This window comes from Gorilla gorilla, chromosome 19 (genome assembly GCF_029281585.2).
Source record: "Gorilla gorilla gorilla isolate KB3781 chromosome 19, NHGRI_mGorGor1-v2.1_pri, whole genome shotgun sequence".
Taxonomy (NCBI): Eukaryota; Metazoa; Chordata; class Mammalia; order Primates; family Hominidae; genus Gorilla; species Gorilla gorilla.
Window position 1 is genome coordinate 114,659,804 of NC_073243.2, and position 72,089 is coordinate 114,731,892.

Genomic DNA, 72,089 nt, shown 5'->3' on the forward strand with positions numbered 1-72,089 from the left:
TAGCGGTGTAGATATTTCCATGTTCATACTGATAGCGGTGTAGATATTTCCATGTTCATACAGATAACGGTGTAGGTATTTCCATGTTCATACAGATATCTGTGTAGATATTTGCATGTTCATACAGATAGCGGTGTAGATATTTCCATTTTCGTACAGATAGCGGTGTAGATATTTCCATGTTCGTACAGATAGCGGTGTAGATATTTCCATGTTCATACAGATAACGGTGTAGATATTTCCATCTTCATACAGATAGCGGTGTAGATATTTCCATGTTCATACAGTTAGCGGTGTAGATATTTCCATGTTCATACAGATGGCGGTGTAGATATTTCCATGTTCATACAGATGGCGGTATAGATATTTCCATGTTCGTACTGATGGCAGTGTAGATATTTCCATGTTCATACAGGTGGCGGTGTAGATATTTCCCTGTTTCTACCGATTGCAGTGTAGTTATTTCCATGTTCATAGAGAGAGCAGTGTATTTATTTCCATTGATATACAGATAGCTGTGTAGATATTTGCATGTTCATACAGATAGCGGTGTAGATATTTCCATGTTCATACAGATAGCGGTGTATATATTTCCATGTTCATATAGAGAGCGGTGTAGATATTTCCATGTTCATACAGATAGCGGTGTAGATATTTCCATGTTCATACAGATAGCGGTGTAGATATTTCCATGTTCAGTTAGCGGTGTAGATATTTCCATGTTCATACAGATGGCGGTTTAGATATTTACATGTTCATACAGATGGCAGTGTAAATATTTCCATGTTCATACAGATGGCGGTGTAGATATTTCCATGTTCATAGAGATGGCGGTATAGATATTTCCATGTTTATGCAGATAGCAGTATAGATATTTCCATGTTTATACAGATGGTGGTGTAGACATTTCCATGTTTATACAGATGGCGGTCTAGATATTTCCATTGTTTATAGAGATAGTGGTGTAGTTATTTCAAAGTTTATAGAGACAGCATTGTAGATATTTCCATGTTTATACAGATAGCGGTGAAGTTATTTCCATGTTTATACAGATAGCGGTGTAGATATTTCCATGTTTATACAGATAGCGGTGTAGATATTTCCATGTTCATACAGATAACGGTGTAGATATTTCCATGTTCACACAGATAGCGGTGTAGATATTTCCATGTTCATACAGTTAGTGGTGTAGGTATTTCCATGTTCATACAGATGGTGGTGTAGATATTTACATGTTCATACAGATGGCGGTATAGATATTTCCATGTTCGTACAGATGGCGGTGTAGATATTTCCATGTTCATAGAGATGGCGGTGTAGATATTTCCATGTTCGTACAGATGGCGGTGTAGATATTTCCATGTTCATAGAGATGGCGGTGTAGATATTTCCGTATTTATGCAGATATCGTTATACAAATTTCCATGTTCATACAGATGGTGATGGAGATATTTCCATGTTTATAGAGATGGCGGTCTAGATATTTCCTTGTTTATAGGGATGGCGGTGTAGATATTTTCATGTTTACAGAGATGGCGGTGTAGATATTTCCATGTTCATACAGTTGGCGGTGTAGATATTTCCATGTTCATACAAACGGCGGTGAAGATATTTCCATGTTCATAGAGATGGCGGTGTAGATATTTCCATGTTTATACAGATAGCAGTGTAGTTATTTCCATGTTTATAGAGATAGCATTGTAGACATTTTCATTGATATACAGATAGCTGTGTAGATATTTGCATGTTCATACACAAAGCGGTGTAGATATTTCCATGTTCATACAGATAGCGGTGTAGATATTTCCATGTTCATACAGATAGCACTGTAGATATTTCCATGTTCATACAGATAGCTGTGTAGATATTTCCATGTTCATACCAATAGCGGTGTAGATATTTCCATGTTCATACAGTTAGCGGTGTAGATATTTCCATGTTCATACAGATGGCGGTGTAGATACTTACATGTTCATACAGATGGCGGTGTAGATATTTCCATGTTCATACAGATGGCGGTGTAGATATTTCCATGTTCATACAGATGGCAGTGTAGATATTTCCATGTTCATACAGATTGCGGTGTTGATATTTCCATGTTCATATTGTTAGCGGTGTAGGTATTTCTATGTTCATACAGATGGCGGTGCATGTATTTACATATTCATACAGATGGCGGTGTAGATATGTCCATGTTCGTACGGATGGCAGTGTAGATATTTCCATGTTCATACATGTGGCGGTGTGAATATTTCCATGTTTATACAGATAGCAGTGTAGTTATTTCCATGTTTATAGAGATAGCAGTGTAGATTTTCCATTGATATACAGATAGCTGTGTAGATATTTGCATGTTCATACAGATAGCGGTGTAGATATTTCCATGTTCGTACAGATAGCGGTGTAGATATTTCCATGTTCATACTGATAGCGGTGTAGATATTTCCATGTTCATACAGATAACGGTGTAGGTATTTCCATGTTCATACAGATATCTGTGTAGATATTTGCATGTTCATACAGATAGCGGTGTAGATATTTCCATTTTCGTACAGATAGCGGTGTAGATATTTCCATGTTCGTACAGATAGCGGTGTAGATATTTCCATGTTCATACAGATAACGGTGTAGATATTTCCATCTTCATACAGATAGCGGTGTAGATATTTCCATGTTCATACAGTTAGCGGTGTAGATATTTCCATGTTCATACAGATGGCGGTGTAGATATTTCCATGTTCATACAGATGGCGGTATAGATATTTCCATGTTCGTACTGATGGCAGTGTAGATATTTCCATGTTCATACAGGTGGCGGTGTAGATATTTCCCTGTTTCTACCGATTGCAGTGTAGTTATTTCCATGTTCATAGAGAGAGCAGTGTATTTATTTCCATTGATATACAGATAGCTGTGTAGATATTTGCATGTTCATACAGATAGCGGTGTAGATATTTCCATGTTCATACAGATAGCGGTGTATATATTTCCATGTTCATATAGAGAGCGGTGTAGATATTTCCATGTTCATACAGATAGCGGTGTAGATATTTCCATGTTCATACAGATAGCGGTGTAGATATTTCCATGTTCAGTTAGCGGTGTAGATATTTCCATGTTCATACAGATGGCGGTTTAGATATTTACATGTTCATACAGATGGCAGTGTAAATATTTCCATGTTCATACAGATGGCGGTGTAGATATTTCCATGTTCATAGAGATGGCGGTATAGATATTTCCATGTTTATGCAGATAGCAGTATAGATATTTCCATGTTTATACAGATGGTGGTGTAGACATTTCCATGTTTATACAGATGGCGGTCTAGATATTTCCATTGTTTATAGAGATAGTGGTGTAGTTATTTCAAAGTTTATAGAGACAGCATTGTAGATATTTCCATGTTTATACAGATAGCGGTGAAGTTATTTCCATGTTTATACAGATAGCGGTGTAGATATTTCCATGTTTATACAGATAGCGGTGTAGATATTTCCATGTTCATACAGATAACGGTGTAGATATTTCCATGTTCACACAGATAGCGGTGTAGATATTTCCATGTTCATACAGTTAGTGGTGTAGGTATTTCCATGTTCATACAGATGGTGGTGTAGATATTTACATGTTCATACAGATGGCGGTATAGATATTTCCATGTTCGTACAGATGGCGGTGTAGATATTTCCATGTTCATAGAGATGGCGGTGTAGATATTTCCATATTTATGCAGATATCGTTATAGATATTTCCATGTTCATACAGATGGTGATGTAGATATTTCCATGTTTATAGAGACGGCGGTCTAGATATTTCCTTGTTTATAGGGATGGCGGTGTAGATATTTTCATGTTTACAGAGATGGCGGTGTAGATATTTCCATGTTTACACAGATAGCGGTGTGGAAATTTCCATGTTTATGCAGATAGCAGTGTAGATATTTCCATGTTTATACAGATAGCGGTGCGGATACTTCCATGTTTATACAGATAGTTGGGGAGATATTTCCATGTTTATACAGATAGCGGTGTAGATATTTCCATCTTAATACAGATGGCGGTGTAGATATTTCCATGTTCATACAGATGGCGGTGTAGATATTTCGAAGTTTATAGAGATAGCGCTGTAGTTATTTCCATATTTATAGAGAAATCTGTGTGGATATTTCCATGTATATGCAGATAGCTGTGTAGATATTTCCATGTTCATGCAGAAAGCGGTGTAGATATTTCCATGTTCATCCAGATGCCAGTGTAGATATATCCATGTTCATACAGATGGCCGTGAAGATATTTCCAAGTTCATACTGATGGCGGTGTAGATATTTCCATGTTCATACAAATGCCGATGAAGATATTTCCATGTTCGTAGAGATGGCGGTGTAGATATTACCATGTTCATACAAATGGCGGTGTAGATACTTCCATGTTCATAGAGATGGGGGTGTAGATATTTCCATGTTTATACAGATAGCAGTGTAGTTATTTCCATGCTTATAGAGATAGCATTGTAGACATTTTCATTGATATACAGATAGCTGTGTAGATATTTGCATGTTCATACACATAGCGGTGTAGATATTTCCATGTTCATAAAGATAGCGGTGTAGATATTTACATGTTCATACAGATAGCACTGTAGATATTTCCATGTTCATACAGATAGCTGTGTAGATATTTCCATGTTCATACCAATAGCGATGTAGATATTTCCATGTTCATACAGTTAGCGGTGTAGATATTTCCATGTTCATACAGATGGCGGTGTAGATACTTACATGTTCATACAGATGGCGGTGTAGATATTTCCATGTTCATACAGATGGCGGTGTAGATATTTCCATGTTCATACAGATGGCGGTGTAGATATTTCCATGTTCATACAGATGGCGGTGTAGATATTTCCATGTTCATACTGTTAGCGGTGTAGGTATTTCAATGTTCATACAGATGGCGGTGCAGATATTTACATATTCATACAGATGGCGGTGTAGATATTTCCATGCTCGTACGGATGGCAGTGTAGATATTTCCATGTTCATACAGGTGGCGGTGTGAATATTTCCATGTTTATACAGATAGCAGTGTAGTTATTTCCATGTTTATAGAGATAGCAGTGTAGATTTTCCATTGATATACAGATAGCTGTGTAGATATTTGCATATTCATACAGATAGCGGTGTAGATATTTCCATGTTCGTACAGATAGCGGTGTAGATATTTCCATGTTCATACAGATAGCAGTGTAGATATTTCCATGTTCATACAGATAACGGTGTAGATATTTACATGTTCATACAGATATCTGTGTAGATATTTGCACGTTCATACAGATAGCGGTGTAGTTATTTCCATGTTCGTACAGATAGCGGTGTAGATATTTCCATGTTCATACAGATAGCGGTGTAGATATTTCCATGTTCATACAGATGGCGGTGTAGATATTTCCATGTTCATACTGTTAGCGGTGTAGGTATTTCAATGTTCATACAGATGGCGGTGCAGATATTTACATATTCATACAGATGGCGGTGTAGATATTTCCATGCTCGTACGCATGGCAGTGTAGATATTTCCATGTTCATACATGTGGCGGTGTGAATATTTCCATGTTTATACAGATAGCAGTGTAGTTATTTCCATGTTTATAGAGATAGCAGTGTAGATTTTCCATTGATATACAGATAGCTGTGTAGATATTTGCATATTCATACAGATAGCGGTGTAGATATTTCCATGTTCGTACAGATAGCGGTGTAGATATTTCCATGTTCATAGAGATGGCGGTGTAGATATTTTCATGTTCATACAAATGGCGGTGTAGATATTTCAATGTTCATCGAGATGGCGGTGTAGATATTTCCATGTTTATACAGATAGCAGTGTAGTTATTTCCATGTTTATAGAGATAGCAGTGTAGATATTTACATTGATATACAGACAGCTGTGTAGATATTTGCATATTCATACAGATAGCGGTGTAGATATTTCCATGTTCATACAGATAGCGGTGTAGATATTTCCATGTTCATACAGATAGCGGTGTAGATATTTCCATGTTCATACAGATAGCGGTGTTGTTATTTCCATGTTCATACAGATAGCGTTGTAGATATTTCCATGTTCGTACAGTTAGCGGTGTAGATATTTCCTTGTTCATACAGATGGCGGTGTAGATATTTACATGTTCATACAGATGGCGGTGTAGATATTTCCATGTTCGTACAGTTAGCGGTGTAGATATTTCCATGTTCATACAGATGGCGGTGTAGATATTTACATGTTCATACAGATGGCGTTGTAGATATTTCCATGTTCATACAGATGGCGGTGTAGATATTTCCATGTTCATACAGATGGCGGTGTAGATATTTCCATGTTCATACAGATGGCGGTGTAGATATTTCCATGTTCATACAGTTAGCGGTGTAGATATTTCAATGTTCATAGAGATGGCGGTGCAGATATTTACAAGTTCATACAGATGGCGGTGTAGATATTTCCATGTTCGTACGGATGGCAGTGTAGATATTTCCATGTTCATACAGGTGGCGGTGTGGATATTTCCATGTTTATACAGATAGCAGTGTTGTTATTTCCATGTTTATAGAGATAGCACTGTAGATATTTCCATTGATATACAGATAGCTGTGTAGATATTTGCATGTTCATACAGATAGCGGTGTAGAATTTTCCTTGTTCGTACAGATAGCCGTGTAGATATTTCCATGTTCATACAGATAGCGGTGTAGATATTTCCATGTTCATACAGATAACGGTGTAGATATTTCCATGTTCATACAGATAGCGGTGTAGATATTTCCATGTTCATACAGTTAGCGGTGTAGATATTTCCATGTTCATACAGATGGCGGTGTAGATATTTACATATTCATACAGATGGCGGGATAGATATATCCATGTTCGTACGGATGGCAGTGTAGATATTTCCATGTTCATACCGGTGGCGGTGTAGATATTTCCCTGTTTATACAGATAGCAGTGTAGTTATTTCCATGTTTATAGAGAGAGCAGTGTAGGTATTTCCATTGATATACAGATAGCTGTGTAGATATTTACATGTTCATACAGATAGCGGTGTACATATTTCCATGTTCGTACAGATAGGGGTGTAGATATTTCCATGTTCATACAGATAGCGGTGTAGATATTTCCATGGTCATACAGATAACGGTGTAGATGTTTCCATCTTCATACAGATAGCGGTGTAGATATTTCCATGTTCATACAGTTAGCGGTGTAGATATTTCCATGTTCATACAGATGGCGGTGTAGATATTTACATGTTCATACAGATGGCGGTATAGATATTTCCATGTTCGTACAGATGGCGGAGTAGATATTTCCATCTTCGTAGAGATATCGGTGTAGATATTTTCATGTTTACACAGATGGCGGTGTAGATATTTCCATGTTTACACAGATAGCGTTGTAGACATTTCCAAGTTTACACAGATAGCGTTGTGGATATTTCCATGTTTATGCAGATAGCGGTGTAGATATTTCCATGTTTATACAGATAGCGGTGCGGTTATTTCCATGTTTATACAGATAGCGGTGTAGATATTTCCATCTTAATACAGATGGCGGTGTAGATATTTCCATGTTCATACAGATGGCGGTGTAGATATTTCAAAGTTTATAGAGATAGCGCTGTAGCGTTTTCCATATTTATGGAGAAATCTGTGTAGATATTTCCATGTATATGCAGATAGCTGTGTAGATATTTCCATGTTCCTGCAGAAAGCGGTGTAGATATTTCCATATTCATCCAGATGCCGGTGTAGATATATCCAGGTTCATGCAGATGGCCGTGAAGCTATTTCCCTGTTGATACAGATGGCTGGGTAGATATTTCCATGTTCATACAAATGGCGGTGTAGATATTTCCATGTTCATAGAGATGGCGGTGTAGATATTTCCATGTTTATACAGATAGCAGTGTAGTTATTTCCATGTTTATAGAGATAGCACTGTAGACATTTTCAATGATATACTGATAGCTGTGTAGATATTTGCATGTTCATACACATAGCGGTGTAGATATTTCCATGTTCATACAGATAGCGGTGTAGATATTTCCATGTTCATACAGATAGCGGTGTAGATATTTCCATGTTCATACAGATAGCGGTGCATATATTTCCATTTTCATACCAATAGTGGTGTAGATATTTCCATGTTCATACAGTTAGCGGTGTAGATATTTCCATGTTCATACAGATGGCGGTGTAGATATTTCCATGTTCATACAGATGGCGGTGTAGATATTTCCATGTTCATACAGATGGCGGTGTAGATATTTCCATGTTCATACAGATAGCGGTGTAGATATTTCCATGTTCATTCAGTTAGCGGTGTAGATATTTCCATGTTCATACAGATGGCGTTGCAGATATTTACATGTTCATACAGATGGCAGTGTAGATATTTCCATGTTCGTACGGATGGCAGTGTAGATATTTCCATGTTCATACAGGTAGCGGTGTAGATATTTCCATGTTTATACAGATAGCAGAGTAGTTATTTCCATGTTTATAGAGATAGCAGTGTAGATATTTCCATTGATATATAGATAGCTGTGTAGATATTTGCATGTTCATACAGATAGCGGTGTAGATATTTCCATGTTCGTACAGATAGCGGTTTAGATATTTCCATGTTCATTCAGTTAGCAGTGTAGATATTTCCATGTTCATACAGATGGCGTTGGAGATATTTACATGTTCATACAGATGGCAGTGTAGATATTTCCATGTTCGTACGGATGGCAGTGTAGATATATCCATGTTAATACAGGTGGCGGTGTAGATATTTCCATGTTTATACAGATAGCAGTGTAGTTATTTCCATGTTTATAGAGATAGCATTGTAGATATTTCCATTGATATACAGATAGCGGTGTAGATATTTCCATGTTCATACAGATAGCGGTGTAGATATTTCCATGTTCATACAGATAACCTTGTAGATATTTCCATGCTCATACAGATAGCGGTGTAGATACTTCCATGTTCATACAGATAGCGGTGTAGACATTTCCACGTTTATACAGATAGCGGTGTAGATATTTCCATGTTAATACAGATGGTGTTGTAGATATTTTCGTCCTTATACAGATAGTGGTGTAGATATTTCCATGTTCATACAGATGCCGGTGTAGATATATCCATGTTCATTCAGATGGCCGTGAAGATATTTCCATGTTCATACAGATGGCGGTGTAGATATATCCATGTTCTACAAATGGCGGTGTAGATATTTCCATGTTCATAGAGATGGCGGTGTAGATATTTCCATGTTCATACAAATGGCGTTGTAGATATTTCCATGTTCATAGAGATGGCGGTGTAGATATTTCCATGTTTATACAGATAGCAGTGTAGTTATTTCCATGTTTATAGAGATAGCATTGTAGACATTTGCATTGTTATACAGATAGCTGTGTAGATATTTGCATGTTCATACACATAGCGGTGTAGATATTTCCATGTTCATACAGATAGCGGTGTGGATATTTCCATGTTCAAACAGATAGCAGTGTGGTTTTTCCATGTTCATACAGATAACGGTGTAGATGTTTCCATTTTCATACAGATAGCGGTGTAGATATTTCCATGTTCATACAGTTAGCGGTGTAGATATTTCCATGTTCATACAGATGGCGGTGTAGATATTTACATGTTCATACAGATGGCGGTATAGATATTTCCATGTTCGTACAGATGGCGGTGTAGATATTTCCATCTTCGTAGAGATATCGGTGTAGATATTTTCATGTTTACACAGATGGCGGTGTAGATATTTCCATGTTTACACAGATAGCGTTGTAGACATTTCCATGTTTACACAGATAGCGTTGTGGATATTTCCATGTTTATGCAGATAGCGGTGTAGATATTTCCATGTTTATACAGATAGCGGTGCGGTTATTTTCATGTTTATACAGATAGCGGTGTAGATATTTCCATCTTAATACAGATGGCGGTGTAGATATTTCCATGTTCATACAGATGGCGGTGTAGACATTTCGAAGTTTATAGAGATAGCGCTGTAGCTTTTTCCATATTTATAGAGAAATCTGTGTAGATATTTCCATGTATAAGCAGATAGCTGTGTAGATATTTCCATGTTCCTGCAGAAACCGGTGTAGATATTTCCATGTTCATCCAGATGCCGGTGTAGATATATCCATGTTCATGCAGATGGCCGTGAAGCTATTTCCATGTTCATACAGATGGCGGGGTAGATATTTCCATGTTCATACAAATGGCGGTGTAGATATTTCCATGTTCATAGAGATGGCGGTGTAGATATTTCCATGTTTATACAGATAGCAGTGTAGTTATTTCCATGTTTATAGAGATAGAACTGTAGACATTTTCAATGATATACAGATAGCTGTGTAGATATTTGCATGTTCATACACATAGCGGTGTAGATATTTCCATGTTCATACAGATAGGGGTGTAGATATTTCCATGTTCATACAGATAGCAGTTAGATATTTCCATGTTCATACAGATAGCGGTGCAGATATTTCCATGTTCATACCAATAGTGGTGTAGATATTTCCATGTTCATACAGTTAGCGGTGTAGATATTTCCATGTTCATACAGATGGCGGTGTAGATATTTACATGTTCATACAGATGGCGGTGTAGATATTTCCATGTTCATACAGATGGCGGTGTAGATATTTCCATGTTCATACAGATACCGGTGTAGATATTTCCATGTTCATTCAGTTAGCGGTGTAGATATTTCCATGTTCATACAGATGGCGTTGCAAATATTTACATGTTCATACAGATGGCAGTGTAGATATTTCCATGTTCTTACGGATGGCGGTGTAGATATTTCCATGTTCATACAGGTGGCGGTGTAGATATTTCCATGTTTATACAGATAGCAGAGTAGTTATTTCCATAATTATAGAGATAGCAGTGTAGATATTTCCATTGATATACAGATAGCTGTGTAGATATTTGCATGTTCATACAGATAGCGGTGTAGATATTTCCATGTTCGTACAGATAGCGGTGTAGATAGTTCCATGTTCATTCAGTTAGCGGTGTAGATATTTCCATGTTCATACAGATGGCCTTGCAGATATTTACAAGTTCATACAGATGGCAGTGTAGATATTTCCATGTTCGTACGGATGGCAGTGTAGATATTTCCATGTTAATACAGGTGGCGGTGTAGATATTTCCATGTTTATACAGATAGCAGTGTAGTTATTTCCATGTTTATAGAGATAGCAGTGTAGATATTTCCATTGATATACAGATAGCTGTGTAGATATTTCCATGTTCGTACAGATAGCGGTTTAGATATTTCCATGGTCATACAGAAAGCGGTGTAGATGTTTCCATCTTCATACAGATAGCGGTGTAGATATTTCCATGTTCATACAGTTAGCGGTGTAGATATTTCCATGTTCATACAGATGGCGGTGTAGATATTTACATGTTCATACAGATGGCGGTATAGATATTTCCATGTTCGTACAGATGGCGGTGTAGATATTTCCATGTTCGTAGAGATATCGGTGTAGATATTTTCATGTTTACACAGATGGCGGTGTAGATATTTCCATGTTTACACAGATAGCGTTGTAGACATTTCCATGTTTACACAGATATCGTTGTGGATATTTCCATGTTTATGCAGATAGCGGTGTAGATATTTCCATGTTTATACAGATAGCGGTGCGGTTATTTCCATGTTTATACAGATAGCGGTGTAGATATTTCCATCTTAATACAGATGGCGGTGTAGATATTTCCATGTTCATACAGATGGCGGTGTAGATATATCCATGTTCATACAGATGGCCGTGAAGATATTTCCATGTTCATACAGATGGCGGTGTAGATATATCCATGTTCTACAAATGGCGGTGTAGATATTTCCATGTTCATAGAGATGGCGGTGTAGATATTTCCATGTTCATACAAATGGCGTTGTAGATATTTCCATGTTCATAGAGATGGCGGTGTAGATATTTCCATGTTTATACAGATAGCAGTGTAGTTATTTCCATGTTTATAGAGATAGCATTGTAGACATTTGCATTGTTATACAGATAGCTGTGTAGATATTTGCATGTTCATACACATAGCGGTGTAGATATTTCCATGTTCATACAGATAGCGGTGTGGATATTTCCATGTTCATACAGATAGCAGTGTAGTTTTTCCATGTTCATACAGATAGCGGTGTAGATATTTCCATGTTCATACCAATAGTGGTGTAGATATTTCCATGTTCATACAGTTAGTGGTGTAGTTATTTCCATGTTCATACAGATGGCGGTGTAGATATTTACATGTTCATACAGATGGCGGTGTAGATATTTCCATGTTCATACAGATGGCGTTGTAGATATTTCCATGTTCATACAGGTGGCGGTGAAGATATTTCCATGTTCATTCAGTTAGCGGTGAAGATATTTCCATGTTCATACAGCTGGCGTTGCAGATATTTACATGTTCATACAGATGGCGGTGTAGATATTTCCATGTTCGTACGGATGGCAGTATAGATATTTCCATGTTCATACAGGTGGCGGTGTAGATATTTCCATGTTTATACAGATAGCAGTGTGGTTATTTCCATGTATATAGAGATAGCAGTGTAGATATTTCCGTGTTCATACAGATAGATTTGTAGATATTTACATGTTTATACAGATAGCATTGTGGTTATTTCCATGTATATAGAGATAGCTCTGTAGATATTTCCGTGTTCATACAGATAGCTTTGTAGATATTTCCATGTTCATGCAGATAGCGGTGTTGATATTTCCATGATCATCCAGATGCCGGTGTACATATATCCATGTTCATACAGAGGTTGGTGAAGATATTTCCATGTTCATACAGATGGCGGTGTAGATATTTCCATGTTCATACGCATGGCGTTGTAGATATTTCCATGTTCATAGAGATGGCGGTGTAGATATTTCCATGTTCATACAAATGGCGGTGTAGATATATCAATGTTCATCGAGATGGCTGTGTAGATATTTCCATGTTTATACAGATAGCAGTGTAGTTATTTCCATGTTTATAGAGATAGCAGTGTAGATATTTCCATTGATATACAGACAGCTGTGTAGATATTTGCATATTCATACAGATAGCGGTGTAGATATTTCCATGTTCATACAGATAGCGGTGTAGATATTTCCATGTTCATACAGATAGCGATGTAGATATATCCATGTTCATACAGATAGCGGTGTAGATATTTCCATGTTCATACAGATAGTGGTGTAGATATTTCCATGTTCGTACAGTTAGCGGTGTAGATATTTCCATTTTCATACAGGTGGCGGTGTAGATATTTACATGTTCATACAGATGGCGGTGTAGATATTTCCATGTTCATACAGTTGGCGGTGTAGATATTTCCATGTTCATACAGATGGCGGTGTAGATATTTACATGTTCATACAGATGGCGTTGTAGATATTTCCATGTTCATACAGATGGCGGTGTAGATATTTCCATGTTCATACAGATGGCGGTGTAGATATTTCCATGTTCATACAGATGTCGGTGTAGATATTTCCATGTTCATACAGTTAGCGGTGTAGATATTTCCATGTACATACAGATGGCGGTGCAGATATTTACATGTTCATACAGATGGCTGTGTAGATATCTCCATGTTCGTATGGATGGCAGTGTAGATATTTCCATGTTCATACAGGTGGCGGTGTGGATATTTCCATGTTTATACAGATAGCAGTGTAGTTATTTCCATGTTTATAGAGATAGCAGTGTAGATATTTCCATTGATATACAGATAGCTGTGTAGATATTTGCATATTCATACAGATAGCGGTGTAGAATTTTCCTTGTTCGTACCGATAGCGGTGTAGATATTTCCATGTTCATACAGATAGCAGTGCAGATATTTCCATGTTCATACAGATAACGGTGTAGATATTTCCATGTTCTTACAGATAGCGGTGTAGATATTTCCATGTTCATACAGTTAGCGGTGTAGATATTTCCATGTTCATAGAGATGGCGGTGTAGATATTTCCATGTTTATGCAGATAGCGGTATAGACATTTCCATGTTTATACCGATGGTGGTGTAGATATTTCCATGTTTATAGAGATGGCGGTCTAGATATTTCCATGTTTACATAGATAGTGGTGTAGTTATTTCCAAGTTTATGGAGACAGCATTGTACATATTTCCATGTTTATACAGATAGCGGTGAAGATATTTCCATGTTTATACTGATAGCGGTGTAGATATTTCCATGTTTATACAGATAGCAGTGTAGATATTTCCATGTTTATAGAGATAGTGGTGTAGATAATTTCAATTTTATACCGAGAGCAGTGTAGATATTTCCAAGTTCATACAGATAGCGGTGTAGATATTTCCACGTTTATAGAGATGGCGGTGTAGATATTTCCATGTTCATACAGATGGCGGTGTAGATATTTCCATGTTCATACACATGGCGGTGTAGATATTTCCATGTTCATAGAGATGGCGGTGTAGATATTTCCATGTTCATACAAATGGCGGTGTAGATATTTCCACGTTCATAGAGATGGCAGTGTAGATATTTCCATGTTTATACAGATAGCAGTGTAGTTATTTCCATGTTTATAGAGATAGCAGTGTAGATATTTCCATTGATATACAGATAGCTGTGTAGATATTTGCATGTTCATACAGATAGCGGTGTAGATATTTCCATGTTCATACATAAAGCGGTGTAGATATTTCCATGCTCATACAGATAGCGGTGTGGATATTTCCATGTTCATACAGATAGCGGTGTAGATATTTCCATGTTCATACAGTTAGCTTTGTAGATATTTCCATGTTCATACGGATGGCGGTGTAGATATTTACATGTTCATACAGATGGCAATGTAGATATTTCCATGTTCATACAGATGGCGGAGTAGATATTTCCATGTTCATACAGAAAGTGGTGTAGACATTTCCATGTTCCTACAGATAGCGGTGTAGATATTTCCATGTTCATACCAATAGCAGGTGTAGATATTTCCATGTTCATACAGATGGCGGTGTAGATATTTACATGTTTATACAGATGGCGGTGTACATATATCCATGTTCGTACGGATGGCAGTGTAGATATTTCCATGTTCATACAGGTGGCGGTGTAGATATTTCCATGTTTATACAGATACCAGTGTAGTTATTTCCATGTTAATAGAGATAGCAGTGTGGATATTTCCATTGATATACAGATAGCTGTGTAGATACTTGCATGTTCCTACAGATAGTGGTATAGATATTTCCATGTTCGTACAGATAGCGGTGAAGATAATTCCATGTTCCAACAGATAGCGGTGTAGATATTTCCACGTTTATAGAGATGGCGGTGTAGATATTTCCATGTTCATACAGATGGCGGTGTAGATATTTCCATGTTCATACAAATGGCGGTGTAGATACTTCCCTGTTCATAGAGATGGCGGTGTAGATATTTCCATCTTCATACAAATGGCGGTGTAGATATTTCCATGTTCATAGAGATTGCGGTGTAGATATTTCCATGTTTATACAGATAGAAGTGTAGTTATTTCCATGTTTATAGAGATAGCAGTGTAGATATTTTCATTGATATACTGATAGCTGTGTAGATATTTGCATGTTCATACAGATAGCGGTGTAGATATTTCCATGATCATACAGATAGCGGTGTAAATATTTCCATGTTCATACAGTTAGCGTTGTAGATATTTCCATGTGCATACAGATGGCGGTGTAGATATTTAAATGTTCATGCAGATGGCGGTGTAGATATTTCCATGGTCATACAGATGGCGGTGTAGATATTTCCATGTTCATAGAGATGGCGGTGTAGATATTTCCATGTTTATGCAGATAGCGGTATAGATATTTCCATGTTTATACAGATGGTGGTGTAGATATTTCCATGTTTATAGAGATGGCGGTCTAGATATTTCCATGTTTATAGAGATAGTGGTGTAGTTATTTCCACGTTTATAGAGACAGCGTTGTAGATATTTCCATGTTTATACAGATAGCGGTGAAGATATTTCCATGTTTATACAGATGACATTGTAGATGTTTCCATGTTTATAGAGATAGCGGTGTAGATAATTTGAATTTTATACCGAGAGCAGTGTAGATATTTCCAAGTTCATACAGATAGCGGTGTAGATATTTCCACGTTTATAGAGATGTCGGTGTAGATATTTCCATGTTCATACTGATGGCGGTGTAGATATTTCCATGTTTACAGAGATGTCGGTGTAGATATTTTCATGTTTACACAGATGGCGGTGTAGATATTTCCATCTTTACACAGATAGCGGTGTAGACAATTCCATGGTTGCACAGATAGCGGTGTGGATATTTCCATGTTTATGCAGATAGCGGTGTAGATATTTCCATGTTTATACAGATAGTTGGGCAGATATTTCCATGTTTATACAGATAGCGGTGTAGATTTTTCCATCTTAATACAGATGGGGGTGTAGATATGTCCATGTTCGTACAGATGGCGGTGTAGATATTTCCATGTTCATACAGATGGCGGTGTAGATATTTCGAAGTTTATAGAGATAGCGTTGTAGTTATTTCCATATTTATAGAGAAATCTTTGTAGATATTTCCATGCATATGCAGACGGCTGTGTAGATATTTCCATGTTCATGCAGATAGCGGTGTAGGTATTTCCATGTCCATCCAGATGCCGGTGTAGATATATCCATGTTCATAGAGATGGCGGTGAAGATATTTCCAAATTCATACAGATGGCGGTGTAGATATTTCAATGTTCTTAGAGATGGCGGTGTAGATATTTCCATGTTTATAGAGATAGCAGTGTAGTTATTTCCATGTTTATAGAGATATCGGTTTAGATAATTTCAATTTTATACAGATAGCTGGGTAGATATTTGCATGTTCATACAGTTAGCGGTGTAGAAATTTCCATGTTCATACAGATAGCGGTGTAGATATTTCCATGTTCATACAGATAGCGGTGTAGATATTTCCATGTTCATACCAATAGCGGTGTAGATATTTCCATGTCCATACAGTTAGCGGTGTAGATATTTCCATGTTCTTACAGATGGCGGTTTATATATTTACTTGTTCATACATATTGCGGTGTAGATATTTCCATGTTCATACAAATGGCGGTGTAGATATTTCCATGTTCATAGAGATGGCGGTGTAGATATTTCCATGTTTATACAGATAGCAGTGTAGTTATTTCCATGTTTATAGAGATACCAGTGTGGATATTTCCATTGATATACAGATAGCTGTGTAGATATTTACATGTTCATACAGATGGCGGTGTAGATATTTCCATGTTCGTACGGACGGCAGTGTAGATATTTCCATGTTCATACAGGTGGCGGTGTAGATATTTCCATGTTTATACAGATAGCAGTGTAATTATTTCCATGTTTATAGAGATATCAGTGTAGATATTTCCATTGATATACAGATAGCTGTGTAGATATTTGCATGTTCATACAGATAGCGGTGTAGATATTTCCATGTTTGTACAGATAGCGGTGTAGATAATTCCATGTTCATACAGATAGCGGTGTAGATATTTCGATGTTCATACAGATAACGGTGTAGATATTTCCATGTTCATACAGATAGCGGTGTAGATATTTCCATGTTCATACAGGTAGCGTTGTAGATATTTCCATGTTCATACAGATGGCGGTGTAGATATTTACATGTTCATGCAGATGGCGGTGTAGATATTTCCTTGTTCGTACTGATGGCGGTGTAGATATTTCCACGTTCATAGAGATGGCGGTGTAGATATTTCCATGTTTATGCAGATAGCGGTGTAGATATTTCCATGTTTATACAGATGGTGTTGTAGATATTTCCATGTTTTTAGAGATAGCGGTCTAGATATTTCCATGTTTACAGAAATAGTGGTGTAGTTATTTCCAAATTTATATAGAGAGAGTGCTGTATATATTTCCATGTTGATACAGATTGCGGTGAAGATATTTCCATGTTTATACAGATAACGGTGTAGATATTTCCATGTTTATACAGATAGCGGTGTAGATATTTCCATGTTTATAGAGATAGTGGTGTAGATAATTTCAATTTTATACCGAGAGCTGTGTAGATATTTCCAAGTTCATACAGATAGCGGTGTGGATATTTCCACGTTTATAGAGATGGCGGTGTAGATATTTCCATGTTCATACAGATGGCGGTGTAGATATTTCCATGTATATAGAGATGTCGTTGTAGATATTTTCATGTTTACACAGATGGCGGTGTAGATATTTCCATGTTTACACAGATAGCGGTGTTGACATTTCCATGTTTACAGAGATAGCGTTGTGGATATTTCCATGTTTATGCAGATAGCGTTGTAGATATTTCCATGTTTATACAGATAGCGGTGCGGATATTTCCATGTTTATACAGATAGTTGGGCAGATATTTCCATGTTTATACAGATAGCGGTATAGATATTTCCATCTTAATATAGATGGCTTTGTAGATATGTCCATGTTTGTACAGATGGCGGTGTAGATATTTCCATGTTCATACAGATGGCGCTGTAGATATTTCGAAGTTTATAGAGATAGCGCTGTAGTTATTTCCATATTTATAGAGAAATCTCTGAATATATTTCAATGTATATGCAGATAGCTGTTGATATTTCCATGTTCACGCAGATAGCGGTGTAGATATTTCAATGTCCATCCAGATGCCGGTGTAGATATATCCATGTTCATACTGATGGCGGTGAAGATATTTCCATGTTCATACAGATGGCGTTGTAGATATTTCCATTTTCATACACATGGCGGTGTAGATATTTCCATGTTCATAGAGATGGCGGTGTAGATATTTCCATGTTCATACAAATGGCGGTGTAGATATTTCCATGTTCATAGAGATGAAGGTGTAGATATTTCCATGTTTATACAGATAGCAATGTAGTTATTTCCATGTTTATAGAGATAGCAGTGTAGATATTTCCGTTGATATACAGATAGCTGTGTAGATATTTGCATGTTCATACAGATAGCGGTGTAGATATTTCCATGTTCATGCTGATATCGGTGTAGATATTTCCATGTTCATACAGTTAGCGGTGTAGATATTTCCATGTTCATACAGATGGCGGTGTAGATATTTCCATGTTCATACAGATGGCGGTGTAGATATTTCCATGTTCATACAGATGGCGGTGTAGATATTTCCATGTTCGTACGGATGGCAGTGTATATATTTCCATGTTCATACCGGTGGCGGTGAAGATATTTCCAAGTTTTTACAGATAGCTGTGTAGTTATTTCCATGTTTATAGAGATAGCAGTGTAGATATTTCCATTGATATACAGATAGCTGTGTAGATATTTGCATGTTCATACAGATAGCGGTGTAGATATTTCCATGTTCATACAGATAGCGGTGTAGGTATTTCCATGTTCATAGAGATGGTGGTGTAGATATTTCCATGTTTATACAGATAGCAGTGTAGATATTTCCATGTTTATAGAGATAGCAGTGTAGATATTTCCACTGATACACAGATAGCTGTGTAGATATTTGCATGTTCATACACATAGCGGTGTAGATATTTCCATGTTCATACAGATAGCGGTGTAGATATTTCCATGTTCGTACAGAGAGCGGTGTAGATGTTTCCATGTACATACAGATAGCGGTGTATATATTTCCATGTTCATAAAGATAGCGGTGTATGAATTTCCCTGTTCATACAGTTAGCGGTGTAGATATTTCCATGTTCATGCAGATGGCAGTGTAGATATTTACATGTTCATACAGATGGCGGTGTAGATATTTCCATGTTCGTACGGACGGCAGTGTAGATATTTCCATGTTCATACAGGTGGCGGTGTAGATATTTCCATGTTTATACAGATAGCAGTGTAATTATTTCCATGTTTATAGAGATAGCAGTGTAGATATTTCCATTGATATACAGATAGCTGTGTAGATATTTGCATGTTCATACAGATAGCCGTGTAGATATTTCCATGTTCATACAGATAGCGGTGTAGATATTTCCATGTTCATTCAGATAGCTGTGTAGATATTTCCATGTTCATACAGATAGCGGTGTAGATATTTCCATGTTCATACAGATAGCGGTGTAGATATTTCCATGTTCATACAGATAGCGGTGTAGATATTTCCATTTTCATACAGATAGCGGTGTAGATATTTCCATGTTCATACAGTTAGCGGTGTAGATATTTCCATGTTCATACAGATGGCAGTGTAGATATTTACATGTTCATACAGATGGCGGTGTAGATATTTCCATGTTCATACAGATGGCGGTGTAGATATTTCCATGGTTATAGACAGGGCGGTGTTGATGTTTCCATGTTTATACAGATGGCGGTGTAGATATTTCCATGTTTATACAGATGGCGGTGTAGATATTTCCATGTTCATACAGATGGTGGTGTAGATATTTCAATGTTTATACAGATAGTAGTGTAGATATCTCCATGTTTATAGAGATAGCGGTGTAGACACTTCCCTGTTTTGCAGATAGCAGTGTAGATATTACCATGTTTATACAGATAGCGGTGTAGATATTTCCATGTTTATACAGATAGCTTTGTAGATATTTCCATACTTATACACTTAGCGGTGTAGATATTTCCATCCTTATACACTTAGCAGTGTAGATATTTCCATGTTTATACAGATAGCGGTGTAGGTATTTCCATCTTTATAGTGATGGCGCTGTGGATATTTCCATGTTCAAACAGATGGCGCTGCAGGAATTTCCATGTTTACACAGATAGTGGTGTAGACATTTCCATGTTTACACAGATACCGTTGTAGATATTTCAATGTTTATAGAGATAGCGGTGTAGATATTTCCATGTTTATACAGATAGCTGTGAAAATATTTCCATGTTTATAAAGATAGCGGTGTAGATATTTCCATGTTCATACAGATAGCGGTTTAGGTATATTCATGTTTATACAGATAGCGGTGTAGATATTTCCATGTTTTTACAGATAGCCTTATAGATATTTCCATGTTTAAACTGATGGTGGTGTAGATATTTCCATGTTTATACAGATGGCATTGTAGGTATTTCCATGTTTATGGAGAGGGCGGTCTAGATTCTTTCATGTTTAAGGAGATAGCGGTGTAGTTATTTCCATGTTTAGAGAGATAGCGGAGTTGATATTTCCATGTTCATTCAGATAGCGGTGTAGATATTTCCATGTTCATACAGATAGCGGTGTAGATATTTCCATGTTCATACAGATAGCGTTGTAGATACTTCCATGTTCATTCAGATGGCGGAGTAGTTATTTCCATGTTTATAGAGAAAGCGTTGTAGATGCCTCTATGTTTATACAGATGGCGCTGTAGATATATTCATGTTCATACAGATAGCCGTGTAGGTATTTCCATGTTTATAGAGATGGCTGTGTAGATGTTTCCTTGTTTATACAGATAGCGGTGAAGATATTTTCATGTTCATAGAGATAGCGGTGAAGATATTTCCATGTTTATACAGATAGCAGTGTAGGTATTTCCATGTTCATACAGATAGCGGTGTAGATATTTGCATCTTTATGCAGGTGGCGGCGTAGATATTTAAATGTTCATACAGATGGCGGTGTAGATATTTCCATGATTATAGAGATGGCGGTGTTCATGTTTCCATGTTTATACAGATGGCGGTGTAGATATTTCCATGTATATACAGATGGCGGTGTAGATATTTCCATGTTTATAGAGATGGCATTGTAGATATTTCCGTGTTTATACGAATGGCCATGTAGATATTTCCATGTTCATACAGATGGCGGTGTAGATATTTCCAAGTTTTCACAGATGGCAGTGTTGATATTTCCATGTATACACAGATAGCGTTGTAGATATTTCTATGTTTATAGAGATAGCGATGTAGATTTTTCCATGTTTATACAGAAGGCGGTGTACATATTTCCATCTTTATAGAGATGGAGTTGTAGATATTTCCATGTTCATAGAGAGGGCGGTATAGGTATTTCCGTGCTTATAAAGATGGCGGTGTAGATATTTCCGTTTTTAGAGAGATGGCGGTTTAGATATTTTCATGTTTATAGAGCTAGCCGTGTAGATACTTCCATGTTTATACAGATGGCGCTGTAGATATTTTCATGTTCATACAGATAACGGTGTAGATATTTCCATGTTTATAGAGATGGCAGTGTAGATATTTCCTTGTTTATACAGATAGCGGTGTAGATATTTCCATGTTAACAGAGGAAGCGTTGTAGATATTTCTATGATTATGCAGATAGCGGTGTAGATATTTAAATATTTATACAGATGGCGGTGTTGATAATTCCATGTCCATACTGATTGCGGTGTAGATATATATTTCCATCTTTATACAGATGGTGGTGTAGATATTTCCATATTCTGACAAATGGCTGTGTAGATATTTCCATGTTTATAGAGATGGCAGTGTAGATACTTCCATGTTTCTACAGATGGCGGTGTAGATATTTCCATGTTCATATAGTAGCGGTGTAGATATTTCTATGTATATACTGATAGCGATGTGGATATTTCCATGCTTTTACAGATGGCAGTGTAGATATTTCCATGTTTATAGAGATGGCGGTGTAGCTATTTCCTTGTTTATACAGATAGCGGTGTAGATATTTGCATGTTAATAGAGATAGCGGTGTAGATATTTCCATGTTCATACAGATAGCGGTGTAGATATTTCCATGTTCATCCAGATGGCGGTGTAGATATTTCCATGGTCATACAGATGGCGGTGTAGATATTTCCATGTTTACAGAGATAGCGGTGTAGATATTTCCATGTTGTTACACATAGCGGTGCAGATATTTCCAAGTTTATAGAGATGGCGGTGTAGATATTTCCATGTTTCTACAGATAGCGGTATGGATATTTCCATGTTTATACAGATGGCGGTGTAGATATTTCCATGTTTGTAGAAATGGCAGTCTAGATATTTCCATGTTTATAGAGATAGTGGTGTAGGTATTTCCAAGTTTATAGAGATAGCGGTGTAGGTATTTCCATGTTCATACACATAGCGGGGTAGATATTTCCATGTTTATACAGATAGCGTTGTAGATATTTTCATTTTTATACAGATAGCAGTGTAGATATTTCCATGTACATACAGAGAGCGGTGTAGCTATTTCCACCTTTATAGAGATGGCGGTGTAGATATTTCCATGTTCATACAGATGGCGGTGTAGATATTTCCATGTTTGTACAGATGGTGGTGTAGATATCTCCATGTTTATAGAGATAGCGGTGTAGACACTTCCCCGTTTTGCAGATAGCAGTGTAGATATTTCCATGTTTATACAGAGAGCGGTGTAGATATTTCCATGTTTATACAGATAGCGGTGAAGATATTTCCATGTTTATGCAGATAGCGGTGTAGATATTTCTATGTTTATACACATAGCGTTGTAGATATTTCCATGCTTATACACTTAGCGGTGAAGATATTTCCATGTTTATACAGATAGCGGTGTAGGTATTTCCATCTTTATAGTGATGGGGCTGTGGATATTTCCATGTTCAAACAGATGGCGGTGTAGAAATTTCCATGTTTACACAGATAGCGGTATAGACATTTCCATGTTTACACAGATACCGTTGTAGATATTTCCATGTTTATAGAGATAGCCGTGTTGATATTTCCATGTTTATACAGATAGCTGTGAAGATATTTCCATGTTTACAGAGGTAGCGGTGTAGATATTTCCATGTTTATGCAGATAGCGGTGTAGATATTTAAATGTTTATACATATAGCGGTGTAGATATTACCATGTCCATACTGATTGCGGGGTAAATATTTATTTCCATCTTTATACAGATGGTGGTGTAGATATTTCCATATTCACACAGATGGCTGTGGAGATATTTAAATGTTTATAGAGATGGCAGTGTAGATATTTCCATGTTTCTACAGATGGCGGTGTACATATTTCCATGTTTATAGAGATATCGGTGTAGATATCTAGATGTTTATACATACAGCGGTGCAGATTTTTCCATGTTCATACAGTAGGGGTGTAGGTATTTCTATGCATATACAGATAGCGGTGTGGATATTTCCATGTTTTTACAGATGGCAGTGTAGATATTTCCATGTTTATAGAGATGGCGGTGTAGCTATTTCCTTGTTTATACAGAAAGCGGTGTAGATATTTGCATGTTTACACAGATGGCGGTGTAGATATTTCCATGTTCATACAGATAGCGGTGTAGATATTTCCATGTTGATACAGATGGCGTTGTAGATATTTCCATGTTTATAGAGATGGCAGTGTAGATATTTCCATGTTTATACAGAGGGCGGTTTAGATATTTCCATGTTTACAGAGACAGTGGTGTAGATATTTCCATGTTGATACGCATAGCTGTGTAGATATTTCCATGTTTATACAGATAGCGTTGTAGATATTTACATGTTTATAGAAATGGCGGTCTAGATATTTTCTGGTTTATACAGATAGCGGTGTAGATATTTCCATGTTCATAGAGATAGCGGTGTAGATATTCCCAATTTTATACAGATAGCACTTTAGATATTTCCATGTTCATACAGTTGGCGGTGTAGATATTTCCACGTTTATAGAGATAGCGGTGTAGATATTCCCAATTTTATACAGATAGCAGTTTAGATATTTCCATGTTCATACAGATAGCGGTGTAGATATTTCCACGTTTATAGAGATGGTGGTGTAGATATTTCCATGTTCATCCAGATGGCGTTGCAGATATTTCCATCTTTATACAGATGGTGGTGTAGATATTTCCATGTTTACACAGATAGCGGTGTGGATATCTCCATGTTTATACTGATAGCGGTGTAGATATTTCCATGTTTATACAGATAGCGGTGCAGATATTTAAATCTTAATACAGATGGTGGTGTAGATATTTCCATGTTCTTAAAAATGGTGGTGTAGATATTTCCGTGTTCATACAGATGGCGGTGTAGATATTTCCAAGTTTATAGATAGTGGTGTAGTTATTTCCACGTTTATAGAGAAAGCTGTGTAGATATTTCCATGTATATGCAGATAGCTGTGTAGCTATTTCCAAGTTCATACAGATAGCGGTGTAGATATTTCCACGTTTATCCACATGGCGGTGTAGATATATCCATGTTCATACAGATGGCGGTGAAGATATTTCCATGTTCATACAGATGGCGATGTAGATATTTCCATGTTCATACAGATGGCGGTGTAGCTATTTCCATGTTCGTAGAGATGGCGGTGCAGATATTTCCATGTTCATACAGATAGCGATGTAGTTATTTTCATGTTCATAGAGATAGAAGTGTAGATATTTTCATTGATATACTGATAGCTGTGTAGATATTTCCATGTTCATACAGATAGCGGTGTAGATATTTCCATGTTCATACAGATAGCGGTGTAGATATTTGCATGTTCATACAAATAGCGGTGCAGATATTTCCATGTTCATACAGATAGCGGTGTAGATATTTCCATGTTCATACAAATGGCGGTGTAGCGATTTCCATGTTCATAGAGATGGCGGTGTAGATATTTCCATGTTTATACGGATAGCAGTGTAGTTATTGCCATGTTTATAGAGATAGCAGTATATATATTTCCATTGATATATAGATAGCTGTGTGGATATTTGCATGTTCATACAGATAGTGGTGTAGATAGTTCCATGTTCATACAGATAGCGGTGTAGATATTTCCATGTTAATACAGATGGCGGTGTAGATATTTCCATGTTTATAGAGATGGCGGTCTAGATATTTCCAAGTTTATAGAGCTAGTGGTGTAGTTATTTACATGTTTGTAGAGATAGCGGTGTAGTTATTTCCATGTTTATACAGATAGCGGTGAAGATATTTCCATGTTGACACAGATAGCAGTGTGGATATTTCCATGTTTATACAGATAGCGGTGCAGATATTTCCATGTTTATACAGATAGCGGTGCAGATATTTCCATGTTTATACAGATAGCGGTGCAGATATTTCCATGTTCATACAGATAGCGATGTAGATATTTCCATGTTCATAAAGATAGCGGTGTAGATATTTCCATGTTCATACAGTTAGCGGTGTAGATATTTCCATGTTCATACAGCTAGCATTGTAGATATTTCCATGTTCATGCAGATGGCGGTGTAGATATTTCCATGCTCATACAGATGGCGGTGTAGATATTTCCATGTTCATTGAGATGGCGGTGAAGATATTTCCATGTTCATATGGATGGCGGTGTAGATAATTCCATATTCATACAGATGGCGTTGTAGATATTTCCATGTTTATAGAGATGGCGGTGTAGATATTTCTATGTTTATTCAGAAAGCGGTGTAGATATTTCCATGTTTACACAGATAGCGGTGTAGACCTTTCCATGTTTACACAGATAGCGTTGTAGATATTTACATGTTTATAGAGATAGTGGTGTAGTTATTTCCAAGTTTATACAGATAGCGGTGAAGATATTTCCATGTTTACACAAATAGCGGTGGAGATATTTCCTTGTTTCTACAGATAGCAGTGTAGATATTTCCATTTTTATACAGATAGCGGTGTAGATATTTCCACCTTAATACAGATGGCGTTGGAGATATTTCCATCTTCCTACAGTTGGCAGTGTAGATATTTCCATGTTCATACAGATAGCGTTGTAGATATTTCCATGTTCATGCAGATAGCGTTGTAGAAATTTCCATGTTCATACAGATAGCGGTGCGGATATTTCCATGTTTATACAGATAGCGGTGCGAATATTTCCATGTTTATACAGAAAGCGGTGTAGATATTTCCATGTTTACACAGATAGCGTTGTAGGCATTTCCATGTTTACACAGATAGCGGTGTGGATATTTCCATGTTTATGCAGATAGCATTGTAGATATTTCCATGTTTATACAGATAGCGGTGCGGATATTTCCATGTTTATACAGATATTTGGGCAGATATTTCCATGTTTATACAGATAGCGGTGTAGATATTTCCATCTTAATACAGTTGGCGGTGTAGATATGTCCATGTTTGTACAGACGGCAGTGTAGATATTTCCATCTTCATGCAGATGGCGGTGTAGATATTTCGAAGTTTTTAGAGATAGCGCTGTAGTTATTTCCATATTTATAGAGAAATCTGTGTAGATATTTCCATGTATATTCAGATGGCTGTGTAGATATTTCCATGTTCATGCAGATAGCGGTGTAGGTATTTCCATGTTCATCTAGATGCCGGTGTACATATATCCATGTTCATACAGATGGCGGTGAAGATATTTCCATGTTCATACAGATGGAGGTGTAGATATTTCCATGTTCATACAAATGGCGGTGTAGATATTTCCATGTTCACAGAGATGGCGGTGTAGATATTTGCAAGTTCATACAAATGGCGGTGTAGGTATTTCCATGTTCATAGAGATGGCGGTGTAGATATTTCCATGTTTATACAGATAGCAGTGTAGATTTTTCCATGTTTATAGAGATAGCAGTGTAGATATTTCCATTGATATACAGATAGCTCTGTAGATATTTGCATGTTCATGCAGATAGCGGTGTAGATATTTCCATGTTCATACAGATAGCGGTGTAGATATTTCCATGTTCATACAGATAGCGGTGTATATATTTCCATGTTCATACCAATAGCGGTGTAGATATTTCCATGTTCATACAGTTAGCGGTGTAGGTATTTCCATGTTCATACAGATGGCGGTGTAGATATTTACATGTTCATACAGATGGCGGTGTAGATATTTCCATTTTCGTACGGATGGCAGTGTAGATATTTCCATGTTCATACAGGTGGCGGTGTAGATATTTCCCTGTTTATACAGATAGCAGTGTAGTTATTTCCATGTTTATAGAGAGAGCAGTGTAGATATTTCCATTCATATACAGATAGCTGTGTAGATATTTACATGTTCATACAGATGGCGGTATAGATATTTCCATTTTCGTACAGATGGCGGTGTAGATATTTCCATGTTCATAGAGATATCGGTGTAGATATTTCCATGTTTACACAGATAGCGGTGTAGATATTTCCATGTTTACACAGATAGTGCTATAGTCATTTCCATGTTTACACAGATTGTGTTGTAGTTATTCGCATGTTTATAGAGATAGTGGTGTAGTTATTTCCATGTTTATATAGATAGCGGTGAAGAGATTTCCATGTTGACACAGATAGCAGTGTGGATATTTACCTGTTTATACAGATAGCATTGTAGATATTTCCATGTTTATACTGATAGCGGTGCAGATATTTCCATGTTTTTACAGATAGTGGTGCAGATATTTCCAAGTTTATACAGATAGCGGTGTAGATATTTCCATGTTTATACAGATAGCGGTGTAGATATTTCCATGTTTATACAGATAGCGGTGTAGATATTTACATGTTTATAGAGATTGCGGTCTATATATTTTCTCATTTACACAGATAGCGGTGTAGATATTTCCATGTTTATAGAGATAGCAGTGTAGATATTTCCAATTTTATACAGATAGCAATGTAGATATTTCCATGTTCATGTAGATAGCGGTGTAGATATTTCCACGTTTATAGAGATGGCGGTGTAGATATTTCCATATTTATACAGAGAGCGGTGCTGATATTTCCATCTTAATACAGATGGCGCTGTAGATATTTCCATGTTCCTGCAGATGGTGGTGTAGATATTTCCATGTTCATACAGATGGTGGTGTAGATATTTCGAAGTTTATAGAGAGAGTGGTGTAGTTATTTCCATGTTTATAGAGAAAGCGGTGTAGATATTTAAATGTATATGCAGATTGCTGTGCATATATTTCCATGTTAATGCAGATAGCGGTGTAGATATTTCCATGTTCATCCAGATGCCGGTGTAGATATATCCATGTTCATTCAGATGGCAGTGAAGGTATTTCCATGTTCATACAGATTGCGGTGTAGTTACTTCCATGTTCATACAAATTACGGTGTAGATATTTCCATGTTCATAGAGATGGAGGTGAAGATATTTCTATGTTCATACAAGTGGCGGTGTAGTGATTTCCATGTTCATAGAGATGGTAGTGTAGATATTTCCATGTATATACAGGTAGAAGTGTAGTTATTGCCATGTTTATAGAGATAGCAGTATATATATTTCCATTGATATGCAGATAGCTATGTAGATATTTGCATGTTCATACAGATAGCGGTGTAGGTATTTCCATGTTCATACAGATAGCGGTGTAGATATTTCCATGCTGATACCGATGGTGGTGTAGATATTTCCATGTTTATAGAGATGGCGGTCTAGATATTTCCAAGTTTATAGAGATAGTGGTGTAGTTATTTCCAAGTTTATAGAGATACCAGTGTAGATATTTCCATGTTTATTCAGATAGCGGTGTAGATATTTCCATGTTTATACAGATAGCGGTGTAGATATTTCCATGTTTATAGAGATGGCGGTCAAGATATTTACTTGTTTATACAGATAGAGGTGTAGATATTTCCATCTTTATAGAGATAGCGGTGTAGATATTTCCATTTTTATACAGATAGCAATGTACATATTTCCATGTTCATACAGATAGCGGTGTAGATATTTCCATGTTCATACAGATAGCGGTGTAGATATTTCCATGCTGATACAGATGGTGGTGTAGATATTTCCATGTTTATAGAGATGGCGGTCTAGATATTTCCACATTTATAGAGATAGTGGAGTTGTTATTTCAAAGTTTATAGAGATAGCAGTGTAGCTATTTCCATGTTTATACAGATAGCGGTGTAGATATTTCCATGTTTATACAGATAGCGGTGTAGATATTTCCATGTTTATAGAGATGGCGGTCAAGATATTTCCTTGGTTATAAAGATAGCGGTGTAGATATTTCCATATTTATAGAGATAGCAGTGTAGATATTTCCATGTTTATACAGATAGCGGTGTAGATATTTCCATGTTTATACAGATAGCTGTGCCGATATTTCCATGTTTATACAGATAGCAGTGTAGATATTTTATGTTTACGCAGATAGCGGTGTAGATATTTCCATGTTTTTACTGATAGTGGTGTAGATATTTCCATGTTTATAGAGATAGGGGTGTAGATATTTCCATGTTAATCCAGATTGCGGTGTACATGCTTCCATGTTCATACAGATGGCACTGAAGATAATTCCATGTTCATACAGATGGCAGTGATTATATTTCCATGTTCATACAAATGGCGGTGTAGTTATTTCCATGTTCATAGAGATGGCAGTGTAGGTATTTCCATATTTATAGAGATAGCGGTGTAGTTATTTCCATGTTCATAGCGATAGCAGTGTAGATATTTCCATGTATACACAGATAGCTGTGTAGATATTTCCATGTTCATACAGATAGCGGTGTAGATATTTCCATCTTAATACAGATGGCGGTGTAGATATTTCCATGTTCATACAAATGGCGGTGTAGACACTTCGAAGTTTATAGAGATAGCGCTGTAGTTATTTCCATATTTATAGAGAAATCTGTGTAGATATTTCCATGTATTTTCAGATAGCTGTGTAGATATTTTCATGTTCATGCAGAAAGCGGTGTAGATATTTCCATGTTCAAGCAGATGCCGGTGTAGATATATCCATGTTCATACAGATGGCCGTGAAGATATTTCCATGTTCATACAGCTGGCGGTGCAGATATTTCCATGTTCATACAGATAGCGGTGTAGTTATTTCCATGTTTATAGAGATAGCAGTGTAGACATTTGCATTGATATACAGATAGCTGTGTAGATATTTGAATGTTCATACACATAGCAGTGTAGATATTTCCATGTTCATACAGATAGCGGTGTAGATATTTCCATGTTCATACAGATAGCAATGTAGATATTTCCATGTTCATACAGATAGCGGTGTAGATATTTCCATGTTCATACCAATAGCGGTGTAGATATTTCCATGTTCATACAGTTAGCGGTGTAGATATTTCCATGTTCATACAGATGGCGGTGTAGATATTTCCATGTTCATACAGATGGCGGTGTAGATATTTCCATGTTCATACAGATGGCGGTGTAGATATTTCCATGTTCATTCAGTTAGCTTTGTAGATATTTCCATGTTCATACAGATGGCGTTGCAGATATTTACATGTTCATACAGATGGTGGTGTAGATATTTCCATGTTCGTACGGATGGCAGTGTAGATATTTCCATGTTCATACAGGTGGCGGTTTAGATATTTCCATGTTTATACAGATAGTAGTGTAGTTATTTCCATGTTTATAGAGATAGCAGTGTAGATATTTCCATTGATATACAGATAGCTGTGTAGATATTTGCATGTTCATACAGATAGCGGTGTAGATATTTCCATGTTCGTACAGATAGCGGTGTAGATATTTCCATGTTCATACAGATAGCGGTGTAGATATTTCCATGTTCGTACAGATAGCGGTGTAGATATTTCCATGTTCATACAGATAGCGGTGTAGATATTTCCATGTTCATACAGTTAGCGGTGTAGATATTTCCATGTTCATACAGATGGCGGTGTAGATATTTACATGTTCATACAGATGGCGGTATAGATATTTCCATGTTCGTACAGATGGCGGTGTAGATATTTCCATGTTCATAGAGATGGCGGTGTAGATATTTCCATGTATATAGAGATGGCGGTCTAGATATTTCCATGTTTATAGGGATGGCGGTGTAGATATTTTCATGTTTACACAGATGGCAGTGTAGATATTTCCATGTTTACATAGATAGCGTTGTGGATTTTTCCATGTTTATTCAGATAGCAGTGTAGATATTTCCATGTTTATACAGATAGTGCTGCGGATATTTCCATGTTTATACAGATAGTTGGGCAGATATTTCCATGTTTATACAGAGAGCGGTGTAGATATTTCCATCGTAATACAGAGGGCGGTGTAGATATATCCATGTTTGTACTGATGGCGGTGTAGATATTTCCATGTTCATACAGATGGCGGTGTAGATATTTTGAAGTTTATAGAGATAGCGCTGTAGTTATTTCCATATTTACAGAGAAATCTGTGTAAATATTTCCATGTATATTCAGATAGCTGTGTAGATATTTCCATGTTCATGCAGATAGCGGTGTAGATATTTCCATGTTCATCCAGATGCCGGTGTACATATATCCATGTTCATACAGATGGCGGTGAAGATATTTCCATGTTCATACAGATGGCAGTGTAGATATTTCCATGTTCATACAAATGGCGGTGTAGATATTTCCATGTTCATAGAGATGGCGGTGTAGATATTTCCATGTTCATACAAATGGCGGTGTAGATATTTCCATGTTCCTCAAGATGGTGGTGTAGATATTTCCATGTTTATACAGATAGCAGTGTAGTTATTTCCATGTTTATAGAGATAGCAGTGTAGATATATCCAATGATATACAGACAGTTTTGTAGATATTTGCATGTTCATACAGATAGCGGTGTAGATATTTCCATGTTCATACAGAGAGCGGTGTAGATATTTCCATGTTCATACAGATAGCGGTGTAGATATTTCCATGTTCATACAGATGGCGCTGTAGATATTTCCATGTTCATACAGATAGCGGTGTAGATATTTCCATGTTCATACAGTTAGCGGTGTATATGTTTCCATGTTCATACAGATAGCGGTGTAGATATTTTCATGTTCATACAGATAACGGTGTAGATATTTCCATGTTCATACAGATAGCGGTGTAGATATTTCCATGTTCATACAGTTAGCGGTGTAGTTATTTCCATGTTCAGACAGATGGCGGTGTAGATATTTACATGTTCATACAGATGGCGGTATAGATATTTCCATGTTCGTACAGATGGCGGTGTAGTTATTTCCATTGTCATAGAGATGGCGGTGTAGATACTGCCATGTTTATGCAGATAGCGGTATAGATATTTCCATGTTTATACAGATGGTGGTGTAGATATTTCCATGTTTATAGAGATGGCGGTCTAGATATTTCCATGTTTACAGAGATAGTGGTGTAGTTATTTCCAAGTTTCTACAGACAGCGTTGTAGATATTTCCATGTTTATACAGATAGCGGTGAAGATATTTCCACGTTTATACAGATAGCGGTGTATATATTTCCATGTTTATACAGATAGCAGTGTAGATATTTCCATGTTTATAGAGATAGTGGTGAAGATAATTTCAATTTTATACAGAGAGCAGTGTAGATATTTCCAAGTTCATACAGATAGCGGTGTAGATATTTCCATGTTTATGCAGATAGCGGTATAGATATTTCCATGTTTATACAGATGGTGGTGTAGATATTTCCATGTATATAGAGATGGCGGTCTAGATATTTCCACATTTATAGGGATGGTTGTGTAGATATTTTCATGTTTTCACAGATGGCGGTGTAGATATTTCCATGTTTACACAGATAGCGGTGTGGATATTTCCATGTTTATGCAGATAGCAGTGTAGATATTTCCATGTTTATACAGATAGCGGTGCGGATATTTCCATGTTTATACTGATAGTTGGGCAGATATTTCCATCGTAATACAGATGGCGGTGTAGATATATCCATGTTTGTACTGATGGCGGTGTTGATATTTCCATGTTCATACAGATGGCGGTGTAGATATTTCGAAGTTTATAGAGATAGCGTTGTAGTTATTTCCATATTTACAGAGAAATCTTTGTAAATATTTCCATGTATATTCAGATAGCTGTGTAGATATTTCCATGTTCATGCAGATAGCGGTGTATATATTCCCATGTTCATCCAGATGACGGTGTACATATATCCATGCTCATACAGATGGCGGTGAAGATATTTCCATGTTCATACAGGTGGCGGTGTAGATATTTCTATGTTTATACAGATAGCAGTGTAGTTATTTCCATGTTTATAGAGATAGTGGTGTAGATAATTTCAATTTTGTACAGAGAGCAGTGTAGATATTTCCATGTTCATACAGATAGCGGTGTAGATATTTCCATGTTCATACAGATAGCGGTGTAGATATTTCCATGCTCATACCAATAGTGGTGTAGATATTTCCATGTTCATACAGTCAGCGGTGTAGATATTTCCATGTTCATACAGATGGCGGTGTACATATTTACATGTTCATACAGATGGCGGTGTAGATATTTACATGTTCTTAGAGATGGCGGTGTAGATATTTCGATGTTTCTGAAGATAGATGTATAGATATTTCCATGTTTATACAGATGGTGGAGTAGATATTTCCATGTTTATGGAGATGGCTGTCTAGATATTTCCATGTTTACAGAGATAGTGGTGTAGTTATTTCCAAGTTTATAGAGACAGCGTTGTAGATATTTCCATGTTTATACATATAGCGGTGAAGATATTTCCATGTTTATACAAATAGCGGTGTAGATATTTCCATGTTTATACAGATAGCAGTGTAGATATTTCCATGTTTATAGACATAGTGGTGTAGATAATTTCAATTTTATACCGAGAGCAGTGTATATATTTCCAAGTTCATACAGATAGCGGTGTAGATATTTCCACGTTTATAGAGATGGCGGTGTATATATTTCCATGTTCATACAGATAGCGGTGTAGATATTTCCATGTTCATACCATTAGCGGTGTAGATATTTCCATGTTCATACAGTTAGCGGTGTAGATATTTCCACGTTCATACAGATGGCGGTGTAGATATTTACATGTTCATACAGATGGAGGTGTAGATATTTCCATGTTCGTACGGATGGCAGTGTAGATATTTCCATGTTCATACAGGTGGCGGTGTAGATATTTACAGGTTTATACAGATAGCGGTGTAGTTATTTCCAAGTTTTAGAGAAAGCAGTGTGGATATTTTCATTGATATACAGATAGCTGTGTAGATATTTGCATGTTCATACAGATAGCGGTGTAGATATTTCCATGTTCATAGAGATGGCGCTGTAGATATTTCCATGTTTATGCAGATAGCGGTATAGATATTTCCATGTTGATACAGATGGTACTGTAGATATTTCCATGTATATAGAGATGGCAGTCTAGATATTTCCATGTTTATAGAGACAGTGGTGTAGTTATTTTCAAGTTTATAGAAACAGCGTTGTAGATATTTCCATGTTTATACAGATAGCGGTGAAGATATTTCCAAGTTTATACAGATAGCGGTGTAGATATTTCCATGTTTATACAGATAGCGGTGTAGATATTTCCATGTTTATAGATATAGTGGAGTAGATATTTCCAATTTTATACAGATAGCAGTGTAGATATTTCTAAGTTCATACAGATAGCGGTGTAGATATTTCCATGTTCATACATATGGTAGTGTAGATATTTCCATGTTTATAGAGATGGCGGTGTAGATATTTTCATGTTTACACAGATTGCGGTGTAGATATTTCCATGTTTACACAGATAGCGGTGTAGACATTTCCATGTTTACACAGATAGCGGTGTGGATATTTCCATCTTTATGCAGATAGCGTTGTAGATATTTCCATGTTTATACAGATAGCGGTGCGGTTATTTCCATGTTTATACAGATAGTGGTGGAGATATTTCCATGTTTATACAGATAGCGGTGTAGATATTTCCATGTTATTACAGATGGCGGTGTAGATATGTCCATGTTCGAACAGATGGCGGTGTAGATATTTCCATGTTCATACAGATGGCGGTGTAGATATTTTGAAGTTTATAGAGATAGCGCTGTAGTTATTTCCATATTTATAGAGAAATCTGTGTAGATATTTCCATGTATATGCAGATAGCGCTGTAGATATTTCCATGTTCATACAGATGGCGGTGTAGATATTTCCATGTTCATACAGATGGCGGTGTAGATATTTACATGTTCATACAGATGGCGGTGTAGATGTTTACATGTTCATACAGATACCGGTGTAGATATTTCCATGTTCATACAGATAGCGCTGTAAATATTTCCATGTTCATACAGACGGCGGTGTAGATATTTTCATGTTCATACAGATGGCGGTGTAGATATTTCCATGTTCGTACAGATGGTGGTGTAGGTACTTCCATGTTCATAGAGATGGCGGTGTAGATATTTCCATGTTTATGCAGATAGCGGTATAGATATTTCCATGTTTATACAGATGGTGGTGTAGATATTTCCATGTTTATAGAAATGGCGGTCTAGATATTTCCATGTTTATAGAGATTGTAGTGTAGTTATTTCCAAGTTTATAGAGACAGTGTTGTTGATATTTCCATGTTTATAGAGACAGCGTTGTAGATATATCCATGTTTATAGAGACAGCGGTGAAGACATTTCCATGTTTATACAGATAGCGGTGTAGATATTTCCATGTTTATACAGATAGCGGTGTAGATATTTCCATGTTGCTAGAGATAGTGGTGTAGATAATTCCAATTTTATACAGATAGCAGTGTAGATATTTCCAAGTTCATAGAGATAGCGGTGTAGATATTTCCACGTTTATAGAGATGGCGGTGTAGATATTTCCATGCTCAAACAGATGGCGGTGTAGATATTTCCATGTTTATAGAGATGGCAGTGTAGATATTTTCATGTTTACACAGATGGCGGTGTAGATATTTTTATGTTTACACAGATAGCGGTGCAGATATTTCCATGTTTACACAGATAGCGGTGTGTATATTTCCATGTTTATGCAGATAGCGGTGTAGATATTTCCATGTTTATACAGATAGCGGTGCGGATATTTCCATCTTTATACAGATAGTGGTGCGGATATTTCCATGTTTATACAGATAGCGGTGTAGATATTCCATCTTAATACAGATGGCGGTGTGTATACTTCCATATTTATGCAGATAGTGGTATAGATATTTCCATGTTTATACAGATGGTGGTGTAGATATTTCCATGTTTATGCAGATGGCGGTATAGATTTTTCCATGTTTATACAGATGGTGGTGTACATATTTCCATCTTCATACAGATGTCGGTGTAGATATTTCGAAGTTTATAGAGATAGCGCTGTAGTTACTTCTATATTTCTTTAGAAATCTGTGTAGATATTTCCATCTGTATGCAGATAGCTGTGTAGATATTTCCATGTTGCTGCAGATAGCAGTGTAGTTATTTCCATGTTCATCCAGATACCGGTGTAGATACATCCATCTTCATACAGATGGCGGTGTAGATATTTCCATGTTCATACAGATGGCTGTGTAGATATTTCCATGTTCATAGAGATGGCGGTGTAGATATTTCCATGTTTATACAGATAGCGGTGCAGATATTTCCATGTTTTTACAGATAGTTGGGCAGATATTTCCATGTTTATACAGAGAGCGGTGTAGATATTTCCATCTTAATACAGATGGCGGTGTAGATTTGTCCATATTCGTACAGACGGCGGTGTAGATATTTCCATGTTCATACAGATGGCGGTGTAGATATTTCGAAGTTTATAGAGATAGCGCCGTAGTTATTTCCATATTTATAGAGAAATCTGTGTAGATATTTCCATGTTCATGCAGAAAGCGGTGTAGATATTTTCATGTTCATCCAGATGCCAGTGTACATATATCCAAGTTCATACAGATGGCGGTGAAGATATTTCCATGTTCATACAGATGGCGGTGTAGATATTTCCATGTTCATACAAATGGCGGTGTAGATATTTCCATGTTCACAGAGATGGCGGTGTAGATATTTCCAGGTTCATACAAATGGCGGTGTAGATATTTCCATGTTCATAGAGATGGCGGTGTAGATATTTCCATGTTTATACAGATAGCAGTGTAGTTATTTCCATGTTTATAGAGATAGCAGTGTGGATATTTCCATTGATATACAGATAGCTGTGTAGATATTTGCATGTTCATACAGATAGCGGTGTAGATATTTCCATGTTCATACAGATAGCGGTGTAGATATTTCCATGTTCATACAGATAGCGGTGTAGATATTTCCATGTTCATACAGATAGCGGTGTACATATTTCCATGTTCATACAGTTAGCGGTGTAGATATTTACATGTTCATACTGATGGCCGTGTAGATATTTCCATGTTCATACAGATAGCGGTGTAGATATTTCGAAGTTTATAGAGATAGCGCTGTAGTTATTTCCTTATTTATAGAGAAATCTGTGTAGATATTTCCATGTTCATGCAGAAAGCGGTGTAGATATTTTCATGTTCATCCAGATGCCGGTGTACATATATCCAAGTTCATACAGATGGCGGTGAAGATATTTCCATGTTCATATATTTAGCGGTGTAGATATTTCCATGTTCATACAGATGGCGAAGATATTTCCATGTTCATATAGATAGCGGTGTAGATATTTCCATGTTCATACAGTTAGCGGTGTAGATATTTCCATGTTCATACAGATGGCGGTGTAGATATTTCCATGTTCATAGAGATGGCGGTGTAGATATCTCCATATTTATACAGATAGCATTGTATTTATTTCCATGATTATAGAGATAGCAGTGTAGATATTTCCATTGATATACAGACAGCTGTGTAGATATTTGCATGGTCATACAGATAGCGGTGTAGATATTTCCATGTTCGTACAGACAGCGGTGTAGATATTTCCATGTTCATAGAGATAGCGGTGTAGATATTTCCATGTTCATACAGATAACGATGTAGATATTTCCATGTTCATACAGATAGCGGTGTAGATATTTCCATGTTCATACAATGAGCGGTGTAGATATTTCCATGTTCATACAGATGGCGGTGTAGATATTTACATGTTCATACAGATGGCGGTATAGATATTTCCATGTTCGTACAGATGGCGTTGTAGATATTTCCATGTTCTTAGAGATGGCGGTGTAGATATCTCCATGTTTATGCAGATAGCGGTATAGATATTTCCATGTTTATACAGATGGTGGTGTAGATATTTCCATGTTCATGCAAATGGCGGTGTAGATATTTCCATGTTCATTGAGATGGCGGTGTAGATATTTCCATGTTCATACAAATGGCGGTGTAGATATTTCCATGTTCATAGAGATGGCAGTGTAGATATTTCCATATTTATACAGATAGCAGTGTAGTTATTTCCATGTTTATAGGGATAGCAGTGTAGATATTTTCATTGATATACAGATAGCTGTGTAGATATTTGCATGTTCATAAAGATAGCGGTCTAGATATTTCCATGTTCATACAGATAGCGGTGTAGATATTTCCATGTTCATACAGATAGCGGTGTAGATATTTCCATGTTCATACTGATAGCGGTGTAGATATTTCCATGTTCATACAGATAGCAGTGTAGATATTTCCATGTTCCTACAGTTAGCGGTGTAGATATTTCCATGTTCACACAGATGGCGGTGTAGATATTTACCTGTTCATACAGATGGCGGTGTAGATATTTCCATGTTCATACAGATGGCGGTGTAGATATTTCCATGTTCGTATGGATGGCAGTGTAGATATTTCCATGTTCATACAGGTGGCGGTGTAGATATTTCCATGTTTACAGAGATAGCAGTGTAGTTATTTCGATGTTTATAGAGACAGCTGTGTAGATATATTCATTGATATACAGATAGCTGTGTAGATATTTGCATGTTCATACAGATAGTGGTGTAGATATTTTCCATGTTCGTACACATAGCGGTGTAGATATTTCCATGTTCATACAGATAGCGGTGTAGATATTTCCATGTTCATACAGATAACGGTGTAGATATTTCCATGTTCATACAGATAGCAGTGTAGATATTTCCATGTTCATACAGTTAGTGGTGTAGATATTTCCATGTTCATACAGATGGCGGTGTAGATATTTACATGTTCTTACAGATGGCGGTATAGATACTTCCATGTTCGTACAGATGGCGTTGTAGATATTTCCATGTTCATAGAGATGGCGGTGTAGATATTTCCATCTTTTTGCAGTTATCGGTATAGATATTTCCATGTTTATACAGATGGTGGTGTAGATATTTCCATGTTTATAGAGATGGCGGTCTAGATATTTCCATGTTTACAGAGATAGTTGTGTAGTTATTTCCAAGTATAAAGAGACAGCGTTGTAGATATTTCCATGTTTATACAGATAGCGGTGAAGATATTTCCATGTTTATACAGATAGAGGTGTAGATATTTCCATGTTCATACTGATAGCAGTGTAGATATTTCCATGTTTATAGAGATAGTGTTGTAGATAATTTCAATTTCATACAGAGAGCAGTGTAGATATTTCCAAGTTCATACAGATAGCAGTGTAGATATTTCCACGTTTACAGAGATGGCGGTGTAGATATTTCCATGTTCATACAGAGGACGGTGTAGATATTTCCATGTTTAAAGGGATGGCGGTGTAGATATTTTCATGTTTACACAGATGGCGGTGTAGATATTTCCATGTTTACACAGATAGCGGTGTAGACATTTCCATGTTTACACAGATAGCAGTGTGGATATTTCCATGTTTATGCAGATAGCAGTGTAGATATTTCCATGTTTATACAGATAGCGGTGCGGATATTTCAATGTTTATTCAGATAGCTGTGCGTATATTTCCATGTTTATACAGATAGTTGGGCAGATATTTCCATGTTTATACAGATAGCGGTGTAGATATTTCCATCTAATACAAATGGCGGTGTAGATATGTCCATGATCGTACAGATGGCGATGTAGATATTTCCATGTTCATACAGATGGCGGTGTAGATATTTCGAAGTTTATAGAGATAGCGATGTAGTTATTTCCATATTTATAGAGAAATCTGTGTAGATATTTCCATGTGTATTCAGATAGCTGTGTAGATGTTTCCATGTTCATGCAGATTACGGTGTAGATATTTCCATGTTCATCCAGATGCCGGTGTACATATATCCATGTTCATACAAATGGCGGTGAAGATATTTCCATGTTCATACAGATGGCGGTGTAGGCATATCCATGTTCATACAAACGGCGGTGTAGATATTTCCATGGTCATAGAGATGGCGGTGTAGATATTTCCAGGTTCATACAAATGGCGGTGTAGATATTTCCATGTTCATAGAGATGGCGGTGTAGATATTTCCATGTTTATACAGATAGCAGTGTAGTTATTTCCATGTTTATAGGGATAGCGGTCTGGATATTTCCATTGATATACAGATAGCTGTGTAGATATTTGCATGTTCATACAGATAGCGGTGTAGATATTTACATGTTCATACAGATAGCGGTGTAGATATTTCCATGTTCATACAGATAGCGGTGTAGATATTTCCATGTTCATACAGATAGCGGTGTAGATATTTCCATGTTCCTACAGATAGCGGTGTAGATATTTAAATGTTCATACAGTTAGCGGTGTAGATATTTGCATGTTCATACAGATGGCGGTGTAGATATTTAGATGTTGATACAGATGGCGGTGTAGATATTTCCATGTTCATACAGATAGCGGTGTAGATATTTCCATGTTCATACAGATAGCGGTGTAGATATTTCCATGTTCATACAGATACCGGAGTAGATATTTCCATGTTCATACCAATAGCGGTGTAGACATTTCCATGTTCATACATTTAGCGGTGTAGATATTTCCATGTTCATACAGATGGCGGTGAAGATATTTACATGTTCATACAGATGGCGGTGTAGATATTTCTATGTTTGTACGGATGGCAGTGTAGATATTTCCATGTTCATACAGGTGGCGGTGTAGATATTTCCATGTTTATACAGATAGCAGTGTAGTTATTGCCATGCTAATAGAGATAGCGGTGTAGATATTTCCACTGATATACAGATAGCTGTGTAGATATTTGCATGTTCATACAGATAGCGGTGTAGATATTTCCATGTTCGTACAGATAGCGGTGTAGCTATTTCCATGTTCATACAGATAGCGGTGTAGATATTTCTATGTTCATACAGATAACGGTGTAGATATTTCCATGTTCATACAGACAGCTGTGTAGATATTTCCATGTTCATACAGTTAGCGGTGTAGATATTTCCATGTTCATACAGATGGCGGTGTAGATATTTCCATGTTCATACAGTTAGCGGTGTAGATATTTCCATGTTCATACAGATGGCGGTGTATTTACATGTTCTTACAGATGGCGGTATAGATATTTCCATGTTCTTACAGATGGCGGTGTAGGTAATTCCATGTTCATAGAGATGGTGGTGTAGATATTTCCATGTTTATGCAGATAGCGGTATAGATATTTCCATGTTTATACAGATGGTGGTGTAGGTATTTCCATGTTTATAGATATGGCGGTCTAGATATTTCCATGTTTACAGAGACAGTGGTGTAGTTATTTCCAAGTTTACAGAGACAGCGTTGTAGATATTTCCATGTTTATACAGATAGCGGTGAAGATATTTCCAGTTTTATACAGATAGCGGTGTAGATACTTCCATGTTTATACAGATTGCAGTGTAGATATTTCCATGTTTATAGAGATAATGTTGTAGATAATTTCCATTTTATACAGAGAGCAGTGTAGAAATTTCCAGGTTCATACAGATAGCGGTGTAGATATTTCCACGTTTAAAGAGATGGTGGTGTACATATTTCCATGTTCATACAGATGGCGATGTAGATATTTCCATGTTTATAGGGATGGCGGTGTAGATATTTCCATGTTCTTATAGATAGCGGTGTAGATATTTCCATCTTAATACAGCTGGCGGTGTAGATATGTCCATGTTTGTACAGATGGCGGTGTAGATATTTCCATGTTCATACAGATGGCGGTGTAGATTTTTCAAAGTTTATAGAGATAGCGCTGTAGTTATTTCCATATTTATAGAGAAATCTGTGTAGTTATTTCCGTGTATATGCAGATAGCTGTGTAGATATTTCCATGTTCATGCAGATAGCGGTGTAGATATTTCCATGTTCATCCAGATGCCGGTGTACATTTATCCATGTTCATACAGATGGCGGTGAAGATATTTCCATGTTCATACAGATGGTGGTGTAGGTATTTCCATGTTCATACAAATGGCGGTGTAGATATTTCCATGTTCATAGATATGGCGGGGTAGATATTTCCAGGTTCATACAGATGGCGGTGTAGATATTTCCATGTTCATAGAGATGGTCGTGTAGATATTTCCATGTTTATACAGATAGCAGTGTAGTTATTTCCATGTTTATACAGATACCAGTGTGGATATTTCCATTGATATACAGATAGCTCTGTAGATATTTACATGTTCATACAGATAGCGGTGTAGATATTTCCATGTTCATAGAGATAGCGGTGTAGATATTTGCATGTTCATATAGATAGCGGTGTAGGTATTTCCATGTTCATACAGATAGCAGTGTAGATATTTCCATGTTCATACAGATAGCGGTGTAGATAATGACATGTTCATACAGTTAGCGGTGTAGATATTTCCATGTTCATACAGATGGCGGTGTAGATATTTCCATGTTCATACAGATAGCGGTGTAGATATTTCCATGTTCATACAGATAGCGGTGTAGATATTTCCATGTTAATACAGATAGCGGTCTAGATATTTCCAGGTTCATACCAATAGCGGTGTAGACATTTGCATGTTCATACAGATAGCGGTGTAGATATTTCCATGTTCGTACAGATGGCGGTGTAGATATTTACATGTTCATAGAGATGGCGGTGTAGATATTTCCATGTTTGTACGGATGGCATTGTAGATATTTCCATGTTCATACAGGTGGCGGTGTAGATATTTCCATGTTTATACAGATAGCAGTGTAGTTATTTCAATGTTAATAGGGATAGCAGTGTAGATATTTTCATTGATATACAGATAGCTGTGTAGATATTTGACTGTTCATACAGATAGCGGTGTAGATATTTCCACGTTCGTACAGACAGCGGTGTAGATATTTCCATGGTCTTACAGTTAGCGGTGTAGATATTTCCATGTTCATACAGATGGCGGTGTAGATATTTCCATGTTCATACAGTTAGCGGTGTAGATATTTCCATGTTCATACAGATGGCGGTGTAGATATTTAGATGTTCTTACAGATGGTTGTATAGATATTTCCATGTTCTTACCGATGGCGGTGTAGATAATTCCATGTTCATAGTGATGGCGGTGTAGATATTTCCATGTTTATGCAGATAGCGGTATAGATATTTCCATGTTTATACAGATGGTGGTGTAGGTATTTCCATGTTTATAGATATGGCGGTCTAGATATTTCCATGTTTACAGAGACAGTGGTGTAGTTATTTCCAAGTTTACAGAGACAGCGTTGTAGATATTTCCATGTTTATACAGATAGCGGTGTAGATATTTCAAAGTTTATAGAGATAGCGCTGTAGTTATTTCCATATTTATAGAGAAATCTGTGTAGATATTTCCGTGTATATGCAGATAGCTGTGTAGATATTTCCATGTTCATCCAGATAGCGGTGTAGATATTTCCATGTTCATCCAGATGCCGGTGTACATTTATCCATGTTCATACAGATGGCGTTGAAGATATTTCCATGTTCATACAGATGGTGGTGTAGGTATTTCCATGTTCATACAAATGGCGGTGTAGATATTTCCATGTTCATAGATATGGCGGGGTAGATATTTCCAGGTTCATACAGATGGCGGTGTAGATATTTCCATGTTCATAGAGATGGTCGTGTAGATATTTCCATGTTTATACAGATAGCAGTGTAGTTATTTCCATGTTTATACAGATACCAGTGTGGATATTTCCATTGATATACAGATAGCTCTGTAGATATTTACATGTTCATACAGATAGCGGTGTAGATATTTCCATGTTCATAGAGATAGCGGTGTAGATATTTGCATGTTCATATAGATAGCGGTGTAGGTATTTCCATGTTCATACAGATAGCAGTGTAGATATTTCCATGTTCATACAGATAGCGGTGTAGATAATGACATGTTCATACAGTTAGCGGTGTAGATATTTCCATGTTCATACAGATGGCGGTGTAGATATTTCCATGTTCATACAGATAGCGGTGTAGAGATTTCCATGTTCATACAGATAGCGGTGTAGATATTTCCATGTTAATACAGATAGCGGTCTAGATATTTCCAGGTTCATACCAATAGCGGTGTAGACATTTGCATGTTCATACAGATAGCGGTGTAGATATTTCCATGTTCGTACAGATGGCGGTGTAGATATTTACATGTTCATAGAGATGGCGGTGTAGATATTTCCATGTTTGTACGGATGGCATTGTAGATATTTCCATGTTCATACAGGTGGCGGTGTAGATATTTCCATGTTTATACAGATAGCAGTGTAGTTATTTCAATGTTAATAGGGATAGCAGTGTAGATATTTTCATTGATATACAGATAGCTGTGTAGATATTTGACTGTTCATACAGATAGCGGTGTAGATATTTCCACGTTCGTACAGACAGCGGTGTAGATATTTCCATGGTCTTACAGTTAGCGGTGTAGATATTTCCATGTTCATACAGATGGCGGTGTAGATATTTCCATGTTCATACAGTTAGCGGTGTAGATATTTCCATGTTCATACAGATGGCGGTGTAGATATTTAGATGTTCTTACAGATGGTGGTATAGATATTTCCATGTTCTTACCGATGGCGGTGTAGATAATTCCATGTTCATAGTGATGGCGGTGTAGATATTTCCATGTTTATGCAGATAGCGGTATAGATATTTCCATGTTTATACAGATGGTGGTGTAGGTATTTCCATGTTTATAGATATGGCGGTCTAGATATTTCCATGTTTACAGAGACAGTGGTGTAGTTATTTCCAAGTTTACAGAGACAGCGTTGTAGATATTTCCATGTTTATACAGATAGCGGTGTAGATATTTCAAAGTTTATAGAGATAGCGCTGTAGTTATTTCCATATTTATAGAGAAATCTGTGTAGATATTTCCGTGTATATGCAGATAGCTGTGTAGATATTTCCATGTTCATCCAGATAGCGGTGTAGATATTTCCATGTTCATCCAGATGCCGGTGTACATTTATCCATGTTCATACAGATGGCGTTGAAGATATTTCCATGTTCATACAGATGGTGGTGTAGGTATTTCCATGTTCATACAAATGGCGGTGTAGATATTTCCATGTTCATAGATATGGCGGGGTAGATATTTCCAGGTTCATACAGATGGCGGTGTAGATATTTCCATGTTCATAGAGATGGTCGTGTAGATATTTCCATGTTTATACAGATAGCAGTGTAGTTATTTCCATGTTTATACAGATACCAGTGTGGATATTTCCATTGATATACAGATAGCTCTGTAGATATTTACATGTTCATACAGATAGCGGTGTAGATATTTCCATGTTCATAGAGATAGCGGTGTAGATATTTGCATGTTCATATAGATAGCGGTGTAGGTATTTCCATGTTCATACAGATAGCAGTGTAGATATTTCCATGTTCATACAGATAGCGGTGTAGATAATGACATGTTCATACAGTTAGCGGTGTAGATATTTCCATGTTCATACAGATGGCGGTGTAGATATTTCCATGTTCATACAGATAGCGGTGTAGATATTTCCATGTTCATACAGATAGCGGTGTAGATATTTCCATGTTAATACAGATAGCGGTCTAGATATTTCCAGGTTCATACCAATAGCGGTGTAGACATTTGCATGTTCATACAGATAGCGGTGTAGATATTTCCATGTTCGTACAGATGGCGGTGTAGATATTTACATGTTCATAGAGATGGCGGTGTAGATATTTCCATGTTTGTACGGATGGCATTGTAGATATTTCCATGTTCATACAGGTGGCGGTGTAGATATTTCCATGTTTATACAGATAGCAGTGTAGTTATTTCAATGTTAATAGGGATAGCAGTGTAGATATTTTCATTGATATACAGATAGCTGTGTAGATATTTGACTGTTCATACAGATAGCGGTGTAGATATTTCCACGTTCGTACAGACAGCGGTGTAGATATTTCCATGGTCTTACAGTTAGCGGTGTAGATATTTCCATGTTCATACAGATGGCGGTGTAGATATTTCCATGTTCATACAGTTAGCGGTGTAGATATTTCCATGTTCATACAGATGGCGGTGTAGATATTTAGATGTTCTTACAGATGGTGGTATAGATATTTCCATGTTCTTACCGATGGCGGTGTAGATAATTCCATGTTCATAGTGATGGCGGTGTAGATATTTCCATGTTTATGCAGATAGCGGTATAGATATTTCCATGTTTATACAGATGGTGGTGTAGGTATTTCCATGTTTATAGATATGGCGGTCTAGATATTTCCATGTTTACAGAGACAGTGGTGTAGTTATTTCCAAGTTTACAGAGACAGCGTTGTAGATATTTCCATGTTTATACAGATAGCGGAGAAGATATTTCCAGTTTTATACAGATAGCGGTGTAGATACTTCCATGTTTATACAGATTGCAGTGTAGATATTTCCATGTTTATAGAGATAATGTTGTAGATAATTTCCATTTTATACAGAGAGCAGTGTAGAAATTTCCAGGTTCATACAGATAGCGGTGTAGATATTTCCACGTTTAAAGAGATGGTGGTGTAGATATTTCCATGTTCATACAGATGGCGATGTAGATATTTCCATGTTTATAGGGATGGCGGTGTAGATATTTCCATGTTCTTATAGATAGCGGTGTAGATATTTCCATCTTAATACAGCTGGCGGTGTAGATATGTCCATGTTTGTACAGATGGCGGTGTAGATATTTCCATGTTCATACAGATGGCGGTGTAGATTTTTCAAAGTTTATAGAGATAGCGCTGTAGTTATTTCCATATTTATAGAGAAATCTGTGTAGTTATTTCCGTGTATATGCAGATAGCTGTGTAGATATTTCCATGTTCATGCAGATAGCGGTGTAGATATTTCCATGTTCATCCAGATGCCGGTGTACATTTATCCATGTTCATACAGATGGCGGTGAAGATATTTCCATGTTCATACAGATGGTGGTGTAGGTATTTCCATGTTCATACAAATGGCGGTGTAGATATTTCCATGTTCATAGATATGGCGGGGTAGATATTTCCAGGTTCATACAGATGGCGGTGTAGATATTTCCATGTTCATAGAGATGGTCGTGTAGATATTTCCATGTTTATACAGATAGCAGTGTAGTTATTTCCATGTTTATACAGATACCAGTGTGGATATTTCCATTGATATACAGATAGCTCTGTAGATATTTACATGTTCATACAGATAGCGGTGTAGATATTTCCATGTTCATAGAGATAGCGGTGTAGATATTTGCATGTTCATATAGATAGCGGTGTAGGTATTTCCATGTTCATACAGATAGCAGTGTAGATATTTCCATGTTCATACAGATAGCGGTGTAGATAATGACATGTTCATACAGTTAGCGGTGTAGATATTTCCATGTTCATACAGATGGCGGTGTAGATATTTCCATGTTCATACAGATAGCGGTGTAGATATTTCCATGTTCATACAGATAGCGGTGTAGATATTTCCATGTTAATACAGATAGCGGTCTAGATATTTCCAGGTTCATACCAATAGCGGTGTAGACATTTGCATGTTCATACAGATAGCGGTGTAGATATTTCCATGTTCGTACACATGGCGGTGTAGATATTTACATGTTCATAGAGATGGCGGTGTAGATATTTCCATGTTTGTACGGATGGCATTGTAGATATTTCCATGTTCATACAGGTGGCGGTGTAGATATTTCCATGTTTATACAGATAGCAGTGTAGTTATTTCAATGTTAATAGGGATAGCAGTGTAGATATTTTCATTGATATACAGATAGCTGTGTAGATATTTGACTGTTCATACAGATAGCGGTGTAGATATTTCCACGTTCGTACAGACAGCGGTGTAGATATTTCCATGGTCTTACAGTTAGCGGTGTAGATATTTCCATGTTCATACAGATGGCGGTGTAGATATTTCCATGTTCATACAGTTAGCGGTGTAGATATTTCCATGTTCATACAGATGGCGGTGTAGATATTTAGATGTTCTTACAGATGGTGGTATAGATATTTCCATGTTCTTACCGATGGCGGTGTAGATAATTCCATGTTCATAGTGATGGCGGTGTAGATATTTCCATGTTTATGCAGATAGCGGTATAGATATTTCCATGTTTATACAGATGGTGGTGTAGGTATTTCCATGTTTATAGATATGGCGGTCTAGATATTTCCATGTTTACAGAGACAGTGGTGTAGTTATTTCCAAGTTTACAGAGACAGCGTTGTAGATATTTCCATGTTTATACAGATAGCGGTGTAGATATTTCAAAGTTTATAGAGATAGCGCTGTAGTTATTTCCATATTTATAGAGAAATCTGTGTAGATATTTCCGTGTATATGCAGATAGCTGTGTAGATATTTCCATGTTCATCCAGATAGCGGTGTAGATATTTCCATGTTCATCCAGATGCCGGTGTACATTTATCCATGTTCATACAGATGGCGTTGAAGATATTTCCATGTTCATACAGATGGTGGTGTAGGTATTTCCATGTTCATACAAATGGCGGTGTAGATATTTCCATGTTCATAGATATGGCGGGGTAGATATTTCCAGGTTCATACAGATGGCGGTGTAGATATTTCCATGTTCATAGAGATGGTCGTGTAGATATTTCCATGTTTATACAGATAGCAGTGTAGTTATTTCCATGTTTATACAGATACCAGTGTGGATATTTCCATTGATATACAGATAGCTCTGTAGATATTTACATGTTCATACAGATAGCGGTGTAGATATTTCCATGTTCATAGAGATAGCGGTGTAGATATTTGCATGTTCATATAGATAGCGGTGTAGGTATTTCCATGTTCATACAGATAGCAGTGTAGATATTTCCATGTTCATACAGATAGCGGTGTAGATAATGCCATGTTCATACAGTTAGCGGTGTAGATATTTCCATGTTCATACAGATGGCGGTGTAGATATTTCCATGTTCATACAGATAGCGGTGTAGAGATTTCCATGTTCATACAGATAGCGGTGTAGATATTTCCATGTTAATACAGATAGCGGTCTAGATATTTCCAGGTTCATACCAATAGCGGTGTAGACATTTGCATGTTCATACAGATAGCGGTGTAGATATTTCCATGTTCGTACAGATGGCGGTGTAGATATTTACATGTTCATAGAGATGGCGGTGTAGATATTTCCATGTTTGTACGGATGGCATTGTAGATATTTCCATGTTCATACAGGTGGCGGTGTAGATATTTCCATGTTTATACAGATAGCAGTGTAGTTATTTCAATGTTAATAGGGATAGCAGTGTAGATATTTTCATTGATATACAGATAGCTGTGTAGATATTTGACTGTTCATACAGATAGCGGTGTAGATATTTCCACGTTCGTACAGACAGCGGTGTAGATATTTCCATGGTCTTACAGTTAGCGGTGTAGATATTTCCATGTTCATACAGATGGCGGTGTAGATATTTCCATGTTCATACAGTTAGCGGTGTAGATATTTCCATGTTCATACAGATGGCGGTGTAGATATTTAGATGTTCTTACAGATGGTGGTATAGATATTTCCATGTTCTTACCGATGGCGGTGTAGATAATTCCATGTTCATAGTGATGGCGGTGTAGATATTTCCATGTTTATGCAGATAGCGGTATAGATATTTCCATGTTTATACAGATGGTGGTGTAGGTATTTCCATGTTTATAGATATGGCGGTCTAGATATTTCCATGTTTACAGAGACAGTGGTGTAGTTATTTCCAAGTTTACAGAGACAGCGTTGTAGATATTTCCATGTTTATACAGATAGCGGTGTAGATATTTCAAAGTTTATAGAGATAGCGCTGTAGTTATTTCCATATTTATAGAGAAATCTGTGTAGATATTTCCGTGTATATGCAGATAGCTGTGTAGATATTTCCATGTTCATCCAGATAGCGGTGTAGATATTTCCATGTTCATCCAGATGCCGGTGTACATTTATCCATGTTCATACAGATGGCGTTGAAGATATTTCCATGTTCATACAGATGGTGGTGTAGGTAATTCCATGTTCATACAAATGGCGGTGTAGATATTTCCATGTTCATAGATATGGCGGGGTAGATATTTCCAGGTTCATACAGATGGCGGTGTAGATATTTCCATGTTCATAGAGATGGTCGTGTAGATATTTCCATGTTTATACAGATAGCAGTGTAGTTATTTCCATGTTTATACAGATACCAGTGTGGATATTTCCATTGATATACAGATAGCTCTGTAGATATTTACATGTTCATACAGATAGCGGTGTAGATATTTCCATGTTCATAGAGATAGCGGTGTAGATATTTGCATGTTCATATAGATAGCGGTGTAGGTATTTCCATGTTCATACAGATAGCAGTGTAGATATTTCCATGTTCATACAGATAGCGGTGTAGATAATGACATGTTCATACAGTTAGCGGTGTAGATATTTCCATGTTCATACAGATGGCGGTGTAGATATTTCCATGTTCATACAGATAGCGGTGTAGATATTTCCATGTTCATACAGATAGCGGTGTAGATATTTCCATGTTAATACAGATAGCGGTCTAGATATTTCCAGGTTCATACCAATAGCGGTGTAGACATTTGCATGTTCATACAGATAGCGGTGTAGATATTTCCATGTTCGTACAGATGGCGGTGTAGATATTTACATGTTCATAGAGATGGCGGTGTAGATATTTCCATGTTTGTACGGATGGCATTGTAGATATTTCCATGTTCATACAGGTGGCGGTGTAGATATTTCCATGTTTATACAGATAGCAGTGTAGTTATTTCAATGTTAATAGGGATAGCAGTGTAGATATTTTCATTGATATACAGATAGCTGTGTAGATATTTGACTGTTCATACAGATAGCGGTGTAGATATTTCCACGTTCGTACAGACAGCGGTGTAGATATTTCCATGGTCTTACAGTTAGCGGTGTAGATATTTCCATGTTCATACAGATGGCGGTGTAGATATTTCCATGTTCATACAGTTAGCGGTGTAGATATTTCCATGTTCATACAGATGGCGGTGTAGATATTTAGATGTTCTTACAGATGGTGGTATAGATATTTCCATGTTCTTACCGATGGCGGTGTAGATAATTCCATGTTCATAGTGATGGCGGTGTAGATATTTCCATGTTTATGCAGATAGCGGTATAGATATTTCCATGTTTATACAGATGGTGGTGTAGGTATTTCCATGTTTATAGATATGGCGGTCTAGATATTTCCATGTTTACAGAGACAGTGGTGTAGTTATTTCCAAGTTTACAGAGACAGCGTTGTAGATATTTCCATGTTTATACAGATAGCGGTGAAGATATTTCCAGTTTTATACAGATAGCGGTGTAGATACTTCCATGTTTATACAGATTGCAGTGTAGATATTTCCATGTTTATAGAGATAATGTTGTAGATAATTTCCATTTTATACAGAGAGCAGTGTAGAAATTTCCAGGTTCATACAGATAGCGGTGTAGATATTTCCACGTTTAAAGAGATGGTGGTGTAGATATTTCCATGTTCATACAGATGGCGATGTAGATATTTCCATGTTTATAGGGATGGCGGTGTAGATATTTCCATGTTCTTATAGATAGCGGTGTAGATATTTCCATCTTAATACAGCTGGCGGTGTAGATATGTCCATGTTTGTACAGATGGCGGTGTAGATATTTCCATGTTCATACAGATGGCGGTGTAGATTTTTCAAAGTTTATAGAGATAGCGCTGTAGTTATTTCCATATTTATAGAGAAATCTGTGTAGTTATTTCCGTGTATATGCAGATAGCTGTGTAGATATTTCCATGTTCATGCAGATAGCGGTGTAGATATTTCCATGTTCATCCAGATGCCGGTGTACATTTATCCATGTTCATACAGATGGCGGTGAAGATATTTCCATGTTCATACAGATGGTGGTGTAGGTATTTCCATGTTCATACAAATGGCGGTGTAGATATTTCCATGTTCATAGATATGGCGGGGTAGATATTTCCAGGTTCATACAGATGGCGGTGTAGATATTTCCATGTTCATAGAGATGGTGGTGTAGATATTTCCATGTTTATACAGATAGCAGTGTAGTTATTTCCATGTTTATACAGATACCAGTGTGGATATTTCCATTGATATACAGATAGCTCTGTAGATATTTACATGTTCATACAGATAGCGGTGTAGATATTTCCATGTTCATAGAGATAGCGGTGTAGATATTTGCATGTTCATATAGATAGCGGTGTAGATATTTCCATGTTCATACGGATAGCGGTGTAGATATTTCCATGTTCATACAGATAGCGGTGTAGATAATGCCATGTTCATACAGTTAGCGGTGTAGATATTTCCATGTTCATACAGATGGCGGTGTAGATATTTCCATGTTCATACAGATAGCGGTGTAGAGATTTCCATGTTCATACAGATAGCGGTGTAGATATTTCCATGTTCATACAGATAGCGGTCTAGATATTTCCAGGTTCATACCAATAGCGGTGTAGACATTTGCATGTTCATACAGTTAGCAGTGTAGATATTTCCATGTTCATACAGATGGCGGTGTAGATATTTACATGTTCATACAGATGGCGGTGTAGATATTTCCATGTTTGTACGGATGGCATTGTAGATATTTCCATGTTCATACAGGTGGCGGTGTAGATATTTCCATGTTTATACAGATAGCAGTGTAGTTATTTCAATGTTAATAGGGATAGCAGTGTAGATATTTTCATTGATATACAGATAGCTGTGTAGATATTTGAATGTTCATACAGATAGCGGTGTAGATATTTCCATGTTCATACAGATAGCGGTGTAGATATTTCCATGTTCATACAGATAGCGGTGTAGATATTTCAATGTTCATACAGATAGCGGTGTAGATATTTCCATGTCCATACAGATAGCGGTGTAGATATTTCCATGTTCATACAGTTAGCGGTGTAGATATTTCCATGTTCATACAGATGGCGGTGTAGATATTTCCATGTTCATACAGATAGCGGTGTAGATATTTCCATGTTCATACAGTTAGCGGTGTAGATATTTCCATGTTCATACAGATGGCGGTGTAGATATTTACATGTTCATACAGATGGCGGTGTAGATATTTCCATGTTTACACAGATAGCGGTGTAGACATTTCCATGTTTACACAGATAGCGGTGTGGATATTTCCATGTTTATGCAGATAGCAGTGTAGATATTTCCATGTTTATACAGATAGCGGTGCGGATATTTCCATGTTTATTCAGATAGCGGTGCGGATACTTCCATGTTTATAAAGATAGTTGGGCAGATATTTCCATGTTTATACAGATAGCGGTGTAGATATTTCCATCTTAATTCAGATGGCGGTGTAGATATGTCCATGATCGTACAGATGGCGGTGTAGATATTTCCATGTTCATAGAGATTGCGTTGTAGATATTTCCATGTTTATGCAGATAGCGGTATAGATATTTCCATGTTTATACAGATGGTGGTGTAGATATTTCCATGTTTATAGAGATGGCGGTCTAGGTATTTCCATGTTTATAGAGATAGTGGTGTAGTTATTTCCAAGTTTATAGAGACAGCGTTGTAGATATTTCCATGTTTATACAGATAGCGGTGAAGATATTTCCATGTTTATATAGATAGCGGTGTAGATATTTACATGTTCATACAGATGGCGGTTTAGTTATTTCAATGTTCATAGAGATCGCGGTGTAGATATTTCCATGTTCATACAGATAGCGGTGTAGATATTTCCATGTTCATACAGATAGCGGTGTAGATATTTCCATGTTCATACCAATAGCGGTGTAGAAATTTCCATGTTCATATATTTAGCGGTGTAGATATTTCCATGTTCATACAGATGGCGAGGATATTTCAATGTTCATGCAGATAGCGTTGTAGATATTTCCATGTTCATACAGTTAGCGGTGTAGATATTTCCATGTTCATACAGATGGCGGTGTAGATATTTCCATGTTCATAGAGATGGCGGTGTAGATGTTTCCATATTTATACAGATAGCAGTGTAGTTATTTCCATGTTTATAGAGATAGCAGTGTAGATATTTCCAATGATATACAGATAGCTGTGTAGATATTTGCATGGTCATACAGATAGCGGTGTAGATATTTCCATGTTCGTACAGATAGCGGTGTAGATATTTCCATGTTCATACAGATAGCGGTGTGGATATTTCCATGTTCATACAGTTAGCGGTGTAGATATCTCCATGTTCATACAAATGGCGGTGTAGATATGTCCATGTTTGTACAGATGGCGGTGTAGATATTTCCATGTTCATTGAGATAGCAGTGTAGTTATTTCCATGTTTATACAGATAGCAGTGTAGTTATTTCCATGTTTATAGAGATACCATTCTGGATATTTCCATTGATATACAGATAGCTGTGTAGATATTTGCATGTTCATACAGATAGCGGTGTAGATATTTCCATGTTCATACAGATAGCGGTGTAGATATTTCCATGTTCATACAGATAGCGGTGTAGATATTTCCATGTTAATACAGATAGCGGTGTAGATATTTCCATGTTCTTACAGATAGCGGTGTAGGTATTTAAATGTTCACACAGTTAGCGGTGTAGAGATTTCCATGTTCATACAGATGGCGGTGTAGATGTTTACATGTTGATACAGATGGCGGTGTACATATTTCCATGTTCATACAGATAGCGGTGTAGATATTTCCATGTTCATACAGATAGCGGTGTAGATATTTCCATGTTCATACAGATAGCGGTGTAGATATTTCCATGTTCATACATTTAGCGGTGTAGATATTTCCATGTTCATACAGATGGCGGTGAAGATATTTACACGTTCATACAGATGGCGGTTTAGATATTTCCATGTTTGTACGGATGGCAGTGTAGATAATTCCATGTTCATACAGGTGGCGGTGTAAGTATTTCCATGTTTATACTGATAGCAGTGTAGTTATTTCCATGTTAATAGAGATAGCGGAGTAGATATTTCCATTGATATACAGATAGCTGTGTAGATATTTGCATGTTCATACAGATAGCGGTGTAGATATTTCCATGTTCGTACAGATAGCGGTGTAGCTATTTCCATGTTCATACAGATAGCGGTGTAGATATTTCTATGTTCATACAGATAACGGTGTAGATATTTCCATGTTCATACAGACAGCGGTGTAGATATTCCCATGTTCATACAGTTAGCGGTGTAGATATTTCCATGTTCATACAGATGGCGGTGTAGATATTTACATGTTCATACTGATGGCGGTATAGATATTTCCATGTTCTTACAGATGGCGGTGTAGATATTTCCATGTTCATAGAGATGGCGGTGTAGATATTTCCATGTTTATGCAGATAGCGGTATAGATATTTCCATGTTTATACAGATGGTGGTGGAGATATTTCCATGTTTATAGAGATGGCGTTCTAGATATTTCCATGTTTATAGAGATAGCGGTGTAGTTATTTCCAAGTTTATAGAGACAGCATTGTAGATATTTCCATGTTTATACAGATAGCGGTGAAGATATTTCCATGTTTATATAGATAGCGGTGTAGATATTTACATGTTCATACAGATGGCGGTTTAGTTATTTCCATGTTCATAGAGATCGCGGTGTAGATATTTCCATGTTCATACAGATAGCGGTGTAGATATTTCCATGTTCATACAGATAGCGGTGTAGATATTTCCATGTTCATACCATTAGCGGTGTAGACATTTCCATGTTCATATATTTAGCGGTGTAGATATTTCCATGTTCATACAGATGGCGAGGATGTTTCCATGTTCATGCAGATAGCGGTGTAGATATTTCCATTTCCATACAGATAGCGGTGTAGATATTTCCATGTTCATACAGTTTGCAGTGTAGATATTTCCATGTTCATACAGATGGCGGTGTAGATATTTACATGTTCATACAGATGGCGGTGTAGATATTTCCATGTTCATACAGATAGCGGTGTAGATATTTCCATGTTCTTACCAATAGCGGTGTAGATATTTCCATGTTCATACAGTTAGCAGTGTAGATATTTCTATGTTCATACAGATGGCGGTGTAGATATTTACATGTTCATACAGATGGCGGTGAAGATATTTCCATGTTGGTACGGATGGCAGTGTAGATATTTCCATGTTCATACAGGTGGTGGTGTAGATATTTCCATGTTTATACAGATAGCAGTGTAGTTATTTCCATGTTTATAGAGACAGCTGTGTAGATATTTCCATTGATATACAGATAGCTGTGTAGATATTTGCATGTTCATACAGATAGCGGTGTAGATATTTCCATGTTCGTACAGATAGCGGTGTAGATATTTCCATGTTCATACAGATAGCATTGTAGATATTTCCATGTTCATATAGATAGCAGTGTAGATATTTCCATGTTCATACAGTTAGCGGTGTAGATATTTCCATGTTCATACAGATGGCAGTGTAGATATTTACATGTTCATACAGATGGCGGTATAGATATTTCCATGTGCGTACAGATGGCGATGTAGATATTTCCATGTTCATAGAGATGGCGGTGTAGATATTTCCATGTTTTTGCAGTTAGCGGTATAGATATTTCCATGTTTATACAGATGGTGGTGTAGATATTTCCATGTTTATAGAGATGGCGGTCTAGATATTTCCATGTTTACAGAGATAGTGGTGTAGTTATTTCCAAGTTTATAGAGACAGCGTTGTAGATATTTCCATGTTTATACAGATAGCAGTGAAGATATTTCCATGTTTATACAGATAGCGGTGTAGATATTTCCATGTTTATACAGATAGCAGTGTAGATATTTCCATGTTTATAGAGATAGTGTTGTAGATAATTTCAATTTCATACAGAGAGCAGTGTAGATATTTCCAAGTTCATACAGATAGCGGTGTAGATATTTCCACGTTTACAGAGATGGCGGTGTAGATATTTCCATGTTCATACAGAGGACGGTGTAGATATTTCCATGTTTATAGGGATGGTGGTGTAGATATTTTCATGTTTACACAGATGGCCGTGTAGATATTTCCATGTTTACACAGATGGAGGTGTAGACATTTCCATGTTTACACAGATAGCGGTGTGGATATTTACATGTTTATGCAGATAGCAGTGTAGATATTTCCATGTTTATACAGATAGCGGTGCGGATATTTCCATGTTTATTCAGATAGCGGTGCGGATATTTCCATGTTTATACAGATAGTTGGGCAGATATTTCCATGTTTATACAGATAGCGGTGTTGATATTTCCATCTTAATACAGATGGCGGTGTAGATATGTCCATGATCGTACAGATGGCGATGTAGATATTTCGAAGTTTATATAGATATCAATGTAGTTATTTCCATATTTATAGAGAAATCTGTGTAGATATTTCCATGAATATTCAGATAGATGTGTAGATGTTTCCATGTTCATGCAGATTACGGTGTAGATATTTCCATGTTCATCCAGATGCCGGTGTACATATATCCATGTTCATACAAATGGCGGTGAAGATATTTCCATGTTCATACAGATGGCGGTGTAGGTATTTCCATGTTCATACAAATGGCGGTGTAGATATGTCCATGTTCATAGAGATGGCGGTGTAGATATTTCCATGTTCATACAAATGGCGGTGTAGATATTTCCATGTTCATAGAGATGGCGGTGTAGATATTTCCATGTTTATACAGATAGCAGTGTAGTTATTTCCATGTTTATAGAGATACCAGTCTGGATATTTCCATTGATATACAGATAGCGGTGTAGATATTTCCATGTTCATACAGATAGCGGTGTAGATATTTAAATGTTCATACAGTTAGCGGTGTAGATATTTCCATGTTCAAGCAGATGGCGCTGTAGATATTTACATGTTGATACAGATGGCGGTGTAGATATTTCCATGTTCATACAGATAGCGGTGTAGATATTTCCATGTTCATACAGATAGCGGTGTAGATATGTCCATGTTCGTACAGATGGCGTTGTAGATATTTCCATGTTTATAGACATGGCGGTGTACATATTTCCATGTTCATACAGATGGCGGTGTAAATATTTCCATGTTTATAGGGATGGCGGTGTAGAGATTTTCATGTTTACACAGATGGCAGTGTAGATATTTCCATGTTTACACAGATAGCGGTGTGGATATTTCCATGTTTATGCAGATAGCAGTGTAGATATTTCCATGTTTATACAGATAGTTGGGCAGATATTTCCATGTTTATACAGATAGCGGTGTAGATATGTACATCTTTGTACAGATGGCGGTGTAGATATGTCCATGTTTGTACAGATGGCGGTGTAGATATTTCCATGTTCATACCAATAGCGGTGTAGACATTTTCATGTTCATACATTTAGCGGTGTAAATATTTCCATGTTCATACAAATGGCGGTGAAGATATTTACATGTTCATACAGATGGCGGTGTAGATATTTCCATGTTTGTATGGATGGCAGTGTAGATATATCCATGTTCAGACAGGTGGCGGTGTAGATATTTCCATGTTTATACAGATAGCAGTGTAGTTATTTCCATGTTAATAGAGATAGCGGTGTAGATATTTCCATTGATATACAGATAGCTGTGTGGATATTTGCATGTTCATACAGATAGCGGTGTAGATATTTCCATGTTCGTAGAGATAGCGGCGTAGCTATTTCCATGTTCATTCAGATAGCGGTGTAGAAATTTCTATGTTCATACAGATAACGGTGTAGATATTTCCATGTTCATACGGACAGCGGTGTAGATATTTCCATGTTCATACAGTTAGCGGTGTAGATATTTCCATGTTCTTGGAGATGGCGGTGTAGATATTTACATGTTCATACAGATGGCGTTGTAGATATTTCCATGTTCGTACAGATGGCGGTGTAGACATTTCCATGTTCATAGAGATGGCGGTGTAGATATTTCCATGTTTGTGCAGATAGCGGTATAGATATTTCCATGTTTATACAGATGGTGGTGTAGATATTTCCATGTTTATAGAGATGGCGGTCTAGATATTTCCATGTTTATAGAGATAGTGGTGTAGTTATTTCCAAGTTTATAGAGACAGCGTTGTAGATATTTCCATGTTTATACAGATGGCGGTGAAGTTATTTCCATGTTCATACAGATGGTGGTGTAGATATTTCCATGTTCATACAAATGGCGGTGTGGATATTTCCATGTTCATAGAGATGGCGGTGTAGATATTTCCATGTTCATACAAATGGCGGTGTAGATATTTCCATGTTCGTACAGATGGCGGTGTAGATATTTCAAAGTTTATAGAGACAGCGCTGTAGTTATTTCAATATTTATAGAGAAATCAGTGTAGATATTTCCATGCATAAGCAGACAGCTGTGTAGATATTTCCATGTTCATGCAGATAGCGGTGTAGATATTTCCATGTTCATCGAGATGCCGGTGTAGATATATCCATGTTCATACAGATGGCGTGAAGATATTTCCATGTTCATACAGATGGCGGTGTAGATATTTCGAAGTTTACAGAGATAGCTCTGTTGTTATTTCCATATTTATAGAGAAATCGGTGTAGATATTTCCATGTATATGCAGATAGCTGTGTAGATATTTCCATGTTCATGCAGATAGCGGTGTAGATATTTCCATGTTCATCTAGATGCCGGTGTAGATATATCCATGTTCATACAAATGGCGGTGTAGATATTTCCATGTTCATAGAGATGGCGGTGTAGATATTTTCATGTTCATACAGTTAGCGGTGTAGATATTTCCATGTTCATACAGACAGCGGTGTAGATATTTTCATGTTCATACAGTTAGCGGTGTAGATATTTGCATGTTCATACAGATAGCGGTGTAGATATTTCCATGTCCATACAGATAGCCGTGTAGATATTTCCATGTTCATAAAGTTTGCGGTGTAGATATTTCCATGTTCATACAGATGTCGGTGTAGATATTTCCATGTTCATACAGATAGCGGTGTTGATATTTCCACGTTCATACCAATAGCGGTGTAGATATTTCCATGTTCATACAGTTAGCGGTGTAGATATTTCCATGTTCATTCAGATGGCGGTGTAGATATTTCCATGTTCATACAGATGGCGGTGTAGATATTTCCATGTTCGTACGGATGGCAGTGTAGATATTTCCATGTTCATACAGGTGGCGGTGTAGATATTTCCCTGTTTATACAGATAGCAGTGTAGTTATTTCCATGTTTATAGAGATAGCAGTGTAGGTATTTCCATTGATATACAGATAGCTGTGTAGATATTTGCATGTTCATACAGATAGCGGTGTAGATATTTCCATGTTCGTACAAATAGCAGTGTAGATATTTCCATGTTAATACTGATAACGGTGTAAATATTTGCATGTTCATACAGATAGCGGTGTAGATACTTCCATGTTCATACAGTTAACGGTGTAGATATTTCCATGCTCATACAGATGGCGCTGAAGATATTTACATGTTCATACAGATGGCAGTGTAGATATTTCCATGTTCGTACAGATGGCGTTGTAGGTATTTCCATGTTTATATAGATAGCGGTGTAGATATTTCCATGTTTATACAGATAACCGTGTAGATATTTCCATGTTTATAGAGATAGTGGTGTAGATAATTTCAATTTTATACAGATAGCAGTGTAGATATTTCCAAGTTCATATAGATAGTGGTGTAGATATTTCCACGTATATAGAGATGGCGGTGTAGATATTTCCATGTTCATCCAGAAGGCAGTGTAGATATTTCCATGTTCATACAAATGGCGGTTAAGATATTTCCATGTTCATACAGATGGCGGTGTAGATATTTCCATGTTCATACAAATGGCGGTGTAGATATTTCCATGTTCATAGAGATGGCGGTGTAGATATTTCCATGTTCATACCAATGGCGGTGTAGATATTTCCATGTTCATATAGATGTCGGTGTAGATATTTCCATGTTTATACAGATAGCAGTGTAGTTATTTCCATGTTTATAGAGATAGCAGTGTAGATATTTCCATTGATATACAGATAGCTGTGTAGATATTTGAATGTTCATACAGATAGCGGTGTAGATATTTCCATGTTCATACAGATAGCGGTGTAGATATTTCCATGTTGATACAGTTAGCGGTGTAGATATTTCCATGTTTATAGAGATAGTGGTGTAGTTATTTCCAAGTTTATAGAGACAGCGTTGTAGTTATTTCCATGTTTATACAGATAGCGGTGAAGATATTTCCATGTTTATACACATAGCGGTGTAGATATTTCCATGTTTATACAGATAGCAGTGTAGATATTTCCATGTTTATAGAGATAGTGGTGTAGATAATTTCAATTTTATACCGAGAGCAGTGTAGATATTTCCAAGTTCATACAGATAGCGGTGTAGATATTTCCACGTTTATAGAGATGGCGGTGTAGAAATTTCCATGTTCATACTGATGGCGGTGTAGATATTTCCATGTTTATAGAGATGGCGGTGTAGATATTTTCATGTTTACACACATGGCGGTGTAGATATTTCCATGTTTACACAGATAGTGCTGTAGACATTTCCATGTTTACACTGATAGCGGTGTGGATATTTCCATGTTTATGCAGATAGCGGTGTAGATATATCCATGTTTATAAAGATAGCGGTGCGGATATTTCCATATTTATACAGATAGTTGGGCAGATATTTCCATGTTTATACAGATAGAGGTGTAGATATTTCCATCTTAATTGCAGATGGCGGTGTAGATATTTCCATGTTCGTACAGACGGCGGTGTATATATTTCGAAGTTTATAGAGACAGCGCTGTAGTTATTTCAATATTTATAGAGAAATCTGAGTAGATATTTCCATGCATAAGCAGACAGCTGTGTAGATATTTCCATGTTCATGTAGATAGCGGTGTAGATATTTCCATGTTCATCCAGATGCCGGTGTAGATATATCCATGTTCATACAGATGGCGGTGAAGATATTTCCATGTTCATACAGATGGCGGTGTAGATATTTCGAAGTTTACAGAGATAGCGCTGTTGTTATTTCCATATTTATAGAGAAATCGGTGTAGATATTTCCATGTATATGCAGATAGCTGTGTAGATATTTCCATGTTCATGCAGATAGCGGTGTAGATATTTCCGTGTTCATAGAGATGTCAGTGCAGATATTTCCATGTGTATACACATAGCAGTGTAGTTATTTCCATGTTTATAGAGATAGCAGTGTAAATATTTCCATTGATATAGAGATATCTGTGTAGATATTTGCATTGTCATACAGGTAGCGGTTTAGATATTTCCATGTTCGTACAGATAGCGGTGTAGATATTTACATGTTCATACAGATAGCGGTGTAGATATTTCCATGTTCATATAGATAACGGTGTAGATATTTCCATGTTCATACAGTTAGCGGTGTAGATATTTCCATGTTCATACAGATGGCGGTATAGATATTTCCATGTTCATACAGAGGACGGTGTAGATATTTCCATGTTTATTGGGATGGCGGTGTAGATATTTTCATGTTTACACAGATGGCGGTGTAGATATTTCCATGTTTACACAGATAGCGGTGTAGACTTTTCCATGTTAACACAGATAGCGGTGTGGATATTTCCATGTTTATTCAGATAGCAGTGCAGATATTTCCATGTTTATACAGATAGTTGGGCAGATATTTCCATGTTTATACAGATAGCGGTGTAGATATTTCCATCTTAATGCAGATGGCGGTGAAGATATGTCCATGTTTGTACAGATGGCGGTGTAGATATTTCCATGTTCATACAGATGGCGGTGTAGATATTTCGAAGTTTATAGAGATAGCGCTGTAGTTATTTCCATATTTATAGAGAAATCTGTGTAGATATTTCCATGTATATTCAGATAGCTGTGTAGATAGATCCATGTTCATGCACATAGCGGTGTAGATATTTCCATGTTCATCGAGATGCCGGTGTACATATATCCATGTTCATACTGATGGCGGTGAAGATATTTCCCTCTTCATACAGATGGTGGTGTAGATATTTCTATGTTCATACTAATGGCGGTGTAGATATTTCCATGTTCATAGAGATGGCGCTGTAGATACTTCCATGTTCATACAAATGGCGGTGTAGATATTTCCATGTTCATAGAGATGGCGATGTTGATATTTCCATATTTATAGAGATAGCAGTGTAGTTATTTCCATGTTTATAGAGATGGTAGTGTAGATATTTCCATTTATATACAGATAGCTGTGTAGATATTTGCATGTTCATAGAGATAGCGGTGTAGATATTTCCATGTTCATACAGATAGCGGTGTAGATATTTCCATGTTCATACATATAGCGTTGTAGATATTTCCATGTTCATACAGATAGCGGTGTAGATATTTCCCTGTTGATACAGATAGCGGTGTACATATTTCCATGTTCATACAGTTTGCGTTTTAGGTATTTCCATGTTCATACAGATGGCGGTGTAGATATTTACATGTTCATACAGATGGCGGTGTAGTTATTTCCATGTTCGTACAGATAGCGGTGTAGATATTTCCATGTTCATACAGATAGCGGTGTAGATATTTCCATGTTCATACAGATAGCGGTGCAGATATTTCCATTTTCATACCAATAGCAGTGTAGACATTTCCATGTTCATATATTTAGCGGTGTAGATATTTCCATGTTCATACTGATGGCGGTGTAGATATTTCCATGTTCATAGAGATGGCGGTGTAGATATTTCCATATTTATACAGATAGCAGTGTAGTTATTTCCATGTTTATAGAGATAGCAGTGTAGATATTGCCATTGATATACAGATAGCTGTGTAGATATTTCCAAGTTCATACAGATAGCAGTGTAGATATTCCACGTTTATAGACATAGTGGGGTAGATAATTCCAATTTTATACAGATAGCAGTGTAGATATTTCCAAGTTCATACAGATAGCAGTGTAGATATTTCCACGTTTATAGAGATGGCGGTGTAGATATTTCCATGTTCATACACATGGCAGTGTAGATATTTCCATGTTTATAGAGCTGGCAGTGTAGATATTTTCATGCTTACACAGATGGCAGTGTAGATATTTCCATGTTTCCACAGATAGCGGTGTAGACGTTTCTATGTTTACACAGATAGCGGTGTGGATATTTCCATGTTTATGCAGATAGCGGTGTTGATATTTCCATGTTTATACAGATAGCGGTGCGGTTATTTCTATGTTTGTACAGACAGTCGTGCAGATATTTCCATGTTTATACAGATAACGTTGTAGATATTTCCATCTTAAAACAGATGGAGGTGTAGATATGTCCATGTTCGTACAGATGGCGGTGTAGATATTTCCATGTTCATACCGATGGCGGTGTAGATATTTCGAAGTTTACAGAGATAGCACTGTAGTTATTTCCATATTTATAGAGAAATCTGTGTAGATATTTCCATGTATATGCAGATAGCTGTGTAGATATTTCCATGTTCTTGCAGATAGCGGTGTAGATATTTCCATGTTCATCCAGATGCCGGTGTACATATATCCATGTTCATACAGATGGCGGTGAAGATATTTCCATGTTCATACAGATGGTGGTGTAGGTATTTCCATGTTCATACAAATGGCGGTGTAGATATTTCCATGTTCATAGAGATGGCGGTGTAGATATTTCCAGGTTCATACAAATGGCGGTGTAGATATTTCCATGTCCATAGAGATGGCCGTGTAGATATTTCCATGTTTATACAGATAGCAGTGTAGTTATTTCCATGTTTATAGAGATACCAGTGTGGATATTTCCATTGATATACAGATAGCTGTGTAGATATTTACATGTTCATACAGATAGTGGTGTAGATATTTCCATGTTCATACAGAAAGCGGTGTAGATATTTCCATGTTCATACAGATCACGGTGTAGATATTTCCATGTTCATACAGATAGCGGTGTAGATATTTCCATATTCATACAGATAGCGGTGTAGATATTTCCATGTACATACAGTTAGCGGTGTAGATATTTCCATGTTCATACAGATGGCGGTGTAGATATTTACATGTTCATACAGATGGCGGTGTAGATATTTCTATGTTCATACAGATAGCGGTGTAGAGATTTCCATGTTCATACATATAGCGGTGTAGATATTTCCATGTTGATACAGATAGCGGTCTAGATATTTCCAGGTTCATACCAATAGCTGTGTAGACATTTCCATGTTCATACAGTTAGCGGTGTAGATATTTCCATGTTCATACAGATGGTGGTGTAGATATTTACATGTTCATACAGATGGCGGTGTAGATATTTCCATGTTCGTACGGATGGCAGTGTAGATATTTCCATGTTCATACCGGTGGCGGTGTAGATATTTCCATGTTTTTTACAGATAGCAGTGTAGTTATTTCCATGTTTATAGAGATAGCAGTGTAGATATTTCCATTGATATAGAGATATCTGTGTAGATATTTGCATGGTCATACAGGTAGCGGTTTAGATATTTCCATGTTCGTACAGATAGCGGTGTAGATATTTCCATGTTCATACAGATAGCGGTGTAGATATTTCCATGTTCATACAGATGGCGGTATAGATATTTCCATGTTCGTACAGATGGCGGTGTAGATATTTCCATGTTCATAGGGATGGCGGTGTATATATTTCCATGTTTATGCAGATAGCGGTATAGATATTTCCACGTTTATACAGATGGTGGTGTAGATATTTCCATGTTTATAGAGATGGCGGTCTAGATATTTCCATGTTTACAGAGATAGTGGCGTAGTTATTTCCAAGTTTATAGAGACAGCGTTGTAGATATTTCCATGTTTATACAGATAGCGGTGAAGATATTTCCATGTTTATACAGATAGCGGTGTAGATATTTTCATGTTTATACAGATAGCAGTGTAGATATTTCCATGTTTATAGAGGTAGTGGTGTAGATAATTTCAATTTATTACAGAGAGCAGTGTAGGTATTTCCAAGTTCATACAGATAGCGGTGTAGATATTTCCACGTTTATAGAGATGGCGGTGTAGATATTTCCATGTTCATACAGAGGACGGTGTAGATATTTCCATGTTTATTGGGATGGCGGTGTAGATATTTTCATGTTTACACAGATGGCGGTGTAGATATTTCCATGTTTACACAGATAGCGGTGTGGATATTTCCATGTTTATTCAGATAGCAGTGCGGATATTTCCATGTTTATACAGATAGTTGGGCAGATATTTCCATGTTTATACAGATAGCGGTGTAGATATTTCCATCTTAATGCAGATGGCGGTGAAGATATGTCCATGTTTGTACAGATGGCGGTGTAGATATTTCCATGTTCATACAGATAGCGGTTTAGATATTTCCATGTTCATAAGATAGCGGTGTAGATATTTCCCTGTTCATACAGATAGCGGTGTACATATTTCCATGTTCATACAGTTTGCGGTTTAGGTATTTCCATGTTCATGCAGATGGCGGTGTAGATATTTACATGTTCATACACATGGCGGTGTAGTTATTTCCATGTTCATACAGATAGCGGTGTAGATATTTCCATGTTCATACAGATAGCGGTGTAGATATTTCCATGTTCATACAGATGGCGGTGTAGATATTTCCATGTTCATACCAATAGCAGTGTAGACATTTCCATGTTCATATATTTAGCGGTGTAGATATTTCCAAGTTCATACTGATGGCGGTGTAGATATTTCCATGTTCATAGAGATGGCGGTGTAGATATTTCCATATTTATACAGATAGCAGTGTAGTTGTTTCCATGTTTATAGAGATAGCAGTGTAGATATTGCTATTGATATACAGATAGCTGTGTAGATATTTGCATGGTCATACAGATAGCGGTGTAGATATTTCCATGTTCGTACAGATAGCGGTGTAGATATTTCCATGTTCATACAGATAGCGCTGTAGATATTTCCATGTTCATACAGATAACGGTGTAGATATTTCCATGTTCATACAGATAGCGGTGTAGATATTTCCATGTTCATACAGTTAGCGGTGTAGATATTTCCATGTTCATACAGATGGCGGTGTAGATATTTACATGTTCATACAGATGGCGGTATAGATATTTAAATGTTCGTACAGATGGCGTTGTAGATATTTCCATGTTCATAGTGATGGCGGTGTAGATATTTCCATGTTTATGCAGATAGCGGTATAGATATTTCCATGTTTATACAGACGGTGGTGTAGATATTTCCATGTTTATAGAGATGGCGGTGAAGATATTTCCATGTTCATAAAGATGGCGGTGTAAATATTTCCATGTTAGTACGGATGGCAGTGTAGGTATTTCCATGTTCATACAGGTGGCGGTGTATATATTTCCATGTTTATACAGATAGCTGTGTAGATATTTCCATGTTCATACAGATAGTGGTGTAGATATTTCCATGTTCATACTGATAACGGTGTAGATATTTCCATGTTCATACAGTTAGGGGTGTAGATATTTCCATGTTCATACAAATGGCGGTGTAGATATTTCCATGTTTATACAGATAGCAGTGTAGATATTTCCAAGTTTATAGAGATAGCAGTGTAGATATTTCCATTGATATACAGATAGCTGTGTAGATATTTGCATGTTCATACACATAGCGGTGTAGATATTTCCATGTTCATACAGATAGCGGTGTAGATATTTCCATGTTCGTACAGATGGCGGTGTAGATATTTCCATGTTTATAGAGGTGGCGGTGTAGATATTTTCATGTTTACACAGATGGCGGTGTAGATATTTCCATGTTTACACAGATAGCGGTGTGGATATTTCCAGGTTTATGCAGATAGCGGTGTAGATATTTCCATGTTAATACAGATAGCGGTGCGGTTATTTCCATGTTTATACAGATAGTGGTGAAGATATTTCCATGTTTATACAGATAGCAGTGTAGATATTTCCATCTTATTACAGATGGCGGTGTAGATATGTCCATGTTCGTACAGATGGCGGTGTAGATATTTCCATGTTCATACAGATGGCGGTGTAGATATTTCGAAGTTTATAGAGATAGCGCTGTAGTTATTTCCATATTTATAGAGAAATCTGTGTAGATATTTCCATGTATATGCAGATAGCTCTGTAGATATTTCCATGTTCATACAGATAGCGGTGTAGATATTTCCATGTTCATAGAGATAACGGTGTAGATATTTACATCTTCATACAGATAGCGGCACAGATATTTCCATGTTCGTACAGATGGCGTTGTAGTTATTTCCATGTTCATAGAGATGGCGGCGTAGATATTTCCATGTTTATGCAGATAGCGGTATAGATATTTCCATGTTTATACTGATGGTGGTGTAGATATTTCCATGTTTATACAGATGGCGGTCTGGATATTTCCATGTTTATAGAGATAGTGGTCTAGTTATTTCAAAGCTTATAGAGACAGCATTGTAGATATTTCCATGTTTACACAGATAGCGGTGAAGTTATTTCCATGTTTATAAAAATAGCGGTGTAGATATTTCCATTTTTATACAGATAGCGGGGTAGATATTTCCATGTTTATAGACATACTGGGGTAGATAATTCCAATTTTATACAGATAGCAGTGTAGATATTTCCAAGTTCATACAGATAGCAGTGTAGATATTTCCACGTTTATAGAGATGGCGGTGTAGATATTTCCATGTTCATACAGATGGCGGTGTAGATATTTCCATGTTTATATAGATGGCGGTGTAGATATTTTCATGCTTACACAGATGGCATTGTAGATATTTCCATATTTACACAGATAGCGGTGTAGGCATTTCTATGTTTACACAGATAGCGGTGTGGATATTTCCATGTTTATGCAGATAGCGGTGTAGATATTTCCATGTTTATACAGATAGCGGTGCGGTTATTTCCATGTTTATACAGATAGTCGTGCAGATATTTCCATGTTTATACAGATATCGGTGTAGATATTTCCTTCTTAAAACAGATGGAGGTGTAGATATGTCCATGTTCGTACAGATGGCGGTGTAGATATTTCCATGTTCATACAGATGGCGGTGTAGATATTTCGAAGTTTATAGAGATAGTGCTGTAGTTATTTCCATATTTATAGAGAAATCTGGGTAGATATTTCCATGTTCATGCAGATAGCGGTGTAGATATTTCGATGTTCATACAGATAGCGGTGTAGCTATTTCCATGTTCATACAGATAGCGGTGTAGATATTTCCATGTTCATACAGATAGCGGTGTAGATATTTGCATGTTCATACAGATAGCAATGTAGCTATTTCCATGTTCATACAGATAGCGGTGTGGATATTTCCATGTTCATTCAGTTAGCGGTGTAGATATTTCCATGTTCATACAGAGGGCGGTGTAGATATTTACATGTTCATACAGATGGCGGTGTAGATATTTCCATGTTCATACAGATAGCGGTGTAGATATTTCCATGTTCGTATGGATGGCAGTGTAGATATTTCCATGTTCATAGAGATGGCGGTGTAGATATTTCCATGTTTATACAGATAGCAGTGTAGTTATTTCCATGTTTATAGAGATAACAGTGTAGATATTTCCATTGATATACAGATAGCTGTGTAGATATTTGCATGGTCATACAGATAGTGGTGTAGATATTTCCATGTTCGTACAGACAGCGGTGTAGATATTTCCATGTTGATACAGATAGCGGTGTAGATATTTCCATGTTCCTACAGATAACGGTGTAGATATTTCCATGTTCATACAGATAGCGGTGTAGATATTTCCATGTTCATACAGTTAGCGGTGTAGATATTTCCATGTTCATACAGATGGCGGTGTAGATATTTACATGTTCATACAGATGGCGGTATAGATATTTCCATGTTCGTACAGATGGCGGTGTAGATATTTCCATGTTCATATAGATGGCGGTGTAGATATTTCCATGTTTATGCAGATAGCGGTATAGATATTTCCATGTTTATACAGATGGTGGTGTAGATATTTCCATGTTTATAGAGATGGCGGTCTAGATATTTCCATGTTTACAGAGATAGTGGCGTTGTTATTTCCAAGTTTATAGAGACAGCGTTGTAGATATTTCCATGTTTATACAGATAGCGGTGAAGATATTTCCATGTTTATACAGATAGCGGTGTAGATATTTCCATGTTTATACAGATAGCAGTGTAGATATTTCCATGTTTATAGAGATAGTGGTGTAGATAATTTCAATTTAATACAGAGAGCAGTGTAGGTATTTCCAAGTTCATACAGATAGCGGTGTAGATATTTCCCCGTTTATAGAGATGGCGGTGTAGATATTTCCATGTTCATACAGAGGACGGTGTAGATATTTCCATGTTTATTGGGATGGCGGTGTAGATATTTTCATGTTTACACAGATGGCGGTGTAGATATTTCCATGTTTACACAGATAGCGGTGTAGACATTTCCATGTTTACACAGATAGCGGTGTGGATATTTCCATGTTTATTCAGAATGCAGTGCGGATATTTCCATGTTTGTACAGATAGTTGGGCAGATATTTCCATGTTTATACAGATAGCGGTGTAGATATTTCCATCTTAATGCAGATGGCGGTGAAGATATGTCCATGTTTTTACAGATGGCGGTGTAGATATTTCCATGTTCATACAGATGGCGCTGTAGATATTTCGAAGTTTATAGAGGTAGTGCTGTAGTTATTTCCATATTTATAGAGAAATCTGTGTAGATATTTCCATGTATATTCAGATAGCTGTGTAGATAGATCCATGTTCATGCACATAGCGGTGTAGATATTTCCATGTTCATACTGATAGTGGTGTAGATATTTCCATGTTCATACAGTTAGCGGTGTAGATATTTCCATGTTCATACAGATGGCGGTGTAGATATTTCCATGTTCATACAGATGGCCGTGTAGATATTTACATGTTCATACAGATGGCGGTGTAGATATTTCCATGTTCGTACGGATGGCAGTGTAGATATTTCCATGTTCATACAGGTGGCGGTGTAGATATTCCCCTGTTTTTACAGATAGCTGTGTAGTTATTTCCGT